The sequence below is a fragment of the Quercus lobata genome, chromosome 2 (assembly GCF_001633185.2).
Source record: "Quercus lobata isolate SW786 chromosome 2, ValleyOak3.0 Primary Assembly, whole genome shotgun sequence".
In the NCBI taxonomy this organism is placed as follows: domain Eukaryota; kingdom Viridiplantae; phylum Streptophyta; class Magnoliopsida; order Fagales; family Fagaceae; genus Quercus; species Quercus lobata.
In genome coordinates this window covers 98,317,105-98,369,970 of record NC_044905.1, presented here as the reverse complement: position 1 = coordinate 98,369,970, position 52,866 = coordinate 98,317,105, and the positions used below count along the sequence as shown (strand labels likewise).

The following is a 52,866-nucleotide window of genomic DNA, read 5'->3' as shown; positions in this document are numbered from 1 at the left end:
AACCAACCGAGAGTCCGAGTAAATCTCTACATCTTTCGCGCCCAGATGCAATACGGCCCTCAAACCGGCCAGTAGGGCCTTATACTCGGCTTCATTGTTTGAGGCTTTGAATCCCAATCTGAAGAAGTGTTCCAATCGTATGCCCTCAGGGGTGATTATGACAATACCAGCCCCGGCCCCCATAGCATTTGAAGCGCCGTCCACAAATACCCTCCACGGGCGAATTTCTGCACTACAGATTACCTTGCCGTCGTTCTTGGGTATGAATTCTGCGATGAAATCTGTGAGAACCTGTCCCTTCACCGAGCTTCTAGGTCGGTATCTTATGTCAAACGATCCTAACCGAGTCCCCCATTTGGCAATTCGGCCTGTGAAGTCTGATCTCTTTAACAGTGACTGTAATGGATACTCGGTGAGGACGAACACCGTATGAGCCTGGAAGTAATGTGGCAACTTCCTCGTGGCGTGCACCAGGGCTAAAACTAACTTCTCCTGGGGTAGGTACCTTGTCTCGGCATCTACCAAGGTTTTGCTTACGTAATACACTGGCATTTGTACTCCTTGGTCCCTTAGTAACACAGCACTTACGGCATGCTCGGTGACTGAAAGGTACATAAACAAATCCTCCCCGGGCTCTGGGGCCGTCAACCTCGGCGCCTTTGCCAAGTATTCTTTCAGCTCTCGAAAAGCCTCATCACATCCCTCGTCCCAACGAAACCCCTTCCACTTCTTCAGAAGTTGATAAAACGGCCGGCAGCGATCGGCAAACTTGGAGATGAATCGGTTCAGGGCGGCTAACATTCTAGTGAGCACTTGCACCTCCTTAGGATTGCTTGGTGGTTTGAGGCGGTTCACGGCCTCTATTTGGTCGGGGTTAGCCTCTATTCCCCGAGTAGAGATCAGATAAACCAGGAACTTGCCAGCCTCCACTCCGAAAGTGCACTTCTCGGCATTCAGGCACAATTTGTGCCGCCGTAGTATCTCAAATACTCCTCGGAGGTCTTCCGTATGCTGTGACTCTTTTCTGCTTTTTACCACCATGTCGTCAATATAAACTTCAACCGTGCATCCAATTTTTTCTCGGAACATTCTCGTCATCATTCGCTGGTACGTGGCTCCGGCGTTCTTCAATCCAAACGGCATGACCTCGTAGTGATAGTTTGCATTCGGGGACATAAATGCAGGAAGCTCATCCTCGGGTGCCCATACGTGGCGTCTACTAGTTGATCAATCTTGGGCATTGGGAATGGGTCCTTGGGACACGCCCTGTTCAAGTCTGTGAAGTCTACACAAACTCTCCATTTGCCGTTCTTCTTCTTCACTACGACAGTGTTTGCTAGCCATCTCGGGAAGAATATTTCTTTTATGACTCCGGCCTCCTTCAGCCGCTGGACCTCCAGGTTTACTGCATCGACGTGTTCTTTTGATGCTCTTCTCGATTTCTGCTTCTTCGAGGGAAATGATGGGTCCACGTTGAGTTTGTGGACAATGAACTCGAGATCTACGCCGGGCACTTCATATGGGTTCCATGCGAAAACATCTACGTTCTGTAAAAGGAACAACAACATCTCTACCCTTTCCTGGTCATTCATGCTTGTACCTATCTGGAAATACCTGTCAGTATCTGGAAGAATTCTAACCTTCAATACCTCCTCGGCCACGTCCGCCCCTGTTTCCCCTCGGGGTCTCTGTAATTGCTATGAAGTTTCTTTCTCGGCCTGCTTAGCTTGTCCGAGCTGTTCATTTTTCCATCTGACCGCGGCAACAAGGCACTGCCTCGCCACTTGTTGGTTCCCCCTCACCTCGGCAACTCCATACTCAGTGGGAAATTTTACTTTCACGTGGAGGGTGGACGGAACAGCATTCATGGCGTGAATCCATGGCCTCCCCAGGATTGCGGTGTACGGTGAAAATGATCGGACTACTATGAAGGTAACTATAACTCCCTTGCCTTCCATGTCCACCGGGAGAGAGATTTGTCCCTCGGGAATTACGACTCTCCCGTCAAATGAGACCAGCGGCGTGTCGTACTTCGCCAAATCCTGGGTCTTTAATCTGAGCCCTTCGAAGAGGTCCGGGTACATGACGTTGGTCCCGCTCCCTTGATCAATCATTACCCTCTTCAACAGGAACCCGCCTATCCGAGCCGTCACCACCAAAGCATCGTCGTGAGGTTGGACCGTTCCTTCCAAATCGTCTTCTCCGAACGAGATGGTCAGCCGTCCAACTTTCTTCTTCTTCTCGGTTGATTCTCCTCCCGTGCAAGCCACTGTCAATACCCTTTTTGCTGCTGCTGTTCCTCTTGGTGCAGCATGGATGACTTCGATTACCCCCAGTGGAGGTGGGAGGGGGTTCCTTTTCTGTTGGACGCCCTGTCCGGCTTCTCGGTCAGTGGAGTCTACTACAAACTCTTTCAGGTACCCTGCCTTTACTAGCTGTCCGAGATGATCTTTTAATACCCGACACTGCTCGGTGGTGTGTCCTTTGTCTCTGTGATAGGTGCAGTATAGGTTTTGGTTCCTCCGAGACGGGTCGCCCCCCATTTTGTTTGGCCACCTGAAGAATGACTTGTTCTTGATCCGCTCCAAGATTTTGTGCACGGGCTCTTTAAACGCCACATTAACCCCTTCGATTTGCACCTCTGGTTCCTGCATTCTGAAATCTTTTTTTGGTTTTGTCGGCAAAACGCCTTGCCGAGATCTCCCAATTAATGGAGCTTTCCCCCTACTCTGCGGCCGGTCGTCCTCCAGGCGTTTGTACTCCTCTATGCGTCTCATCAGTTGCCTCATATCCTTGGGGGGTCTTTTCGTCAACGACTCCCGTAATTCAGAGTCTTCGGGGAGCCCCATCCTGAAGGTGCTTGCCGCAATTTTCTCGTTCCCTTCACCAATCTCGTTGTAGAGTTCCCAGTATCGGCTGGCATAACTCCGAAGGGTTTCCCCGACCTTCATCTTCATGGAAAGTAACGCGTCAACCGGCTGTTGCACTCGGCTGCATGTCACGAATCTACTGCCGAACTCTTGAATCAGCTCGGCAAAGCTATGTATGGAGCCTTTCCGTAATCCATTGAACCATCTCAGGGCCGTTGAGTCGAGACTAGAGGGGAATACTTTACACATCAATGCATCATTGTGTGCATGCAAAGACATCATGTGGATGTAATGACTGACATGCTCCACAGGGTCTGTCCTCCCCTCATAGGAATTGAATAGCGGTCGCGTAAATCTGCTAGGCATAAGGGCCCGTTCAATCTCATCGGAGAATGGAGACTGGGCTGCCATCCGCAAGGCTCGGCTCATGGCGTCCATTGTGGCATTGTGGTGCTGCCGTTCCTCCGGCGATTCTGATCCTCGGTCATCGTATCCATGCGATCGTGAACGGTCCCGTTGATGACATGGTTCCCGGGAATGCCGGTGTGACTCTTGAGAGCGTGATCGGTCTCGGAATCATTGCGTACCAGATCGGCTGGAGCCCTCCTCGCCCCGATTTCTCCTTTGCTGGGGGTTGCGATTCCTTTCTTGGCGCCGACCCCTTGCTTCCAGCTCCAAATCCATTACCAATCTGCGCAACCGCTCCAGCTCTCGGTTTCTATCATCATACTGCCGATGCGCCGAGACGCCTGAAACTGTTCGGTGTGTCTGGGCCGACCCTTCTCCCAATCCGGACCTTTCCTCTCCTCTTGGGTGCTCCCTATCCTCCCGCCGTTTCTGCCTTTTCTCCCTCCACGTCGATCCCCAAGAAGATCCTATGGAACTGCTCGGTGCACGCCCTCCTGAACGCTCCTTAGACATTTCCCTTATTTGAGTCTCAGTCGAACCACAGCTTCGTAGGAGAGCCCCACGGTGGGCGCCAATTGTAGGAACCAAGTATGAGGCTGCTGGGCCTTAAATCACTTGAGCTCACAATTTATTTGTAGTGGGCTTGAGGATTTCTTACTCTAAGTCGTTCTCGGCAGAGAGACTCAAAGCAACACTCAGTTTATACTTTCTCACTTGACTGTTTTCTCTCCATTTTTCTGAACCCCTTCTTCCTTCCAAACTTCTGCTATTTATAGCCAAGGTTAGTGGTGAGATTACGATTTCAGCCTCTGTTAGTGCTATTGAAGGTCCAGTATTATCTGATTTAAGTGGATTTTTTAGGTGAGAGTGTGGTGCAACAATTATGGGCTTGGAACTTGGTTCCAGTTAATAGTGCTCAGTAATGCAGTTTACCGAGCATATCATGATTTACCCGAACACGGTTAATAAGCTTGTTCAGGAAAGCATATGCCGAGCACACATCAGAATTCAAGGTCCAAAATTGGTTTTTGCGCTAAGGCAGATCCAAGAAGGGCTTAGGGCAATGGGGCTGTTCCCGTTGGGCCTGGGCCCAAGGGGCTATATGGGTCTTGCGATCTCGGTGCCGTACAAGTCTGTTTAAAAAACTCTATATACTATTTTCATGTTTGTATATTCTAATAAGTATTACTATTTCCTAAAAAAAATTAAAATTTGTTGTGAAAATATTGTAACACACCATTTTTTTTATACAAGATAAAAGACTTCTCTCATCTAATCTAAGTATAGATGTGTGTGAAAAAAGCTAAAGTACGCTGTGAATGTGTGACTATCATGTGACGTACCATTAGTCTTTTTTTTTTTTTTCTTTTTTTTTTAAATTACTAAATTTGCATAAATTATGGTGCCGACTTTTTTTTTTGGGTCCATTTCTTCTTCTTTTTTTTTGAGAAACCACCTCAGGAAAAGAGAGGCAGAGAAAGAGAGGGGGGGGGGGGGGGTCCATTTCTATACCTATTGAAGAAAGAGAAAGACGAAGCACAACCTGGTTGGAATAAAAGATGCCATTTAAGAAAAAGCATAAGATGCCATTTAAAGCATTTATAGAAAAATCTTGTGCGTATGGTTTTGGCAAGTAGCGGTAGGAACAGCGTCTACGTTACTAGTACTATTTTTGTCACTATTCAAAATACTATTAATCTAGCAAACGTCAAAAAATTCAAAAGAAACTCTCTTTAAAAAAAAAAAAAAATCAAAAGATCTTTTTCCAACCAGAAAACTTCTTTTTTTGACTGAAGAAGGTACCAACCAGAAAACTTGAAAAAGCCAAGTTTCTCTCTCTTTTTCCTTTCTCTTTATGGCTAGGTGAAAAAGACAATTAGATTTGACTAACGAGATAATTACAAATTATTTTATAATATTTTTATAAATTTTTGTTGTGACCAATTTTTATCGGTTTTAATTTGAGTACAATATTAATATCACTTTTTTACCTATTAATTTACCATTACCATATAAAAAATTTGTAAAAAAATGTTGCAAAATTATTTGTAGTTCTAGCATTTTTCATTGAATATTTCTTTTTCTTTTTTTGAGATAACGAGGATAATAGATTTTGTGTGTGTTGATGATAGCTATAAAAAGAACAATAATAGAGACACAATAAATTTCATAATTGTTGAGTTGGTAGGTTATATTATTGATTCTTATATGACTTACTATTGACACTTTTTTTTTGGGCAACCAAACTTACCATTGACATTTCTTTATTATATTTACTATTAACAACAAATTTCATAACCATTTGAGATGGAAAATTGTTAATGATAACTATAAGAGAAGTGATACGTTCACAACATTTTCATAATACTTTCACAATAAATCATAGTTGGTAAGTTGTTATTGGTTCTAATTTGAACCTAACAATCACAACTTGTAACAATATGCAACTAAAAATTTGTTGTGAAAATATTATGGACATAGCATTTCTTTTTTAGTTACTATTAACAATCTGCCATCTCAAATGGTTTTGAAATTTATTGTCAATTTTATTGTAACTCTAAACTTATTGTTGTGAAATTTGTATTAGTTAGTGATATGTGTAATGATTGCACGTGCCTTATCTTTTTAAGACACTTTTGGAATTTATTTATTTATTTTAGATAACTTGGATGATATATATATATATATATATTGTTGATAATTCAATAGTTACAATGAGAAAAGGAAGATTTAAACTTTTGGTTTCTTGGAAACACCAGTAAGTTTAACATAATATAATTTTTTTTATCTAAATTTAAAATTTACTAATTATGGTAGGTATTAGTATACAATTATTATAATTGTGATGGTATGAAAAACTATATTTTCATTGGATATTTATTATGATTGTATTTATATATGGAATCATATATACTACCAATTTTCTTTAGATAACTTTGATAGTTTTAAAAAAATAAAAATAAAAAAAAGAAGAAGAAGAAGAAGAAGAAGAAGCAATGCTACGTATTCAGAAAATTTCACAACAATTTTTCTATTGATTTTCATATGAGCCTACCATTTACACTATTTTATAATCCACTATTAGCTACGTGTTAATGTATCCAAAAACAAAAAAACTTGTCAATTGTCACTTAACACATTTGTGAAATATGTCGTGTCTCTAGATTTTTTGTTATAAAAACAACATCATGGTCAACAATAAAACCATGAAGCATTCACACTAAACTCGGTTAATTTCTAACAACTTTTTACATTTTATATTTTTACCACTTCTTTTTTAAATATAAGGTAGTGATATGTGTAACCGTTGCACGTAACAGAAAATTCTTAGGTAGTCCCGAAGTATAGTGAAATGGTGCTCCCTCCTTTCACATTCATGGTAGATCCCACCATAAATTTAATGAGCGAACCCCACCATGAATGTGAGAGGAGGGAGACCATTCTCCGTGTTCCAGGAGTACTTAAAAATTACTCGCATGTAACATCCGTCTCATATGAGATGAGTCTTACATTCTCACAATTCATTATGTCTTTTAACTTTTTCAATGTCTTTAGGTTTTTGAATAATAAAGAAACTGAAAATAAAACAAACAAAAATATAATATTGAAAAAAAAAATTGTCTTCAAAAGATTGAAAGATTTGAAATGTGGGACAAGTTTATTAAAAGAAAAAACAGGGACAACGTAAAAGAACACTCATTTCATCGTCATCCACACAATTTGTAACATCCCCACCTAATTTCATTATTAATTTTATTGAGTTTGAGAGTTAGGTTGTGATTGATGTATTAGTTTATATATTTAGGAAGAATTGTTAGTAATAAGTTTTGGTCTTTCATTTAGGTGACGAGAATGAGAACGTGGACACTTGAGCTTCTCTTCTATAAATCTCTCGTGCCTTTTGTTTTCAGGTAAGGGATATGTGACGTGTGCATTTGATAAGTATAAGGATTGTTTAGAAAATTATTACGCATTAAAACCTTTTAATTAGAGATATTAAATATAAGCATGATTTAAGTAAAGATATATATTCGTGAGTTATTCAACCTTATATATATATATATATATATATATGATAATTTTAGCATATTGATGTTTTTACTTATATCACGAACATAATGTTTAAGAATGAAATGGATATGCTATTGTTATGAAATATTTATGTAAAAGCATAATTATAAGAAAAATATAGTTTTCGGTTATTCTATTGTTATGATTTGAACTCAACTAGTAGGGGTTATAGTACTAGTATTTCCATGGAGAATTTGATTGACCATTATAAGTGGTGAGGACTCTGCTGTACCCGCCCTTGTTGGGAACGACCAACTTGTGGAGGATGCCAACCAACCCCCATGGTTGATGATATGATCACACCGAAATGGGTGATATTTTCTGATATGATCCTAGGATTTCCTAGCATTGTGGGGAATGATGGATGCTTGGCATTATGTGTTGGAAGCCTCTCATGACAGACTTACAATTGGACTAACTAATGTTTATTATAAATGAGCTATTAAGGTGTGGGGTCCAATAATTTGAGGCTTTGGCCCATTTTTACATTGGGGCCCAAGGCCCGAGCCGAGGAAGATTATAGTCGAGGATAGGTAGCAAAAGTCCAAATAGTCTTGAGATGCAGCCGATGATGATTCTGTCCTCGGCATATCCGAGGTATCCCTAGAAGGAATGGCAAAAATGGTATAGGAACAGTTTGGGAAAAAATCTAAAATATCTAGGTCAATAGAGAAGGGTACGCTGGATAGAATAACGACCAAGAACAAAGGGAAAGCTGCCCTTACTGCCATTCAATACTCTGCACCTGACAGAGCCATACTCTTCATCTTTTATAACCACCCCCAACCACTCTGGGCATGGGCTGATGGGACAAGTATCAGGCTAGTATAAAAGAAAAAGTAAGTATCCAGAGGAAGAGGCTGGGAAAAATGGTCAAAAACCAGAGCCTCCCAGCCCGTCTCCTGGAGAAAAACTTCTAGAGCGAACACGATTTAACTATGTATGAACACCACGAAAAATCCACTGTCCTATGACCAAGGCCTAGCCTTTCAAATCCACGCTCTATAAATGATATTGTTTGGGCCTTTTTACGTGCGAACCCAACATTATTATGGGTCGTTACAAATTGTGTCCTTACAATTGGCGCCGTCTATGGGAAAGATTTTGTCTCGGCACAGGTGATGGGTTGAGACAATCACTCACATCATTTCAAACAGCTGAGTGTAGTGTTTTAGCACAAAGTTCCACTAGGGGCTACGTTTCTTCACTAGGGGCTGCGCTTTGTAGCGTTAGCAGCGTGGATGGTTCTAGGGGCTTGGCCGAGGAGCTAATCACCCTAAACCAAGGTCCCACGCCATAGTTGAGGGGTTAATTCCCCCAACTACTTAAAAATCAAGTTTTGGACAGAACCAAGGTATTGCATGGTCCTCGGACTCAAACCTATGGGGAAACCAACTACTTAAATATCAAGTTTTGGACAGAACCAAGGTATTGCATGGTCCTCTGACTCAAACCTATGGGGAAACCAACTATTTAAATATCAAGTTTTGGACAGAACCAAGGTATTGCATGGTCCTCGGACTCAAATCTATGGGGAAACCAACTACTTAAATATCAAGTTTTGGACAGAACCAAGGTATTGCATGGTCCTCGGACTCAAACCTATGGGGAAACCAACTACTTAAAAATCAAGTTTTGGACAGAACCAAGGTATTGCATGGTCCTCGGACTCAAACCTATGGGGAAACCAACTACTTAAATATTAAGTTTTAGACAGAACCAAGGTATTGCATGGTCCTCGGACTCAAACCTATGGGGAAACCAACTATTTAAATATCAAGTTTTGGACAGAACCAAGGTATTGCATGGTCCTCGGACTCAAACTTATGGGGAAACCAACTACTTAAATATCAATTTTTGGACAGAACCAAGGTATTGCATGGTCCTCAGACTCAAACCTATGGGGAAACCAACTACTTAAATATCAAGTTTTGGACAGAACCAAGGTATTGAATAGTCCTCAGACTCAAACTTATGGAGAAGTCAACTATTTAAGAAGAATTTTAAGTCGCTCAGTTCTCGGACCAAATACCAGAAAATGTTAAGGCTATGAAAGTTATTAGCAAGATAGCGAAACGCCTTATTACTCAGTAACCTACAGGGGCTGTACATTTTTGGGTTATATATCCTCGGATGATTACTTCCGACATGGCATCGAGCATTCGGTCATCACCTCGTTCAAGTTTGGGGTATACAAACCATTTTCAGGTCAATCTCATTGTATACAATACCTCTAATAAGTTCATAATAACATCTTTTTTCGTAGTAAGGGATTTCGGCCCTAAGTATTATTTTCTCAGGTCGGCGTTATTATGCTAGACAGCCCTAATAAGCTCATCATAATATCTTTTCCTTTTCTTCTTAGTAAGGATTTCAGCCTTAAGTATCATTTGTTCAATTCGGCATTGTTATGTCGGATAGTTTCAATAAGTATAGAGCAAGGTCTTTTTATTAACTGGGGTTTTGGCCCTAAACATCGTTCAGAGTATAGAAATAAAAAAGAAGTCACAGAGTAGTACGTCTATTCACGGCATAACCATTTCAAAAAGAAGAGATAGAACATACAAAATAAAACAATGATGACTTTTATTAATATAAAGAGGTATTACAGAGTACAATGAAGGGCTTAAACAAGCCTATATAGAAAACGAGTTACAAAAAAACAATAAAAAAAAAAAAAACAAAACAAGCAAACAATCGGAAATCTTTTTAAGCTCTACTCCCAAGTCTTTCCAAATTCTGCCCCAGTAGCACCCATATTGAGAGGAGGACCTTTCTTGGGGGGAGAGGAGAAGAAGAGGAAGAAGGAAAAGTACCAGGATGGATCTGGTGATGGGAAAGAAGAAGAAGGAGAGGCAAAAGGAGGCACCAGTGAAGGAAGAGAGGAAGAAGCAGGGATACTTTGTCCCTACGTCAGTCCTGACTCCTAACACGCTGGTGCCATATTAGCTATGCTCGTAAGAGAGCGGCTGCTACTAATAATGGGTGACCCCAGCTCAGTCGCACCAGAAGTTTGACGCGACGAGCCCCTGCTTCGGATTTTGGCTGAAAGGAGGAGGAGAGGTATCTTGAGTCTCTGACATCCCTGCCCTGACCGAGCCATTTTGAGCTTCACAAGAACATAGCATTTCTGGGAAGGGTATGGTCTCTTCATTCCCACTCCTATCTCGAACATATCACAATTCAAGGTGTAAACTAGCGGATAAAGGAAACTCTGCGGGAAGTTAAGTGTTTCAGATTTTAAAAGGATTAAAAGGTCTCTGTATAAGAGAGGTAACCTCTTGCCTTTCTTCTTATATGAAAGGCAAAACGGGAGGCATTTAATCTGTCCAAATTTCCAAAGAAAATCTGTAAACGAGAATACGCCCACTCCGCTTCCCCATGCTGTCAATAACCATCGAATTTAAATGGTCTCGTAAAGAGAAATCATTAAAGGCGCGTTTCGGATAATGAAGCGGCAGGAACGCATCATGAATGAATTCAAAGGAATGTCTCGTAGCCCGGTATGTCTCCTGGATAGATGAAGAGACACCCACATTGATGAAGGGCAGATCTAAGCAGACCACAATAAAGGCGTGACATTACCAAAACCCTCCTCTCCGACCAAGAGGTCGGACAGCAGGATTTTGAGGGGCTATTGTGGGGTCTAATAATTTGAGGCCTTGGCCCATTTTTACATTGGGGCCCAAGGCCCGAGTCGAGAAAGATTATAGCCGAGGATAGGTAGCAAAAGTCCAAATAGTCTTGAGACGCAGCCGAGGATGATTCTGTCCTCGGCATATCCGAGGTATCCCTAAAAGGAAGGGCAAAAACGGTATAGGAACAGTTTGGGAAAAAATCTAAAATATCTAGGTCAATAGAGAAGGGTACGCTGGATAGAATAATGACCAAGGACAAAGGGAAAGCTGCCCTTACTGCCATTCAATACTCTGCACCTGACAGAGCCATACTCTTCAGCTTTTACAACCACCCCCCAACCACTCTGGGCATGGGCTGATGGGACAAGTATCAGTCCTAGAAAATCGAACCCACACGTGGACGTTGGATAAGGGATACAGACTAGTATAAAAGAAAAAGTAAGTATCCAGAGGAAGAGACTGGGAAAAATGGCCAAAAACCAGAGCCTCCCAGCCCGCCTCCTAGAGAAAAACTCCTAGAGCGAACACGATTTAACTATGTATGAACACCATGAAAAATCTACTGTCCTGTGATCAAGGCCTAGCCTTTCAAATCCACGCTTTATAAATAATATTGTTTGGGCCTTTTTACGTGCGAACCCAACATTATTATGGGTCGTTACAAATTGTGTCCTTACATAAGGTATTTGGAAATTATAAGAAAAGTATAATGATAAGAAAAGTATGTTGAATGTGTTATAAGTTTGATAAAAAATTTATAATAAAGTATTTTATAGTCTATTTAAAGACAAGATTAAGTTCATAATATATTTTAAGAATTGTATGAAGATTTTTTATTTATTATTTTTTATTTTTATCAAAGTAGGTATCCATAAAATATTTGATTTACATGTATCCTTATTATTTTTTTTTTTTGATAGGAAACATGTATTCTTATTAAATGCTTATGGAGTTTAAAACCTTACTGAGCTTCGCAGCTCACCCTATTATATTTCAGTGCACAGATTCTTTCCTGGAAGCAACGAGAGTATTAGAGGTGGCAAGGAATCTATGATTCTCGTTTGTTAGAATGTATAGTTTTTGTTGTATAGTAGTTTAGCTTTTTTGTTGTATAGTAGTTAAGCTCTTTGTATAGTAGTTTAGCTATGTAATATTTACACGAATATCTTAAGTTTCAACCAAGTTGTAATCTTGCAAAGTTTGAAATGAAATGAAGTTTCAAAGGTTTACGAATTTTGTAAATTATGACTTTTATGCAAGGAAATAAAAAGGAATACAAGAAACGAATTTTTGATAAGCACCTTTAGCTTAAGTTGGTTCGTGTTAGTATTGAGGTAAACTTGATATTAACATACTGGTTATGATATGAATTCTGAAATACAGGTTTGGGTTGTGATACAATTCGAATCATCAAAGTGTTGTCTATGAAAGGAATTAAAATTTCTTTTGAGAGTATGAAAAGTTTATTACTTGTTTCTTATGGTGACCATTTGTTTTCCAAATATCACACATTCACATTAGTATTTTTTGATCGGTGATAGTCCTTTAAATTTGAAAGTCTCAATTTTTGTTGTCTTAGCTTGATAAACAACATATAATTGTTGTCCTTTAGATTTAATCAAAAGCAATTTGATTATGTCCAATACCACCGCAATAGAAACATACAGGAACAAACTAGATACAGAAGAAGGTCAAGACTTGAGCTTTGTAACTTGAATTTCATCTATAGGGCCCTTTGCCATTGTTGGACATGGTCGTGGGAGAACAAAGATTGTCCATCATTAAGTAGCAGCAGGTGACTTTGAACTAGATGGGAAAAAGATCCTATTCCTATGTATCTTAAGCCTCTCTTATCACAACTAGACTTCTGGATATTGAACATTTGATCAAGTGTTTTATTGGAAAACATAATTGAGCTATCAAGTTCATTTTCTAGCTTTTTTATTTTCTCCTTAACGAAAACCATTCCCATCTTTATAAATTTCACCTAACTTTTTGGCTTCATCCAAATTAACAAGTAATGTCTCATTCTCATTTCTCATGCTCAACCTCATTCAATTTTTCGAGGGGCATACTTTATTGGAGTGGCATAATTTGATTGGATGTACTAGTTACCAACACACAGGGCAAGTTCTTATGCCATCACATTAACGGATGTATGGATAGAAGGTCCTTTTTCCAAATGTTATGTAATGTTAAGAGTGCGAATCCTTACTTTTTAGAGGATAAAATCAAAATGACTCAAAACTTTAAGAGTGTAAATTGTAAATTAGTCTAATAGATTTAAGTGTTCACACTCTTCAAATGACTCTAAACTTGAGTGTAAATTGCTATATATGTAGCACACTAAATTTTTTAATCTAATAAATTTAAGCGTTCACACTCTTAAAATGACTCCAAACTTGAGTGTAAATTGCTATATACGGGCACACTTAATTTTTAATAGAAAAAACTAGTATTCAAACTCATATTTTACAGGTCATTGCTTTTGTATAGAAACATAATCTATTAAATTTATTAAATTATCTAAGGCATAGTTTATCAAAAAAATTAACGAAGGCATATCATTGGTGAAAGAAGGGTTTGTCCTATCATGTTTCATCCCTAAAGGCACTTGAATACGTTTATTTTTAATAAATTATTTTGTTTAAAAATAGATCCTCCAAAAAGAAAAACAAATGTTATTGCAAAGTTTTTTTTTTTTTTTTTGCATAGGCTGGGTTCTCGAATTTCAAATCTCTAGAGACAAAAAAGCTCCACTCATTGAATTAGTTGGAATCACAGCCAAAGTTTTGAATTCCATTCTTGAGACTGTTTTGGATTGACAATTGAAATAGAATATTTCGGTATCGGCGCGTTTTGGTGCACCATTTCAGGATTACGTACTGGATATATATACACACATATACATAATATATTTATAACTTTATATTTCATTATATTCAATTAACCAAAACAAAATTTAAAATATGATATAGGAATAAAATGAGTCAAATGATGAATTTTGGGCTTCAATGTTTAAAAAAAAATCTAACACAATTTGGAATATCCTGGAATTGGCCTGAATTTAGAGACCGGAATAATCGGAATTCGTCCAGAACACCGGAATAGTCCTGAACACACCGAAATTTAGACCAAATCGGAACAAGGGTTTAGTGCACTGGATTAAAGTAATAGGCCTCTGAGTGATTCACAGCCCTCATAAATTGAAGTAATAGTTTTAGTCTAACGTGTTTAAAAAGTGACTATGGGCCTCTTTCCAAAAAAAGATCATGGGCCTCCTCTCTAAAAAAGAAGAAGTAATTATGGGCCAATTTTTAGTTTGTGTACATCATCCAAAAAACCAAACAGCAAAAACTTGTTCCAAACACATCAAAACAAACAGAGCAAACTTGTTCCCTTCTTCCAATCCGGTAAAACGATGACCAGACAAGAAGCCTATGAAGACTTGAAGAATTTGAGGTGTGCACGTAGTGTCTGTTTCAAAAAACCAATCTTGCAATACGATTATGCCATCTTGAATAAAGACCAACCATACTAGATTGCCTCTCTGTCTTTCTCTCTCTCTCTCTCACACACACACACACACACACACACACACACACACCAATCCAATCTACCTGGCTCCGTGTCTTACTCTTACCTCTCAAAAGTCTCAAACTTTACCAACTCTAATCTCCTAGAATTCAGAACCCAGTTCTCTCTCAGTCTCTAATGGAAGGTGCTCTCTTTCCCAACAGGCCAGTGCCTCCCATCCCAACAAACAGACCCACAAAACCATTACCAAACCCATCTTTGAAATTCACTTCAACAACACTCCCACTGCCACCCCTTCCTCCTCAATCCCCATCTCCTTCTTCAGTTCCTTTAGACACTCTCCTCCAACACCTTTTTCACCTCTCTTCACCTCCCATCACTACCGCCACTCACAGAAAGCTCAAACCTTTACACCCACCTCGCTACACCAACCACAACACCAATACCCAATTCCCTTCTTTTCACATTTCAGCCCAGTTAGACCACAAGCAAGTCCATCACAAAAAACCCACTTCACTTTCAGCTCCACAGTTTGAGGAGTTTCAACCAGAAGATGGGGATCTTCAATTCTTGTCAAGAAAGGGTAAGATCATATTCAATTCAATTTTAGAACAGCCTTTGTCTAGTTTGAATGCATTCTTTGATTCTGCCAAGTTTGAGTTGCTTGAAGTTGATGTTGATTTGATTAGTCTCTTGAAAGCATTAGATATTTCAGGGAATTGGGAAAGAGCCCTTTTGTTGTTTGAATGGGTTTTTTTGAACTCAAGTTCTCAAAATGAGAAACTAGACAATCAGGTTATTGAGATAATGGTTAGGATTCTAGGGAGAGAGTCTCAGCATTCGTTTGCATCTAAGCTGTTTGATGTAATTCCAGTTGAGGAATACTCACTTGATGTCCGCGCTTATACCACTATTCTTCATGCACATTCTCGCACTGGCAAGTATGGAAAGGCAATAACTTTGTTTGAGAAAATGAAGGAAAGTGGTGTCTCTCCAACTTTGGTAACTTACAATGTAATGCTTGATGTTTACGGGAAAATGGGTCGGTCTTGGAATAAGATTCTAGGCCTATTAGATGAAATGAGAGGCAAAGAACTTGAGTTTGATGAGTTTACTTGCAGTACTGTGATATCGGCATGTGGGAGAGAGGGACTTTTGGATGAGGCAAAAGAGTTCTTAAACGGATTGAAATCACAGGGCTATGTACCTGGAACTGTTACTTACAATTCTTTGCTGCAAGTTTTTGGAAAGGCAGGGATATACTCAGAGGCCTTGAGCATCTTGAAGGAAATGGAGGATAATAATTGCCCACCTGACTCTGTTACTTACAATGAGCTGGTCTCAGCTTATGTGAAAGCAGGATTCTATGATGAAGGGGCAGCTGTCATAGACACAATGACCCGAAAAGGAGTAATGCCAAATGCTGTTACGTATACTACTGTGATAAATGCCTACGGCAGAGCAGGAAAGGAAGGCAAGGCTTTGAGGTTGTTCAACCAGATGAAGGAGTTGGGTTGTGTTCCTAATGTATGCACATACAATGCTATCCTTGGGATGCTAGGGAAAAGATCTCGATCAGAGGACATGATAAAGATAGTCTGTGATATGAAATTGAATGGGTGTGCTCCAAACCGTATTACATGGAATACAATGCTTGCCATGTGCGGTGATAAGGGTAAAGAGAAGTATCTGAACCGCATCTTACAGGAAATGAAGAGTTGTGGTTTTGAGCCAGATAGAGACACTTTTAATACTTTGATTAGTGCATATGGCCGGTGTGGGTCTCAAATTGATGCTGCAAAAATGTCTGAGGAGATGATTAAAGCAGGATTTTCTCCTTGTGTTACAACGTACAATGCTTTTCTAAATGCTCTGGCCCGGCGAGGTGATTTTGTAGCTGCAGAATCTGTCATCCTAGACATGAGGAATAAGGGTTTCAAGCCAAATGAAACTTCATACTCACTGATGCTTCATTGTTATGCAAAGGGAGGAAATGTCCAGGGGATAGAGAAGATTGAGAAAGAAATTTATGATGGTCATATCTATCCTAGTTGGATGCTTTTGAGAACCCTTGTACTTGCAAACTTCAAGTGTAGGGCACTAACGGGAATGGAGAGGGCGTTTTTGGAACTGCGGAAGAATGGATACAAGCCTGATTTGGTTTTATTTAACTCTATGCTATCCCTTTTCGCCAAAAGAAACATGTATGACAGGGCCCAAGAGATGCTGCACTTGATTCGTGAGACCGGGCTGCAACCAGATCTTGTTACCTACAATAGCTTGATGGACATGTATGCCAGAGGGGGAGAATGTTGGAAAGCAGAAGAAGTCCTCAAGGTATTACAAAAATCCGGTGGGAAACCAGACCTTGTGTCTTATAACACTGTCATTAAAGGATTTTGCAGGCAAGGGCTCATGCAGGAGGCTATAAGAACTCTCTCAGAGATGATGACTAGAGGTATCCGGCCATGTATTTTTACCTACAATACTTTTGTAGCAGGCTATGTTGGGCAGGGAATGTTTACAGAAGTAGATGAAGTGATTAGCTATATGATTCAGAACAATTGCAAACCAAATGAGCTAACCTACAAGACAGTGGTGGACGGTTATTGTAAAGCAAGAAAGTATCAAGAAGCCATGGACTTTGTGTCAAAGACTAAGGGGATGGATAATTCTTTTGATGATTCGTCTGTGCAAAGACTTACTTCCCGCATCAGGGAGTATATGGAGTCATGATTTCATCACATATATCTATGGCCATCTTTTTGTTTATTGCTTGGGGAATACAGGTGCAGGTGCAGGTGCAGGTCAAGTGTGACAAAATTTATAATTACTGGCTTGAATGTATATTTCTTTGGGTGAGTCACTTGTTCCTCAGTATAGGTCCTATCCAGTGCACAAACCTCCCACTTCTATGGGGTCTGGGAGAGGTAATTCCATAATTGGTAGGGAGTGTTACCTCAATTTTGGAGAGGTTAATTCCCGGACATGGTTCTTGTTATATGAGATCAAGTTTGATTTAAAGACTTATGATTGGTGAATGTTCCTGGGTGTTGTACCCGCATCAGAAATCAGGTCTACGAATGTTTGTCATTAATGGGGTAATGGATTAGAGTTCAAGAATCAGGTCAGAATCAAGTTTTTCTTGCTGTGACTAAAACTATATATGTATAAAATAGGTGTTTTTCAGGCAATGACTATGGAGACTTTCATCGCTACAAGCAATCTGATTATATATGGTATAAGATCGTTTTCTCTTTAAAATTTTGTTCACATGCCTATTTGGATCCTTGGGACCACGAATTCCATTGGATCAACTGTACAGAGAGCTTCATAATGTAAAGTTCTTTTGCTTGGTTAATAAGAAAAGCTGCCCTCATTGGTATATTGTACATATAGGATTACATTTTTATTTTCATCTGAAAATGGTATCCTCTATTAACAGAGTGGTTTATCTAACTCGAAGCCTATGCATATGCTTCCATCAACTTGCTCTTCTTAAGTTCTTATATGCTTCCACCCAAAGCAACATGTCATGGCTTCGAGTTGCCTACCAAATCTCATCTCCTAGACCCTGCTACGGTGGAAGTTTTATGCATTGGATACAACATTTTTTATCCATTTGTAAATACTAGTTTCCTTTATGAGAAACACTTCTCCAACATCTCGCCGTGTGGTTCAAATTTTTAACCATTTCTTCCATGAAAAACTTTGATCCAGGGTTGTCTCTCATGATGCATAAATTTTCAATTCCCCGTGGCACAACTCAAGATGATGATTTTCATTTCGTTTGTCCATCATCTTTATATGGTAGTCAAGCAAGAATCCTTCTCATACAATTTGGTTCAAAAACATTGTTCGACCTGCTACCAGATTTTGTAAAGACTACAGTTTCTCTCTCTTTTCTTATATTTAGACTGTGCATTTGATGAGTTTCAAATTGATTTTACAAGTATGGTATTGTTATTATACAGCCAAAAAAAAGTGAAGTCTCCTTTTTTCTTTCCTTTCAATACTTTGGATGCTTCTTTTTAGTTTATTTATTTGAAGTATGAGCTACATGATTTTCCAATAATAGCTGGTGATTGGGAAAATCTGGTTCAACTTACACTTTATGATTATAAATTTATGGATTTTTGTTTTTCATACAAAATTTGGACTTAAGCATACACAAAATTATTTTATTAATGATTTGTGCTTTAAAATTTTGAACCCTATAGGCAGCAACCCAATTGATATAGGTAAATCTTTCAAGCAATGACATAATTTGGAGCTCAATGAGGTGGTTTAAACTTTAAAGGCTCGCATGCACATAGTATGTGCACATTGTTAAATCACTAGTGAAAGCAGTGATGTAGACCACTTGAAATGGAGGGAGGACCCAGTTAGTTTAACCATCAGTTCAAAAAGTCTTTTATGTTTAAGGCTTGGACTTTGGACTTTTTGGATGGGCTACTGCCCAATGGTTTGAGTTAAGCATCTAAAAAGGTGGCTTTATCTTGTTTAAAAAATAAGATGGTTAAAGTGGTATTGAGAAGGAGAGATTTTTAATGTATCATTGTAATTGGGTGGCCTAGAAATAAGTCATCATGCATGGTGGGTTCTGCAGTTGCAATTTCTACCTCTTCTTTTTCTGTTTTTTCTGGGGAAGGGTTTTGGGTGTGATAGGAATATACACGGTGGCTGGTGAGTTGTGCATGATGGCTTTTGTGCATTGGAGTGTTGCTGATAGGTTTGGAATAATTTTCTTTTAATTGGGAAATTAGGGGAATAGATTCAAAAAGATTTAGAGATTTTGAGGAATAGGGGCTATGCATGGTGGCTTGGCCTCTTGATTTTTATTTTATTTTATAATTTGTTCCTGTATAGATATGGAATTTTTGGACAATTTTAGATAATTATAAAGAAATTGTTGAAGCTATTTGATTAAAAATAAGCTAATAATTTCGTTTGTGCATACTGCATAGAATTTATTTTTTAAATTTGAGTGCTAAGTGATTGATTCATAATACTTAATGTGAAAGCTACGATCTATGTTGCACGGACACGGATACGGACACGGACACGATACGGACACGGACACGAGGATACGGCAATTTTTGAAAAATAAGGACACGACACGGCGGGAACACGGCGGTTAAATAATTAATTAAATTTTATATTTATGATATTTTTTAATATTTTTAGACATAAAATACGTTTATGTCTAGAATTTAAATTATATAAGAATTATAAATAAGTAAACTAACGCCAAAAATAGTACAATAATACACATAAAATATTTAGAGTACAAATCAAAAGTTTAAATATGTTATGTTCAAATACTAATACTAATACTAAAAATAATAGTCAAAATAATAATATAAATTATTTTCTTTTGGACCAATGGCATATCAAAGAAATCATGACTGACATATGGTACTCAATAGTTAAAATTTGAAATTGAATGTTTGAAACTGGCTTTCACGTGGGGTTGGCAAAAGACCCACAAAACAAAGAGGAAATATAAAAAAATATTAGAAAAGTTAAAATGAACGAAAAAGAAAAAGAAAACGTAAATGAAGAAGAAGAAGGAGAGAGGAGGAGCTCGCCGATCGGCCCGATTAGCTCCGGCAAGCGACGGAGGGCAGCGGCAGCAGCAGCGGGCAGAGGTCAGAGGTCAGACATCTGTGATTTTTTTTTTTTTCACTACTAGCGTGTCGGAGCCGTGTCGGAGCGCGTCGGAGCCGTGTGGCGGCGTGTCGGAGAAGCGAAAAAAAAAAAAAAAAAAAAAAAAAAAAAAAAAAAAAAAAGAAAGAGACACTCACCGGACACCGGAATCCGACGAGTCGTACCCGTTCCGGTGTCCGTGCAACCTAGGCTACGATGACTACCTCACACACCTGGGTAAAACTACCTCATCATCACCGTTATTAAATGTTACTATTATAGCCCCAATTATTATTTAATGGGAAAAAAAATACATTCTCCAATGACAATCAAATATGATTTCATTAAGTCTAATTACTATTTAGTAAAAGAAAAAAAAAAAATTCCCAAAGCCACGCCTACCACATCAGCCTGAACTAGAAATGGTTGGCAGCTAATGGATGGAGGAATGACATGTCAGGTACCTCAAGAGCAAATAGATTGAATTCTAGGGATAAAGATATGGTACTATTTCAAACTTATAGCATTTGTTCTATGATAATTACTCTTTTCTATTAGGTCAAGATACTAGTTGATTTTTAAGTGAATACAGGTATTAAACTTCAAACCTTTCATTCAAAAATGAGAAACTTTATCAGTTGAGTTTATTAGAACCCACATTTTAAAAATATCTCCACTAATTTTTTTTTTTTTTTTTTGGGAGAATGAGATCTTTACTAACTTAAACATCAAAGATCCCCTCAAGTTGACTTGTTGACTTCCATCGGGTCATTTTTTATCTCTACCACAAGCGAACATAGATCCCCTGTCAAACCAATGACCATACAAATCAAATAGTACAAACAAATAAAATTTTGTTTCTAATAAAAGTTTCATTAGCTCACGTATGCTACAATGATGATACTAGTTTACAAAACAAAATAGAGATTTATTAATGTGTGCCCTTAGTTATATATTAATAAATAAATTATTTTAAAAATTTTTTTATGTAAAAATAAAAAAATAATTTATTGTTTTGACAATTTTTTTAATTTTTCATAATTTTTTTTCTTCAAAACAGGTGGTTAATATGTGTTATAACTGAACCAACCAAATAAAACAAAAATGATTGATACAGTCTCAATCAAAAAAAAGCACGGGGAAGATTTTTTCTTGGGGGTTGGGATGGGATGGGATGGGATGGAAGGTGACCAAGATGTAAAATTAAAACCTCACAAAAACAAAGAAAAAGAAAAAAAGAAACATTCATCAAAAAAGAAAAAAGAAAAAAAGAAACAAAAAGAGAGTGTGACTGTTTTATTTTTAATTTTAATTAAAGAAAGCAGTACACGTACGTCATCCCATCCCACCCACGACCCACGTGCTTCCCACATGAGCATACAATACAAAACAACAACTATTCATCAAATGGAACCTCGAGGGCAACCGTTTCTATAATAATTTTTGACAGGTACATTAGAAAATTTCATTAACTTACTTTGAAGTTTGGGTTATTGTTAGTTAAGGATAAATTTCAAAATTAAACCAATTTAGTTCTTAAACACTATTAAACCCGGTAGTTATTATTTTATTCTCTCTTACAAATTAAATTAGTCAGTTTTGAAATGTTTTAAATCTTTTTGACATTATAGAATTTAAAACCGGTTTGATAATATAATAATTACTTTTATCATCATACTAATACTAACATTCTATTTGGAATTTTAATTTAAATTTACTTTTAAAATTACTTTTTAAATTATGGGCATCAATTTATTATTTATAATATTTTATAAAAATGTTGCCGACAAAATATTTTTCATCTCTTACTCAACTAACAGGGAGGAGCGATAAATGGTTCGCGTACTTCCAAAGCGTAACGTAACGGGTTTCTACACCGTAAGTAAAAAAAAACCACCAACGCGTAGCTTTTTAACAAAAAGTAGCAAAAGATCTGGGATTTTTTTCTCAAACTGAAAAAAAAAAGAGAGAGAGAGAAAAGAATCAATAGGCGGTGCACGGTATTATAGTTATACAACACTGCCAAACCCAACCCAACTCACCCAAAAAAAAAAAAAAAAAAAACTCATCGCCAAACACAAAACATTGCCCACCACTCATTTCTCACCAAAAACCAAAACGCTCTCTGATCTCTTAGGTCTTGTTTGTTTCATGCGAAAATAAATGGGTTGAAGAAGAATAAGAAGAAGAAGAAGAAGAATCGATGGAGTGGGATAGCAGTAACAACTCATCGGATCTGAGCGGAGACGAAGAAGACGAGGTCGGGTTCTTCAAGCTTAACGATGGGGGTCCACTGCCTTTTCCGGTTGGGAACCTCCTCCAAACGGCGCCGTGTGGGTTCGTCGTCACCGACGCTCTCGAGCCCGACCACCCTATCATCTACGTCAACACCGTCTTCGAATTGGTCACCGGCTATCGCGCCGAGGAGGTCCTCGGCCGCAATTGGTTAGTCAATTTTTTTTTTTTTTTTTTTTTCAATTTCGATCGCAATTAGGGCGGAATGTGAGATTGCTTTGGATAGTTTGAGCTGAGCTGATTTTGATAATTGTTAGGGTTTGGAATGTCAATTTTGGTAATTGCCTTTGTTTGATTCTAGAATTTGCTAGTTTTGAATTTTTGGGTTTTTTTTTTCTTGTACTGTAGCATCAAAGAACTTAAATTTAGCTTCAGTGTTTGAATGTGAAGTGGATAGATAGATATATAGATTCCTGGATAGCATGAGCTGAACTGTTTGTGCTGTAAGTGTCTTTAAATTTTTTGGTCATGCTTAGATAGTTTAGGGTATTTGCAATTGGTCACTGGTTATTGAGCTGAAGAGGTCCTTGGCACGGTAGCAATTTCAATTTTGTTATTTGCTTTCTTTAAGACTTCATTTTGCTCACAATTAGGTTAGTTTTGGACTAGGAAGCACGAACACTTCATTTTGAGGTGCTGTACCCGTGTCGTAATGGTATCCTATCTGCTGTATCATGTTATAATTTTTCAAAAATTTCTCGTGTCACCATATCGTACCGGTACCTGTGTCCATTTCTGTGCCCGTGCATCCTCGGTTTTGGATTTGGTTATACTTAGCCCCTTTTTGTTTCTTCTTGTACTGTAGCATCAAACAATGTAATGAATTAGCTTTAGTGTTAATTAACAATTTGTTGTGAAATGTGATGTAGATAGATAGATATGATTGTATCATGTTAGTTACCCATAGAGGTCTTTGGTCGCAATTGGATTAGTCCTTTCTTTTGAGTTTCAGTTCTGGTTTTTGCTCTTTTTGAAGATTTCAATTCGCTTAGAATTAGGGCAGTTTTGGATTTTGGGTAGCCTTAGTTTGAGAATTTGTAGTGAAATGTGATGCGATAGATAGATATAGAGATTGGTTGGATAGCTTGAGCTGAGCTGTTTTTGCTAATTGTTAGGGTTTGGAATGTCAATTTTGGTAATTGCTTTCTTCAACACTATAATTTGCTTACAATTAGGGTACTTTTGGATTTTGGTTATACTTTTGCCCCTTTTTGTTTCTTATTATACTTTAGCATCAAAGAACTTAAATTTTTTTTTTTTCAAAGAAGAAGAAGAAGAAGAAGAAAGAAGAAGAAGAAGAAGAAGAAGAAGAACTTAAATTTAGCTTCAGTGTTTGTTAACAATTTGTAGTGAAATGTGATGTAGATAGGTAGATATGATTGAATCATGTTAGTTACCAATAGAGGTCCTCGGTCGCAATTGGGTTAGTCCTTTCTTTCGAATTTCAGTTCTGGTTTTTGCTTTTTTGAAGACTTCAATTTGTTTACAATTGGGTCAGTATTGGATTTTGGGTAGCCTTAGTTTAAGAATTTGTAGCAAAATGTGATGTAGATAGATATATAGATTCCCTGTATAGCTTGAGCTGAGCTTATTTTGGTAATTATTAGGGTTTGGAATGTTAATTTTGGTAATCGCTTTCTTTGAGTCTAGAATTTGCTCATATTAGGGTAGTTTTGGATTTGGTTATGCTTAGCCCCTTTTTGTTTCTTCTTGTACTGTAGCATCAAACATTGTAATTAATTAGCTTTAGTGTTTCTTAACATAGATAGATATGATTGCATCATGTTAGTTACCAATAGAGGTCCTTGGTCACAATTGGTTAGTCCTTTCTTTCGAATTTAAGTTCTTGTTTTTGCTCTTTTGAAGACTTCAATTTGCTTACAATTTAGGCAGTATTGGATTTTGGGTAGCCTAAGTTAAGAACTTGTAGTGGAATATGATGTAGATAGATAGATATATAGATTCCCTGGACAGCTTGAGCTGAGCTTTTTTTGCCATTTGTTAGGGTTTGGCTTGTGTTTTGTTTACTTTTCTTTTAGGCTTTGGAATGTCAATTTTGGTAATCTCTTTCTTTAACATTAGAATTTGCTCACAATTAGGGTAGTATTGGATTTTGGTTATACTTAGATCCTTTTTGTTTCTTCTTTTTTTTTTTTTTTTTTTGATAGATAAGAAACATGTAAAATAAAAAAACTGCTAAATGCAAAGTAGCATTAGCATATCAAAAGTACAAAAAAAGATGGAAAAGCAAAAACATAAAAAAAACACTAATTACAAAGAAGAAGATATGATTGTATGAGATGGAAGTTGACAAAGAACAGGGATTTTACTAATTATACTGTAGCATAGACATTTAGTCAAGATGGGGACATTTAAACTAATAAGTATTGTTGCTTCTATACATTTAGTCAAGACGGGGACATTTCTTGTCCTTACCATCATTGGATTATGTAAGAAAATATGGTAGATCATCCAAACTTCTTCTCTTCGGGAGAATGATGTATCTACCCTAAAACTATGGTGGTAGTTTCAATATATACTCCAAACTACAAAATTTTGCAATCAACACCCTAATTCGAATTTAATTTGCAATGTCCACTTGCCTTCCAAGTTAGTGTTTAAATTATCATATTAGTGGGTAGGTTAATTTCAAATTAGAGTGTTAATTGCAGAATTTCTGTAGTTTAGGGTGGATAGTTGCCCACTAATCTGTCAATTTAGACATTGATTTGGATGATTGGGTGAACATTGCAAATCAATTTTGAATTAGGGTGTTCATTGCTGAATTTCAAACTTTAGGGTGCACATCACAAATGCCCTACAGCTTTTATTTTAATTGTTTAATAAGGTAATATCATCCTTTCCCTTGAATAATGTGTTAATTTACATTAAGATTCCACTATTTTTTTTGCTTATATGTGATGTCAAGCATTATTGGAGGACTGGTGTTCAAAGTACTATACTTCAGTCGATTTGGACTTGAAGAGCAAAACTATTACAAAACTATGGTTTGAACTTTGAAGATACTGTGGATGCATTCATTTTTAGTCCTTTTTCTTTGTCGCTCTGTGTATGTGACTTCAAAATTGGTGTTATTCTGTCCATTTAAAATCATCGTTGTGGTTATGAGCATTGTTGCCTTGAATTAGGGGAGAAGTAGCAGAAGAGTAATGTTTGGCTGTTTTGGCCGGAAATGGTAATTGTAAATTACAGGAAATTACTCCTATATTCCAGACTGACATTGCAAAGATCTTGGAACAAACTAAATCCAGCATTTCTTAGTTCATTTCAAGCATGTTAGTTGGATGATGGTGACTTTTGTGTAGTCATTCACATTTGTAGAGATTTTTGTTCGAATAAAATTTACTAAAAAAAAAAATCACCTCTATACAGATGTATAAATAGATCAAGTTGTTACTGAATGGTTGATTACAAGGGATGCATAATTTTTTCTCTCTAATTTATTTGGTATTACACTGTTAAATTGAAGATCCATACAGTTGCTCATATGGCAAGCTCTAGGAAACATTTTAGGGTATCATTCAATGGTCTCAAATCCTTTTGAAGCACATGATCAATGTTCCCTTTTCTAATCAAAGCTTTGGTGGACATTGGACAGCGTTCACTATCTATGTTTAGCAACTATGTAGTGTTGTTTATCTCTTCCTGCTTTGTTTGATCTTTGTAATTTGGTTTCTTGATGTTTTTGCCTTCTTAGTACATTTCCTATGTATGGGGCTGAGTTCTTCTTTTTTATATATCTTCCTTTACTTATCAAAAAAAACTATGTAGTGTTGTAATTCTGAGGTTGAAAGTTCGAGTCTCTTTCACCCCACTGCCAAAGTTTTTGCAATTATGAATACCTTCATACTTCGCTTATTGAGGTACTTAGGGAAGTTATGGTTGGCAAGAGTAGGGTCTGAGATAGGATGTACATAACTACTTATCCATTCCCAATGTTTTTATGCCCACTCAGATTTAGATAATTAATCCATTGTATTAGTATTTCCATGTAGAATGAGACTTTTATACTGCTGCTGCTGTTGTAGTGTTTTTGGTAATAAGATACCCAATGAGCTCTAACTCCAATGGTACTACACAGGTGGATGATAACTAAAAAAAATGTCTGTAGGATACATTCACCTTAATCCTCATGTTGTCACCATGGCCAGTCACCCCATCACCACCATGCCATTATCACAATCATATCACCATTGGTAGCTCCAACTATTTATGTTTTCAAATTTCTCTATCTGGCATACATGGTATACTTCACGTATAGTTATTGCCACCATATTTCCATACCTACCACCATCCATTTATCCGTGGTGGTTTGCCTGTTACATATGGTTTACTTTCAGATTTGTATGCATATCTGCATGTGTGCATGCTCATGTTGAAGTAAATGCTGCTTGAAAGCAGCTAGTACATCATAATGGTTTGTTAGTGTTTATGAAGTACTTAAAAGATTCTATCCTTTTGTCATGTGAATTAATTCTAATTATCACCATGCAACAAAAAAACATTGCATTAATGCATGTGTCCCTGCTAGGGTTGAAATAAATGCTACTCAAAAGCAGCTTGTGCAACATAATGGTTTGTTAATGTGTATGAGGTACTCAAAAGATTCTATCCTTTTGTCAATCTGTCAAGTGAATAAGGGTCCGTTTGGATACAGTTGAAAACTGAAAAACACTGTAGCAAAATAATTTTTAAATATGTAAATAGTACCGTGGGACCCATTTTTAATGAAAAAGTTGCTAAAAAGTGAAATTTGTGGGTTCGTGAACAGTACACGATGTGCACTGATTGGTTCAAAAAAGTTTGAAAAGTCAAACTTTGCGGCTACTGTTCATTGAACAGTGCATGAACAGTAGCCACAATCTCAAAAATGCGTGAAAAAAAAAAAAAAAAACAAAAAAACAAAACGCAGACGCAGACGCAATCAGCCCAATCCAAACGTAGCTTAAATTCTAACTATCACCTTGCAACACTGGCGGAGCCAGCATGGGGCGAGGGGTGGCAATTGCCCCCCTTGACTTTGTAAAAAAATTCCCCAAACTACTAGTTTTGTAGGGGGGGCATTGCATTGCTTATTTAAGGTGCTTGACACTTTGACCCACCCTTTTGACATGAAAAAGAGAAAAAGCTGGTCCACTCCACCCTTAAAGAAGCAAATTGGAAAGTAAGGAAAAAAGTTTCCCCGAAAAGCTAAAGTAAAAAAAAAAAAAATGATAAAAATATAAATAAGTGCTATATTTAAAATATTTTTATAACAAATTATATATGTAAGATGTAATTGGTTTTAATTTGAACTTACCACTAAAATTAGCTTCTTTTTTTTTTTGAGAAACTGTTAAAAAAATGTTGTATACATAGCATATCTCTTATTTTTTACCTATTACATTATTCATGGCATTTGTCTTTCTCGTTCATATATCATAAATGACTTGTCCCATAAATAAACAGTGAAATGCCATTTAATATATATATTTTTTAACAATATGCAACATTTACTTTTTATTAAATTTGTTTACAATTGTTTATTTATTTTGTTACTATAATTGATTAATGTATTTTTTTTTTTAATACTATCTTTTAATCTTGCCCCCCCTAAACTAAAATTCTGGCTCCGCCATTGCCTTGCAAGCAAAAAAAATTGGACTTTGCATGTGTGCCTCCTAGTAATTGTTATGAACTGTTTTATATCATGAGCAACGTACAGATCTGTGGTTTTTACAGTTTATGCCTTGGCAAATAAAGGATTACATTTGTTTGCTGAAGCTTGGTGTTTACATTTTTAGAGTAGTTGCTGAAGCTTGGTGGATTAAGTTTCAGGAATATTTGTTCTGCCTCTCTCTCTCTCTCTCCCTCTGGGCTTGTAAACTAATGCTATAATCATTAGATATTTTTTATTCATTATTAATTACTTTGTTGAGAGTTTTTTTGTTTTCTTGTGTCCTGATATCTTGTGGTTGTGTTACAGCCGTTTCTTGCAATGTAGAGGCCCGTTTGCAAAAAGAAGACACCCATTGGTGGACTCTGCGGTAGTTTCAGAAATTAGGAGATGTATTGATGAGGGAATTGAATTTCAAGGTGAGTTGTTGAACTTCAGGAAAGATGGATCTCCACTAATGAATAGATTACGGCTGACACCTATATGTGGAGATGATGAAACAATTACTCACGTAATTGGAATCCAGTTCTTCACCGAAGCAGATATTGATTTGGGTCCTGTTCCTGGTTCTTTGATAAAGGAATCTACTAAGTCTTCTGATCGGTTCCGTTCTGTTCTGTCAGCTATCCGCCCTGTTCCTGTGAGTGACCGAAATGTTTGTCGTGGGGTTTGTGGGATATTGCAGTTGAGTGATGAGGTGCTGTCTCTGAAGATTCTTTCACGTTTGTCACCTAGGGATATTGCATCTGTTGGATCTGTCTCTAGGCGACTGTATGAGCTGACAAAGAATGAGGACCTTTGGAGAATGGTCTGCCAAAATGCATGGGGTAGCGAAACAACTCGTGTTTTAGAGACTGTACCCGGAGCAAAGAGACTAGGTTGGGGTCGACTGGCAAGGGAATTGACCACTCTTGAGGCAGCAGCATGGAGGAAACTGACTGTTGGAGGTGCTGTTGAACCCTCACGTTGTAATTTCAGTGCTTGTGCAGTTGGTAATCGTGTTGTCCTTTTTGGTGGGGAAGGAGTCAACATGCAACCGATGAATGACACTTTTGTATTGGATTTGAATGCCAGTAATCCAGAATGGCAACATGTCCAAGTGAGCTCCCCTCCTCCTGGTCGTTGGGGTCATACACTTTCTTGTGTAAATGGGTCTCATTTGGTGGTATTTGGAGGCTGTGGAAGGCAAGGTTTGCTCAATGATGTTTTTGTGCTGGATTTGGATGCCAAGCCACCAACCTGGAGTGAAATATCTGGATTGGCCCCTCCACTTCCAAGATCATGGCATAGTTCCTGCACCCTAGATGGCACCAAGTTAATTGTTTCTGGTGGTTGTGCTGATTCTGGAGTGCTCCTTAGTGATACATTTCTGCTTGATCTTTCAATGGAGAAACCTATTTGGAGGGAGATACCAGTAACATGGACCCCACCTTCTCGATTAGGTCACACACTGTCTGTATACGGTGGTCGGAAAATATTGATGTTTGGGGGTCTGGCCAAGAGTGGGCCTCTTCGTTTTCGTTCCAGTGATGTGTTTACAATGGATCTAAGTGAGGAGGAACCTTGTTGGAGATGTGTAACTGGGAGTGGAATGCCTGGGGCTGGAAATCCAGGGGGCATAGCTCCTCCACCAAGACTTGATCATGTGGCTGTGAGTCTCCCAGGTGGCAGAATCCTGATCTTTGGTGGGTCTGTGGCTGGTCTCCACTCTGCCTCACAGCTTTATCTCCTGGACCCAACAGATGAGAAGCCTACATGGAGGATATTAAATGTACCTGGGCGACCTCCGAGATTTGCTTGGGGTCATAGTACTTGTGTTGTTGGGGGCACAAGGGCTATTGTTCTTGGTGGTCAAACTGGAGAGGAGTGGATGCTGAGTGAGCTCCATGAGCTATCACTGGCAAGTTCTGTCATCTGATCTGGACAATAATAAGCTGTTGAAAAGGGGCACTAGGAGCCCTCTACTGCAAGATGTGAAAACATTCCAAGGAATCAGTCTGCACAGTATGTTGTTTTGGTCGCTAATAACTCTTGATAAAAACGTTGCTCTAGTCAGGACTCGTCTTTAGGTGGTTGTTCATAATGCATTTTCTTGTGTGGGGTTGTTCTGGCTTGGGATAAACTAATGAGTTTCGATGGTGACTTGAGAACGTGTTTCTTCTTGTGAGGTTTGTGTGAGACTTTCCTCTTTAGCATGCACAATGAATTATTCTTCTTTTTAGGTTATTAGTAGTATTTGGTAGACAGGTAGGTTTTATATATGTAGGTTTAGTATCTTGTTCCACCCACGTGTTGCTTTAGTTTGGGTTCTGTAATCTGGTGCAAAAAAAAAGGAGAAAGGTGCATGTTTATAGTATCAGTACTGCTTTACTCTCTTATATGTAATGAAAACTCTGTTCTGCTCTGCTCACTGAAACTTGTCTTCCAGTTCAAAATATACACACACAAGAGAAGCAAGGTCATGAGGCAGGACCATGAAGAAGCCACGCCCCCCATCTTTGCGGTACATGTTGGTGCACAATGTGACCAGATCAAGTTTTTCTGACCGTGCACTGTTTATGAAAATGTTCTCTTTTTATAAGTAACTATATTTTTCCAGCCCCAAGGGGACGTGGTTTCTTCATTTGCTGCCTTTACCTTTGCTTGTTTAGCTTACATCCTTTTTTTTTTTTTCCTATATAAATTTTTTCTTTAATTACTTGAAACGTTTTTGACAATTGTTTCCTTCCTCTGTAAGATTTTATTTTTTGGGAGGAGATTTTCATTTTATGTCACTTCTTTACGCGAAATCATTAGTCACTCATGGAGTAATGTTCACACCTCCCATACGAGTGGTGGATCCCATCCCATGTGCGCTTCATGAAGAATACAATTTTGTGTAAGATCCTGCTCCTGGAGTATCTTTTATAAACTTTTTTTTTTTTTTTTAATGCGTATAAAGCAATTGAGCACTTCGTCCTGTTTGGAGTCATTGCCATCTTTGCTGGTTTTTCATTGGATTTAGGTAATCTTTCTGAACTTCTTAGAAAGTAGCCAAGTTGCTTCTCATCACCTCTCCATTTTCCTCTGATTTACTAAACTCAATCTTAGTGGATTTAAAGGCAAAGCCTCTCTTTCATAGACTCCTCTAAGTTGGGTTCATATGTTTGAAGAGGGACTATAAGTTTAGACAATTCAATTTCATCCAAGTTCTTGGACTCCTTAATGGTCATAATCTTAGGTTTAAATCTCCTAGGAAGAGATCTCAAATCTCTTTCACTACCCTATGCTCAGGCACGGGCTCACCTAGTGTAAAAAGAGAGGTAATAATATCACTAAGTAGCATAGAACTCACAAAATGTTTCACCATCCTCCATTGTTAATCGTCTCATAATTTGTGGTAGGCAATTGAAGGGTAAAATTCTTTACTCCGGTATTGCCCTCAAAGGTTGTCACTAGTATATCCAGATGCTTGGAGGCTATTTGGATTTGCAAGTTTTCATCATTTATCACTCTGTTTTTATCACCCATAACTCAAAATTGGTGGGTCCCACGGAGAGAAAGTCTGTTTGGCTGTGTTTTCAATTTTTGTTTTCATCACTCAATTTTCTGGTTTTTGAGTGATGAGTTAGCAAAACTGAAAACAACTTTTGGGTGTTTTTGAGTTATGGAAATTGAGTTATGATGGCATTTTGGTAAATACACACATATTTGAGGGAGTCACGGTCAAAGAGTAGTCAAATCTACCTTAGACCTTTTGCTCTCTCCAACACTCCACTGACGGCTACACATTTTGGGTTTTTTTTTTCACTGGGTTTTTGGGCTTGGGTTCTCTTTTTTTCTTCTTTTTCTCTCTTTCTTTCTTCACTTCTCACGATCTTTTCTCTTCTCTTTTAGTTCTTTCTAAGCTTTATAGTGTAATTTGTTATGGTGTTGAAGGTGTTGGTGGTGTGAATGGCCGGATCTGCTATGGTGGATTGGTTTACTACAACCCAATTGTCTAGCACCACAAATCCACTATAGAGCTTATATGCCAGTGCCATTATGCCAGCTTGCAAGTGCATGTTAAAAATACCCATTTTTCAACTTTGATCACTTAACACAAACAAACCCGAAGTCAAGCCTAGTGTAATGGTGACTCAAAGACATAGACACAATGAGAAAGCTTTGAAAAGCAAACCCACATAGCCATGGAAGTGGAGGGGTCATCAAAGAAGAATATAGCAACGCAGACTCTGAGCTCAAAAAACATACCCAATCCCTTATTCCCTTTAGCTTTTCGAACCCGACCACAGAATGGTTCACCAACCAATCGCTTTGTATAGCGTGGAGCTCAAAACCCATATCGAGACCATTGATTGGAGACGTCAGAGAAGTCGTGGTCGATCATATGGGTTTGGAGAAGCTGGGCCTAGTGGATCTGGATTTCAGGTTTTGTATGAATATGGGATTTGGCTTCTTCAGCCATGAATCAGAGAGAACTAAAGATTAATGAGAGAGAGATAAGCTTAGAGATGAGATGAAGGAAAATCAAGACAAAAGAAAAATGTATGAAGGAAAAACAAGATAAGCTTAGATTATGGGTGTGCGCGGTTCGGTCGGCTCGGTGTTTTGCCAAATTTATTACCGTATCGATAGAGGTCGGTTTTCTCATAATTAGAACCGATGCATACTGCTTAGGGTTGGTTTTTCGACATATAGCAATACGGTTTTTTGCGGTTGGTTTAATCGGTTTGGTCGGTTTGAAACATTTTTTTTTTAGACAATACAAACACAAAAGTAAAAAGTAAAAACATCACAAATAATTTTTCACAACAATCTGCCATACACAGAAACATATTCCAACTCATACTTATACAAATTATACTCAGTTACTCATTACTCAATTAGGTAATCAGGTCCAAGAATGAAAAAGCCAATACAATAAGAAAATCCTAGATTTAATTTAATAACTAAATAAAATAAGTAAATAAAAGAAAACATGAGCAAAAGGTATAGTTCACAGATGCCAAAAATCAATTTGTTGAAAAATGCCAAGAACAAAAAATGTTAGATAGATCAGAGTTCACAAATGGACTTGGACAGTTGGACTTAAAGTGAGAGAGAGAATCTTTAAAACGGCAAGGTGAGAGATGGTGAGTGGAGACATGAAGTTACTGGTGAAGTGGCTGGAGGCAGCGAGGCGGTCAACTGGTGACTAGTGAGGCGATGATAGAGAGACATGTCAGACAATGACTCAAGGAGAGCCATTGCCCAGCAAAGCCCAGAGGCGAAACAGAGACTGAGAGAGTTAAGGAGGAAGACTGAGAAAATAACGAATTTATACCTAGGAGTTAGGGTTAGGGTTGTGCACAAAACATCGTCGTTTTCCTTTTTTATTTTTTTTATCGGTCGGTTCGGTTTTTTGAATCGGCTTCAGACTTGCGTTCCGACTTCTGTACCGCACCGGCGTCAAAACTGGGGTTCCCCTCCGTTCATCAACCTCAGCTCCATCGGTTGGCTTCAGCAGCGGTGCAATATTATCGGCGCTAGTCGGTTGGGTCGGCGCCGGTCGGTTTGTGCACACTCCTAGCTTAGATGGGATGTGGCATTTTCTAATTTCTAAGGAAAGGAATTCGTACAATAAAAGAAAAAAAAATTTAAGCGTTGATGTGCCTTTTATTTGCCAACTAAGCGCTGAGTTGGCTGTTGAAATTAAGACAAGTCAGTATTTCATTTAATTTTTTAATATTAGACCTGTCAACTCTGTTAACGGTTTGTCACATAGGCATTTTTCGTTAGTGATTTAACGGCAGAGACCAAATTGATTGTAAGTTGAAAATAACAAGGATCAAATTTACTGTAAGTTGAAAATAACAGGGACCAAATTGACTGTTCTTAAAAATGTAGGGACTAAATTGATTGTGACCCTAAAATGTAGGGACCAAAATAGTGTTTTCGCCAAAAAAAAAAAAAAAAAAAAACTCTCACCTGCACTGTGGCCACTCTCAAAGAAGAAGACACTGGCAGAAAGAGTCAATTTTTTATTTATTAAAAGAAAAAAGAATAAAGTAGAAGACATACCTGTGGAACAATGGTAGCATGGTCAGAGGGTGGGTTCCACGTTTTTGAGTTTTTAAAGTTGAAAACAAAACTAAGTTTTAGGTGCCAAACCGGGTTTTGGAAATATTTGGGGATTATTGAGTTATAGGAAATGAGTTATAGAGTGATGAGTGATGATAGAGCCACGACTGTTTATCCATAGAAAATACTCTTGAGTTCAATCTATAGAGCATAGAAAATTGTGTTTTTTTTTTCCTTTTTTATTTTTTAGGTAGAACAAAATCTTACAACATTTTTACGATAATATGAGTTGTTAGCCCATCAAAGGTCCAAATAAAATGAGATAAAATATATATATATATATATATTATTTGAACCCATCATAACTCAAAACAAGACTGTTGTGAAAATGTTGTGAGATTTTGTTGTGTTATTAGATTTTTCTCAAGATTGCTATAAAAAATAAATTTTTTGCAAAAACTCCCATCAAAACACTTGAAGTAATTGTTTGAATGATCGAGACTTTAAAGTCCGTCAAACGAAGACCATTGAATTCTCATTCAAATTGAAAGGGTACTTGTTTTAGATTAGACTTTTTTCTCATAAGAAGGTTGTAAAAGTCGTTGAACAACAAAAATAAACTTCAAATTTTAATAGTTTTTTAATAATGAAATATTAGGAAATTCCAAATCTTGTTTTATGAATGATGTGAGACAAAAAATAAAGAATAAGTTTTAAAGTCCGTGGCTTTTGGTTTCTATAGATCTATACCATTTGAATTATTGAATTAGCTTCGTGTTACATTTTTTTGATCTTTAGTCACAAACCAACTCTTGGCTTGATCCTAGAAAAATTGACATACATTCAATTCACTAGTCCTATGGTTGATCTAAATACATCTTAACCGAAAGTTTTGACGATAGAATTTGCGAAGACTTACTTTTGGACTTTTATTTTTTTTAGAAGACTTTCTTTTGGACTTATATTGAGCATGTCACGGATTTTAGGGATTGATATGATCATTGATGATACTCTTCTGCAATCTATTTTAGGATTATTTTATTGGATTTTTGGGTTTTGATATGATCATTGATGATATTCTTCTACAATCTATTTTAGGAATATTTTATTGTAAGCGACATGATACTAGATCAAGTAAAGAAGATTTTTTCTGGGCAAGATTTCTCTCTAAATTAGAGAAATCTTTCAAACTGTTCTTATGTCTTTTTGTAATATATGAATTTTGAAAATCTAACCGTCAGATTGCATGTTCTTTATGTTCTTAACACGTATTTCAAATTTCGTTCAAATCGGATGTTATTTACTATTCGATCAATAAACTTATTTTTACTGCATAATTTTAGACTACAAAAATTTGAAATTTAAATATTTGATTGATGACATAAATATTGATCTTTGATCTTTTTGAAATTTTTGCAAGTATGAAGGATATAATAAGAACATACAATTTAATAGTTACATTTTTAAAATTTACATCTAATAAAAAAATATAGGAAGAATTTGAAAGGATTCTCTCCAAACTTTATTTTCTTCAAAATTACACTTAAGATCCTTTTAAATTTGGTAGAGTGAACTTCTATTTGGGCAAAATCCAGGACCAACAAACTTTTATGTATTTATTATCATTTTTTGGCTCAATTTTCATGATCTTTGTTAACACAAACATGAAATATTGGAAAATAGCAATAGCGTTGTATGTTGTTAACTTTTTATCTTTTTATTTTTTGGCTGAATTTTCATGATCTTTGTTAACATAAACATGAAATATTGGAAAATAGCAACAGGGTAGTGAATGTTGTTGTTTTGGTTTCCATTTTGAAAAGTTTTGAACTTCTAGACGCTACTAGTACAGTACTACTAGTTAATGGTTACCATTCCACCGCAACACTCCAAAGTGCAGGCCAAACTTACCCAAGTTTTCAAGTACAACACAAATCGAGTAAAAAACAAATGCCCAAAGTTGCCAACTGCCAAAACATCTTTAGTCCCCACACAACATTCCAAGCCAGACACACATGTTATCACATGAATCATATTCTTCTGTTTCACCGCTCTATTTTTAACCAACTATAGCATGCTACATACACGCCTTTTTTTTTTTTTTTTTTCCTTAGTAAACACAAGGTTGGTATTTATGTTCATGATCGATTTTAATCCCTAAAATTTAAAATGATCTTTTTAAGTCTCTTAAAATAATTGTTTTTACTCTTTATGAAATGAAGCTCTCCATTTCAAGTCTTATTATCATCAATTTTATGGTTCAGATTAAATTTTATAAATTTAAAATGTACTGATTTTTATAACATTTAAAAGTTATCATACGCAATAAGATTAAAAAAAAAATGGATGAAATGAATAGGATTTGAAACTTAGAAAATCCTCTTCCCCAAAAGTGTTCATGGGTTAGGTTTTAGAGATCAATAGTAAAATTTTAAAAAACATAGACACATTAAACAAATGATTTATGTTTATATTTTGTGTCTGTTTGAGAATAACTTATTTAATTGAAATTAAAATTTTTTTATTAAAAATATTATAAATAAAACTAAAAAGTAAAGTATAGTGTAACCCATAAACAGTACTAATGAATACAATAAAATCTAAAAATAAAAATATGTTAAATAGTAAAAAAAAAAAAACTAACTTTCTAAACCATGCCAAAAGCACACTGCGCATCGATATTATGGTAAGAAAATTACCAATTCCTAGTCCTTAAAAAAAGGAAGTAAATCTTCCAAAGACAAAGATCTGGTTGCGTGCAAACACTCTCTCTCTCTTTCTCTCTCCAACTTTTATCTTTACTCTTTAGCTTCACTCTCTGTCTCTCTCTCTCTCTCTTTACTCTTCACTGTCTTTCACTTCACTCTTGTTCTTCTTCTCTTCACTCCTCAATGGCTATCAACAGAGACTCAACGCCTCCTCCGATGATCGGCAAAATTGGACCATACACTGTGTTCATGACCCCGCCATCCACTCCTTCCCCAAAGCCTTTTCAGCAACCTGTCTTCGATTCACCCAAGAAGATCGTGGTTCCTCCGCCGCCGCCGGTGCAGCCTCCGCCGCAACAGTTCACTAAGTCTCTTCAATCCCCAAATTCCAATGACTCTGTTGTTGGTTTCTTCAAGAATGCTGTCACCAAGGTCCAAAATGGTATGTGGGTTTTTTTCAGTTTTGGCTCAGTTTTTGTGGATTTCTTTTATGATTCTTTGGTTTTTGGGTGAAATGAGAAGGAATATGAAAAACCCAGTTGCAAAAATGTGTGCTTTATGCTCATTTGTTAATGGAAAAAACATATAATTTAACTAAATTTTTTTAAGTACTTACTGAGAAAATGGAGGAGAAATAAGATTAATAGAAATAGTCAAAATAAACATGTCATTTATGACTTTGGATAGAATAGAATGGCGGAAAAGGATAGATAAAATGTTTGGGACTAAGGCTTGGTGGTTGTTGTTGACATGTTGGTGTATCTATGAAAGCTGAAGTTGGTAGGATAGTCTAAGTGGGAATTGGTTGTTGGGGGCTGGGTTTGGTGGAGGATTTTGTTTTTTCTCAAATGCTTTGTAATGAAATTATGTGATTTAGTGTTTTTTGGTTAGTAATGATATTGTTGTTTATGTTTTCTTTGTAACCGGACAATTTTTATTATTATTATTATTATTATTTGGGTATTATGCAGCACATTCAAGTTTGGATGACCATTTGGCGCGGTGGTTTGGGTTGAACCAGTCCAAGTATCAATGGGCACTAGATGATTATTATGAGAGCAAGGGATTGGTAAGCACTTGATTTTGAAGTAAATGTGCACTGAGTATTTCTTATGACTTTGGTTTTCTGAATTTTAGCAGCTTTAGTGGAATGGTTTGGTTGGGTACAATATGTTGATATTGACTGTTGAAGGTAGATGGGGAGTAGCTTATAAGCAGTTATTACTTTGCAATGATTATATTGTTTCATTGTGCCTTTGCTACATCATTGATCAAGATTAAACTTAAAAAAAAAAATTGGAACGTATTCATTATTCTTTGATTTCTTTTGTTGTGATTTTAGAAAGTTAGTTCTGTTAAAGGCTTAAAGCATTTAACCCGAAAACTCCCTCTTACATCTTGGTTGACTAGGCCCAATATAAACCAAAATGAAGACAAACGGGTCCTATTACCCAACCAAAACAAAGACAAACAGGGCTGGTGCACAGATTCCAAGAGTAAATAAACCATTATCTGATACCATCTTAAAGCATCCAACTCAAAAACTTAAGCCAGTAAGTTGAGTGGTCCAACTGTATCTTAGATCTGAAATATCCATTTAATAGGGTAGCATGCTGTCATTCAGAAATTTAGTTGGACAGCCATGCTTTGCTTGTTTAGTTGAACTTGGATATCCTGATTCTTAGATATGAAACTACTGCAATCTGACAACGCCAAGAACCCATACTGCCCCAAGCCATATCCGCCATCCCGAATTGTCTACCCAAAGCCCATGAATGCCAGCCAAGTGATCCATTCAATACCACCTCCACCTTGGGATTTTAATCCTTCATTTTAAAAAAATAAAGAAACCTCAATGATTACTTGTGAGCCCTTTTTCACCAACCTTACCCTGCCCATTGGTTTTTGAATTTTGTGTGTGCTATGTTATGTAATTTACTGGCTGCTGAGGAGCGAGAGAGAGAGAGAGAGAGTAGAAGAAGAACAAAAATTGAAATGGATTTTAGAACCTTTTTCTCTGTTATTAAATTTTAATTTTTTATGAAATTATTGTCATGTGATGTGATAGTATTTCTGTCAATTAAACTAATTGAATGATGACCAAAGGGTCAATTTGGACATTTCTCGAAGTACAGGGGTTTTTAGTTTCAAATTAGAAGGATATGGGGTTTTTAGTTTCAAGCAAAGACTAATAGGCCTGGCGCATGTAGTCTAAGAACAAATAAACCATGCTCTGATACCATCTTAAAGCATCCAGCTCAAAAACTTAAGCTTGTAGGTGGTGTAGTAACCAAGCATACACACAATTGATTTGTGATTCCTTAATAAATTGAACAATTTAGATTCATCAAGTTTTCTGTTCATTTAAAATATATAGCATGGTATTAAATTACATCTGCCATAGGGCTAAGTTGCTTATGAAACTACTTGCAGTAGGTGTATCTTAGATATGGAATATCCTTTTAATAGGTTAGCATGCTGCTCAGAAATTTAGTAGGACTATGCTCTACTTGTGTGGTTGAACTTGGATATCCTGATTCTTGTTCTTCCCCAATATTAGTGACCTCATCCTCTTGTTTGCAAGTTTCTATTGCCTGATAAGTGATATGTGATTTCATTATATGTATACAATTGATTTACCAATATTTTCACCAATACTGTCTAAGCGGCAGAATTCCATTGATTTAGCAATAATTTCACTAATCCTGGCTAAGCGGCAACATGAGTTGAGGGATAACAAAGAATGTCTCTTACTGATTGAATTGTGCAGCTTAGGTGAAACTAGGTTTTCTGACGTCATGATGTATTAAAAGCCTCCATGTGGTGTATTAGGAAGGGGTTTGTGGCTCTTTCCTTTGCTTACTATCATAGACCTCATATTCTTGTCTATCAGTTTCTACTTGCAGTACTACCTACAAATATGATCCCACTGAATGCAACTCCCATTTATATAATGAGATTATTAGGAAGGGGTCTTCAGCTCCTTCCTTTGCTTAGTATGGACTCTGATATAAGGCACTAAGACAAATGGGTACAGATATGGGTACAAGTACAATATGGGTACGGGTATGAGGATACAACATTTTTTGAAAAACTTAGGGTACAATACGTTGGGGATATGTGTATTAATTACTTATTAGATATATTTTTTATATATTGTTAAGCATATATTAATTTAAAAGCAATAATGGATGATAAAGTGAATCCATAACCATTAAATGCTGTGTAGAATACAAATCAAGATCCAAAAGAGTAAATAAAGATAACTAGATAAGTATTCAACATTGAAACCAATATATGAAGCATGTAAATAAAAATTCTTACAAGTTTGGGCTATCTCTCACTATCGGGATTGGGTTACAATGGTATCTAAGTCGTATCACATATGCATCCTAGATGTATTGGCACTTTTAAAAAAAAATTTGATTGGGTGTGTATCTTAGAGGTATCCAGTATGATATTGGTACAATACGTATCGGATATGGGTATGTGAGCAAAAATGGAGTATCTGTGCATCCTAGATAAGGCCATAATATTCAGAGTATGACTGGTTACTGGGTTAAAATAAAATAAACTTGATATAGGACCATAATATTAAGTGTGTAACTGCTTTTTGGTTAAAATTTAGTAAACACTGGTTAAGGACAGACAGTCACAGCATTGCATCATGTTTCTCTCTGTTTTAAGGTAGGACTGTTATTTTTGAATCTGGTTTGCCTGTTTGGATGAATTAGACCTTGCGAATAAAGTGAAAATGCTACCCCAAGTGGAATTGTTTGGCATTTCTCTGCGAAGTTGCTTCCCTGTGGTACAGGAATTGCCCTGGTATAGCTACTTCCTGCCCTTGTAAGAATGGGGAGGGTAAGGTCCTTGGTTCCAACTAGGTCCCCATATAACTTACCAATAGAAAAAGAAGAAAGGGATTGCCATCGAGCTGGTCAGATGAAAACATGACTGAGATTCAACGTAGACAGTGGCATGTGTTCCTCAACTTGATTTAAAGCAACTATGCTAATATCAAAGAAACAACTAGTTTGCCAAGAGCCTTTTCAAATCTGCCCAACTCTGTTGTTGTACTTGTAACTATAAAAAAGAACCAACTAGTTTTTTGTTTCGTTTTTTTTTTTTTTTGGGGTGTGGAATAATGCATGTGAACTTTTATGCTGCAATGGATAATGTCTAACCTAGCTTTCATGATAGATTTTCAATTACATGGTCTTTATTGCAGTTTCTTGTATTCAGCTCCTATCATTCCTTTACCATGTAAAACATTTTGAAATTCACTACTGCAGGAAAAGGGGGATGCAAAAGCTAAAGATTTATCTAGCAAAATACAGAGTGTGTAAAATGCTTGTTGGCTGGTAACTTAATATTTGATTTTTAATTTCTGCTTTTACTAGAATTTTTATTGGAGGTTCTTGAACTCTGAAATGTTTTTGTTATGCAGAATTTATTGGAAGTGGAAGTGTCTGCAGACTCTACTTTTGAGTATACTATATCTATATACCTATCTATGGAATAGCAGAATTGCATCAAATTTGTAAACGATCCTTTGATCAACATTTGTGATCTGGTTAATGCGATTCTCTCTCCTAGTACAGCAGCTAACTGAACTTGGTTGTGTGATGGCCTGAGGCATGTAATATCTTTTTTTTTTTAGCCAAACTTTTTATTCATGTACTGCATTGAACTGTTACCTAATTTAGTTTGGGTCAAGTTTTTGGCTTGTGTACCTTGGAACTGTTAATGTGTTTTGAATTTGTATTGTATTTTAGTAAAAGCAATTATTTGTAACTTCCGATTGTGGGAGGGCCTTTTATGCATGTAGTCATATTATTATTGAACTGATATAGGTGATGGTTAATGTAATTAGGTTACTCAGAATCAGAATATTTCTCTTAATTTACAAAGGTGTGGAGAGCAGGGTGGGCATATATGATGGATGGATACATAAATGAATGATGTCAATGATTGTAGACTAGATTAAGAAAACAATTGCCATTTTCATCTGCAAAATACTGGATTGCGATCAACAAGTTGTCACATTGTTGGTTCATGTGAATTCACAGCAGTTCAAGAGGGAATTTATGCTTGTGGCTTATTGTGAATGTCGAGAGTGATTGGATTTTGGCTGAAGTGAAGGCTTTAGGGAATTGCAGTTTAAAGGTTTGCCTTTGGACTATGTGACATGTTTTTAGGAAGAATGGGAGACATGATTGATCATTGTAGTTGAAATAAAATTGACATGGTTTAATTTAGGGATAATTACAGTTTTTCCACCCATGGTTTGGGATGGATTTGTTTTGTCTTTGTGGTTTGACTGGTATCAAATATGGCATTTTGTCAACCAAGATCGAATCTTTAGCTTTAAAGGGGTAGAAGGGTGTCTTTTTCTCTTTTCTTTTTATCTTTTTCATCATCTCCCTCTCCCTTAGCTTTTGTCGATTCTCCTCTCTTTTGCCTTGATTTTTTTACCTAGAAGCTTCGTGTGTATCAGCACAGCATTGTTTTCGCGTTTCACAGAGTGATTTTGGTATTTTGAGAGATCATGCCCTTTTCAAATGGTGATATCTCCGTCTGACGTGTCATCATCTCAAGGAAAGTGGGTTGTTAAAAAAAAGTGTGCTATTGGTGCTTATTTGCCACTTAACAGCACTTAACAAACACATCGACATTGGTCATGGATTGAAGAACTTTGTTTCCAATCCCTATGAAATGTTAGGGGTCTTAATTAAAAATTTAAACTTTAGGGGACAAAATCAAAATATTTATTTTTTTAAAATTTGGCCGATAAGGGAGTTACAACAATTAATAAACTCCCACTTTTCTCCACTTTTAAAACATGTAGGCAAAACGAATCCGTCCTAAATCACATATGGATAACATGTTGGCTTGTACTAGGTGAATAACATAAGGAAGTGGCAGAGACTTAATTGCTAACTAATAACACAGAGATGAGACCTTGGACGAATGATGCTGTGATGTTAAGGCCAAGGTTGAAATCCTGACAGTAACGAATTGTATTGATCCTATCCTATGGACGGATATGCCTTTGTTCCTTGTCAAGACTGACATCCAGAAACAATATGAGATCAAGACAGTGATTCTTTTAATGAAGCATTGGCGACTTATAATAATAATTGTTGAGAAGTTTAAAATCAAGACGGAATTTGAAAACCTCTATTTTATTCAACAATAAGAAACTTTACAACTGGAACCCATGTTATGACAAGAGACTTTACAACTAATTGGAAGTTTGGAACCCACCATGTTCCTTGTATTCAAGCACTATGTAGATTCAGAATATTTTGTTTCACCATACATTACACATTATTTTATCACTAATTTGGATGATTTCCCTTTCATTTTATAATCATTAGTCACATTCGTTTACATTTAAAATCTATAGGATTTCTGCTATTTCCTATAAGAGGGCAAGTTATGTCTGCTTCTTCAAACCCCGTTGCATACGATGTCCTAGAAAATTCAATATTAGTGGTGCATACCATGGCCCTTGGTTGGATTATTCTTTTGAGAATGTCATAATCCTCTGAGTTATATATTCATATTATGGCCAGGCCGGCAGGCAGGCTTGTCATTTTATCATATCATTAAGCAAACCCCACATAGTTTCAACTTTCAAGTATATTCATAGTAAAGAAAAAAAGATTAATGCATGGGAATAAGACTTATTGGTCAAAACACGGCTCTCATTTTGGAAGTTTTGTAGAAATCAGGATATGATGTTCTCTCTTTTGTTGTAAACTTGATGTTGTACATACCATGCATGTATTCACCATTTTTTTTCTTAGAAGTTCATCTCTTTCATGTGTTTTAAGTGTTTGTATTTCACTTCCGGAATAATGTCCAGTACTGCAAGCAATGGAGGGCCTGTAGATACAACAACAGCAACAGTTGCTGTTGTTGTGACCTTGGGTAAGATTCTAAATCCATCTTTATTATTTGTTTCTTTCCCAGCTTTATTTTCTCATTACTTTTTGTTCATTATTATTACCAATAACTAGTCGCAGACCTGCGCATTATGCGTGATAATTTTTTAAATAAAATATTATTTTAATCCCTAGACTTTGTAAAGAGTTAAAAAAAAATAGTTTTATCATATTTTTCATAATCTTATCTATAACATTTTTTTTTCCATTATCATATATTTATTGGTTGATGATTTGTATAAAATAGACATTAAATAAGAGGTAGAACTATTTAATAATTTTTTTTAAGTCATGGTGTATGAAGATTATGATTATATATATAAATAAAATTTCCCTAGTTAGAGTTTGATTAGTTTTAAGTTTAAATTTTGTATTATTATATTTAATTGTTGATTTTATTACACTATAAAGTTTTTAATATCCTCTGTATAGCCATCTCTATTTTATTTCTTACTCCTCTTTACCACTTTTTTATTTTCCAAATAACAGTTATTAATTGACGTTTGATTTCATTTCTTTTTTTCTTCCCTTATTTATTCTTTATTACTTTGTATGTTCCCTTGCTAGTTGTAAATTTTATAGTTATCAATAAGAAATAGATATCGTGGATGACTTAAATAGTTATAGATGTAGTTATACTAGCGGTATGTCAAAGGTTTTTTTTTTTTTTTCCCTGAATTTTCAAGGAAATATGAAAGACATTTTTCTAGTTTGGCCTCAATCAATCAAGATATCCATAATATATTAACGGAAGTAATAATGAGCCTTAAATTTTTTTTAATGTATGAAGTGGTTAGGTTAGTGGTATGTTAAAGGTTTTATAAAAAATTTTAAAAATAATTCCAAGGAAATGTAAAAGGCTTTTTTTTTTTGAAAAAAGAAATTGTGACCTTTTGAATTGTAGAAATATGATTGTTGTAGGGACACAATTTCTAACGACCCAAGGATGGACTCGTATATAAAAGGGTCCAAACAATACGATTTGTAGAGAGTGGGCTTAGAAAGGCTGGACCTTGGTCGTCAGGCAGCGATTTAGTCATGGTTTTTCATGGGAGCTCATACGAAGGTGAGTTTGGCCTGAATGACTGAGCCTTACACGGGTGTGGCGTGAAGATCTATCTCCTCGGAATTAGTCCGAGGAGAGTCTCGTCCTAGCCACCCTTCTTTTTTATGAGTTCGTTCTTCTCCCTTTTTCTCTCCCTTCTGGGCCTCCGTCTGTTAATGCAGCAAGCTTCCCTTTTATACTAGTATTTCCTTCCCGTTCTTCACCTACGTGTCCGTTTCTCCTTGTTCTGGGTGGTTACTTGTCTTGTCAATTCTCACGTCAGAGTGGTTGAGGATAGCTGGATAGCAGGATATGAGTATGGGTTTGTCAGGCGCTGGGCTCCACATTAAGGTGCTGGCAGCCTTCTCCCTTGTGCTGTTCCTGTGCTGAATCTGTCCTTTTCTTCCAGCGTTTCTGTGGGATATTGGACGTAAAGTCGTCCTCGGCCACATTCTTGGGCCTTCGAGGAGTTTCCATTCCGCGTCCTTGACAGTAGGGCTCCTCGGCTTGGGCTTTGGGCCCTTAATACAAAGTGGGCTGGGACCTCAGATCTCGGGCCCCACAATTGTTTTAATTACATTGTTTATAGATTTCATTATTAAGTTATAAACATCTAAATTAAAGTAGATGAATATATAAATGCAAAAGTATATGTAAAGTTACAACCACACAAGATAAATATGTATAGATATTGTTTTTTTATTTTATTATTCATGTATCATTATTTCATTGTTTACTTATAAATATCTAAATTAATTTTATTTTGGGGAAAAAAATCTAAATTAAAATAGATGAATGTGTAAAACATTTTTAGTAGATTGTAATATAAAACATTTTTTTCTCAATATTTTATGTAACTTTTCCCATAAGATCAATATTGTTGGCATCCTTTAAAGATGATACATAATATTTTTGAGAAGAAAAAGAAGAAGAAGTAGAGACGATGCTAACACATAATATAAAATTATTAAGTTTGCGTGATTTAAATGTGGCAAAAAAAAAAAAAATTAATGTATCTGTGGGGCCCAATAATTTGTAGCCCTGGTCCATTTTTATATTGGGGCCCAAGGCCCAAGCCGAGGAGGGGTATAGCCGAGGGTGGGTAATAAAAGTCCAAGTAGTCTTGAGACATAGCCGAGGATAATTTTGTCCTCGGCATATCCGAGGTCCCCCTGAAAGAAAGGGCAAGAATGGTATAGGAGTAGTTTGGGAAAAAATCTAAAATATCTATGTCAATAGAGAATGAGACGCTGGATAGTATAACGACCAAGGACAAAGGGAAAGCTGCCATTACTGCCATTCAATATTCTGCACCTGACAGAGTCATACTCTTCAGTTTTTACAACCACCCCCAACCACTATAGGTATGGGCTGATAGGACAAGTCTGAAGCCCTAAAAAATTGAGTTTACACGTGGACGCTGGTGAGAGGATAAATGCCAGTATAAATGGTTAAGAGAGGCAGTATGAGGGGGGGGGGGACAATCAGTCTTCCCAGCCATGGCGTCCTTAAGATAAGGAGAATAATAAGAGCTCAAAGCTCCCTAGACTCCCCGGATGAGATTCATTAACCGGAACTAACCCAAACCACTGTCCGGTGACCAAGGCCTAGCCTTTCAAGCCCATGCTCTACAAATGATATTATTTGGGCCCTCTTTACGTACGAGCCCAATATTATCTTGGGATCGTCACGAATTGAGTCCCTACAGTATCTATGATAAAAGTTTTTATCTAAATGATACTTCCTCTGTTCCAATTTGTTTGTCATTTTTGAAAAGTCAAATTTTTTAAGAGAACATCATTTATTGTCTTGTTTGCCTTATAAAAATATATAAGTTTACAAAACTACACTTAAATAAATTTATCAGTTTTTTTAAAAAAGAGTTATTCTTAATGAGGCAACTAAAAGGGTGCCCCAATTAAATTGATTTTTTTAAATATTAGTTATTTTTCTTTTCAAATAGTTTTGAAAATAAAGTAGGGGTATAATAGAAATATTAGTAAATTAATAATTTTTATTTTTAGAAACATGACAATATTTTAGGACATCTCAAAATGGAATAGAGGACAAACAAATTGGGACAGAGGTAGTATATAGTTGTTCATATTTTTTTAGACTTAATTCAAAAAGTTCACTCTCAATAGCCTTTTTAAGTCTACAAATTCCTCAACCTATGGGCCTAGTCACAATTAAAGTGTGCTATCTAAATTATAAATTATATGACCCTTTATCATACAAATATATTGATTCCTCCAACGTATGGTAAAGGAAGGCAGGTTTGTGCCTAGCCATTTTCTTGGTTTGTGTCACATAATTTAATAGTATGGAAGATGTGACTGCATTTAAATGTTGAATAAAATAAGATTAGAGGAAAAAAGAGTAAAAATAAACTATATAGCAATAAACATCAAATTATCCAAGTCATTCTATGTAATATAATAACATTATATTATTATATACTATATGCATAATGCAGTAGGATAATATTTAATCAAAAAGAATATAAAAGATAACAACTTAAAACACAAAAATAAATTGCATCAACCCAAAATAAAAAAAATTGAGAGAGAGAGGGAGAAGCAACATTTTTTGTGTAAGAAAACTATGCATAAAATGAAAAGGAAAATGTCAAATTTATAGTAAAATATTGAGAATAAGAAGAGTCAAAATAAAGGAAGACAAAAAGGTAGAGAAAAAATGATATTAAGGTAGAAAGTAGTGGGGAGATGAAGAGGTAAAAGGGAGGGAGAGTTTTGGAAAATTAATAATAAAAATAATGGTTAAAAGATATTTTAATTTTTAAATAATGGATTTTTTAAGTCACCTTAAATGAGAAAATGTTTAAAAATATATATATATATATATATATAACAAAAATTGGAAACAAAAAATGATGACGTGACTGTTAATGTGGCTTAATGTAAAAGGGACTTAAAGTAGTGGGGAGATGAAGAGGTAAAAGGGAGGGAGAGTTTTGGAAAATTAATAATAAAAATAATGGTTAAAAGATATTTTAATTTTTAAATAATGGATTTTTTAAGTCACCATAAATGAGAAAATGTTTAAAAATATATATATAACAAAAATTGGAAACAAAAAATGATGACGTGACTGTTAATGTGGCTTAATGTAAGCGTAGTAATATTAAATGTTACACTTCAGTTTTTAGTAATATATAGATTCTGAAGAGCCATGAGGTTCTTATCGAGTTAAAAATTTTACACTTTGCAGTAGTCATCGCTGTAAAGATTGTTATTATGGTTATGGTATGCCAAAAAAAGGGCTAAAATGAGAAGCAGCAATGTTAATCCGGAGTCACGATTTATGACACTTACCATGAATAAATTTCTCAACGATATGGAAAGAGAGAAACCAATCAAATTTACCTCTCAGCAGCTCAGGATTGCGACAGACAACTTCACTAATTTGTTGGGTTCAGGAGGATTTGGATCAGTCTATAAGGGGATCTTTAGTAATGGATCCATAGTGGCAGTGAAGGTTCTGTATGGGAATTCTGATAAGAGAATTAAGGATCAGTTCAAGGCAGAAGTGAGTACAATAGGAAGATTTCATCACTTTAATCTGGTACGTCTTTATGGTTTCTGTTTTGAGAAGAACCTGAGAGCACTTGTTTATGAGGACATGGGAAATGGCTCGCTTGACAAGTATTCGTTCCGTGAAAACAAGATCTTAGGATTTGAAAAGCTTCATGAGATTACAGTCGGGACAGCCAGAGGGATTGCATACTTGCACGAAGAATGTCAACAACGAATAATCCATTACGATATTAAACCAGGAAATATTCTTTTGGATGCAAACTTCTTGCCTAAGGTAGCTGATTTCGGTTTGGCCAAGCTATCTAACAGGGAAAATACACATATCACCGTGGATGCCATATCCTATAACCCACAAGTGTGATGTTTATAGCTTTGGGATGTTATTATTTGAAATCATTGGGAAAAGAAAGAACCATGATGACAGTCTTTCAGATCGCCAATTGTGGTTCCCAATGTGGGTTTAGAAAAAGTTCGAACATGGAGAAATGGGAGAGTTGAGCATAGTTTGTGGGATAGAGGAGAAAGATAGAAAGACATCAGAGAGAATGATGGAGGTAGCTTTCTGGTGTGTTCAGTATAGGCCTGAATCTAGACCTTTGATGAGTGTTGTGGTGAAGATGTTGGAAGGAGCAGTGGATATTCCTACACCTTTGAACCCATTCCAGCACATGTTGGCTATTCCCGTGGCTCCTTCCCATCCAACACAGACTGACAGCACTGTTATTACAGACTATTCCTCTCAAATGAGCTTTATATGCGCTACTCCTGTGATGAAGAAATATGAGATTGAAATGGCCTCTACTTAGGTGGGCTGAAGAGCGTCAGTTTGTGTGTGTGTGATCAGTGTATTAATTTTTCACATGTGTACATGATTCAAGGATACTTTTTCTCTGTTTATACAGAAATGCATAATGTGCCATTTGAACTGCATAATTTACAGACAAGTCATTTGTTTAGGACGGACCATAGAGTTGGACGTCTGTTTGAGCTCTCTTCCGTGAAGGTTCCTGCACATCTGTTGCTGCCACCATCTCACTTGAACTGTGGCATTCACGTCTAGGTTATGCGTCTTTCTCGTGTCTCTCTGTTATTTTTGTTAGTTTTTAGAAGTTCGATTGTATGTCGTGTCATCTTGGAAACAAACTTATTTACCTTTTATAAAAGTGATTCCTTCTCTTCTACACCTTTCAATCTTGTTCATTGTGACATTTCACATTTGGGTTCCAGCTTCGGTTATCGTTGAGGAAGGATTTCGTTTTTTTGTCATTTTTGTTTACCATTTCTCCTAAGATAAAATTAGAACTGACACCTTTTTATAGAGTGGGCTCCAATTTCCTGAAAATAAGAGGTAATTTGTAGACTAGCATTGTGAGAAGAAAGAATATTATAAGTTAACATGCGTTTAAAAGAATTTTGCAAACTAGCATCTTGAGTTTTATAGACTCGATTTCAATCTAAAAATCGAGGGTTAAAGACTCGATTCCCACTTGGTGAGTTGGAAGTATGATGCCATATAGATCTCGAGTCTTATAGACTTGAGTTTTAAAAAGCAAAACCGAGTTTCTAAGACTCGATTTTTGTACTTGAAAAAGAACATATCTGAAGAATAGGGGAAGAACAATCTGAAGAAGAACAGAGGAAGAACAAATCTGAAGAGGAACGATCTGGAGCTCTGAAGAATAGAGGTAGAACAAAGAGACGATCTGGTCGATTGGACGATTCAACGTTGGGTGAGCCGATTTGGTTGATTGGATGGTTGAACGCTGGGTGGGTGATTGGACGATTTGGTCTTCAGATTTGCAGTGTCGAAGAACAAAAAAGAACACTGGGTCAGAAGAACGCCAGGAAGAAGAAGGTGAAACGGTGATATTTTTCCACAGTGAACTTCCACGTGGATATTTTGCCACGTCAAATGCCATCACTTACAATTCGAGACTTAGAAACTCGAGTTTTATCTTGGAACTCGAGATTTAGACACTCGAGATGTTAGTTTCTTAAATTGTTTTGAAACGTAACAACTAACGAAATTGTTTGATATTTAAGGTTATTTGGAAGAAAAAAAATTCCTGAAAGTAACTCTCAAACCCACAGAATTTTGAGAGAAAATACTCATTTTCCTCACCCAAAAAAAAAAAAAAAAAAAAAAAACCCACTCCTTACTCTCCCTATTCATCAAACACTAAACTCTAGATCATTGGACACATCCTACCGTTCTCATTCTTTAACAAGAAGAGTTAAAGGTACAATTCCCTATATGGGGAACAAGGAGAAGATCCTTGGTTAGATTCAAAGAGAGGAGCAGCTGTACTTTTCACAGGCGCAAAAGTTTGAGGATCATCCATTCACCTTGTCTTTGTTTCCCTATATAGGGAAAAAGACAAAATCTGAGCTGTTTAACACTATTTTTTCCAGAACTTTGAGACGAGAGATTTGAATACCCTAAGCTACTTCCTGGGCAGTAACACTTCTCACAGGTTAAATAAGCATCGAACAGTTTTGCAAAGCTGGGCTTGGTTGATAGCAAAACCGTTCTAGTCCTTTAGAGGTTAATGCAAAGCTCACTACAGCCGATGGGTACCCCTTCCAGGTGCTACTCTCCGCGGCTAGCTAGTTGGTGTGAGTGTCCCAAGGTGTAGCCCATGATTCATGTCTACCAACAGAATAGCTTTCTTGGGGATTGGCCGATGTGGATCAGTCGAACACATTAGATATAGGAATACGCACCTGACTCGAGTTAGAACAGAAAATGGAGTTACCACCTAATTATAGGTTCAAGAACCAACTTTGATCAATGTTCAAAAGTCTAAATATAACCAAGCCATAAGTTTAGAGTTAGCATACAAAAGTGGAAAACAGTTAAGCACCTAAGCCTGCCTGGTCGAATAGATTGGCCTTTACTTCATACTTTATACCCACTTTCTAACAAGCAATCCAATATGCTAGATCCCTTGCCAACATGCAAGTTCAAAATAAAAGAAATACATATAATTACTCCCTGTGATTAAGTGTTGGTTGGCACTACGACGGTTTGATTGCTTGGCTCTAATTTTGAATTTTGAATTTTTAGTTTTTTTTTTTGAATTTTTATTCTTTTACAACAATTTTATAATTATTTTGAGGATAATTACAAGTTTTAAGCCAATTTTTAAATCTTTCAGTGATTGAATTAAAACATTGTCATGGATTTCATTTCATTCCGGCCGAAAAATACCAAACTAGTTAGTAGACAAGAATGAGAAAGCCTTTAATTCCACATTGGGAAAAATTTCAGTCTATTTTGACCAATTTCGGTCAATACTCAAATTTCAGCCGGTATGATTTTACTCCTTTAATAATTACTAGTTGCATATCCACATGATGTGCAGTAAAACTTAACGATTTGTTTTTTTGTTGAGTGAAAAATGAAAATAATAGACGAAACTTATAAGTGCTAGTCCCAAACATTTCTTAAAATTATGAATTATTTTCTATCAAAGTATGATTGATACAATATATTAGATGTTTAAAATTAAGCTATCTATATTTGTTATTTGAAAGTGTTTTAAATTTTGTAAGTATTTTTTTTTCTTCAAGGAAACATAATACATTTTACATTAAATTATCATATAAGACAAGATATTTTGTAAATAATGTAATGTAGATAAAATTTGTTTTATCACTCTTTACAAATGGTTCATCTTCTATATGTCTTGAATAACATAAAGAGGAAGCATATATAAGTAAATTCATCACTTATATTAGAAAAAAAATACAATTCTTTAATAATATTAGAAAAATGTAATTCTATCATGAACTTATCAACATTACGCTGACAACATGACATAATTATCAATGAAAAAACTCATATATCTACACAAACCTCTCCTCCCAAAGCATCATCGAACGATCTTTCTATCATAATATTTTTTTCACAATCAATCTTGTGTGGTAGTACTACAAGGAGGCATTTTCCTACAACAATTTATTAATAGAGCTTCTGCTATTACAATAGTTTCCTCAAACTATTTTTTACAAACGGTTGTTGTGGCCAATTCATACTAGTTTTTATTTGGACCACCACTAACATCACTTTTTCACTTATTAATAACAACTCACCATAGTTTGTGAAAAATTTTGTAAATTTTTTTTTTTGGTAACTATAGCATTCTCCTATAATAATGGTTGAGAAGTCAGAAGATTGAATCAAGACGGAATTTGAACACAACCCCTTTATTCAACGAAGACAATAAACTTTACAATTGGAAGCCACCATATGAATGTCACAATCCTCTCACTATCCCAGCATTGTCCTTCATATTATGACCTGCCTGGCAGGCAGGCTTGTCATTTTCTCATATCAGTAAACAAACCCCACACGATTTCAACTTTCAGAATATTCAAAGTATAGAGTAAAAGATTAAGGCAGTGTTTAACTTTTTA

The 52,866-nt window shown here is 36.4% G+C and overlaps 3 protein-coding genes and 1 pseudogene across 6 annotated transcripts; all 4 read left to right on the top strand.

Annotated features, from left to right (window-relative positions):
• Positions 1–14,413: 14,413 nt before the first annotated feature.
• Positions 14,414–17,918, top strand: LOC115977446 (pentatricopeptide repeat-containing protein At2g18940, chloroplastic). The gene has a single exon (XM_031099291.1). The coding sequence runs from the start codon at positions 14,702–14,704 to the stop codon at positions 17,258–17,260; it is 2,559 nt and encodes an 852-aa protein (XP_030955151.1). The 5' UTR covers positions 14,414–14,701; the 3' UTR covers positions 17,261–17,918.
• Positions 17,919–22,126: 4,208 nt separating this feature from the next.
• On the top strand, positions 22,127–30,805 carry LOC115977445 (adagio protein 1). 2 transcript variants are annotated; one of them, XR_004088556.1, is made up of 3 exons: positions 22,127–22,618; positions 28,455–30,313; positions 30,574–30,805. XR_004088556.1 is itself a non-coding variant. In XM_031099290.1 (2 exons), the coding sequence occupies exons 1-2, from the start codon at positions 22,377–22,379 to the stop codon at positions 30,061–30,063; spliced, it is 1,851 nt and encodes a 616-aa protein (XP_030955150.1). In that variant the 5' UTR covers positions 22,127–22,376; the 3' UTR covers positions 30,064–30,561. The 2 variants fall into 2 exon arrangements, 1 of the variants encoding a protein (XP_030955150.1); XM_031099290.1 differs by lacking the exon at positions 30,574–30,805 and having other exon boundaries at positions 28,455–30,561.
• Positions 30,806–36,896: 6,091 nt separating this feature from the next.
• LOC115977444 lies at positions 36,897–41,693 on the top strand. Of its 3 annotated transcripts, none has more exons than XM_031099288.1 (4): positions 36,897–37,337; positions 37,867–37,964; positions 41,188–41,233; positions 41,343–41,693. In XM_031099288.1, the coding sequence occupies exons 1-4, from the start codon at positions 37,079–37,081 to the stop codon at positions 41,381–41,383; spliced, it is 444 nt and encodes a 147-aa protein (XP_030955148.1). In that variant the 5' UTR covers positions 36,897–37,078; the 3' UTR covers positions 41,384–41,693. The 3 variants fall into 3 exon arrangements, 2 of the variants coding, with proteins under 2 accessions (XP_030955148.1, XP_030955149.1); XR_004088555.1 differs by lacking the exon at positions 41,343–41,693 and adding an exon at positions 39,666–39,733 and having other exon boundaries at positions 36,900–37,337; positions 41,188–41,253; XM_031099289.1 differs by having other exon boundaries at positions 36,902–37,337; positions 41,188–41,256; positions 41,343–41,630.
• Positions 41,694–48,163: 6,470 nt separating this feature from the next.
• LOC115962503 lies at positions 48,164–49,253 on the top strand (annotated as a pseudogene).
• Positions 49,254–52,866: the final 3,613 nt, after the last annotated feature.

Coding starts and splice junctions, on each gene's coding strand:
- LOC115977446 (XM_031099291.1), top strand. CDS start 14,702: ATGGAAGGTGCTCTCTTTCCCAACAGGCCAGTGCCTCCCATCCCAACA.
- LOC115977445 (XM_031099290.1), top strand. CDS start 22,377: ATGGAGTGGGATAGCAGTAACAACTCATCGGATCTGAGCGGAGACGAA. Junction 22,619..28,454: donor GAGGTCCTCGGCCGCAATTG/GTTAGTCAATTT, acceptor GTTGTGTTACAG/CCGTTTCTTGCAATGTAGAG.
- LOC115977444 (XM_031099288.1), top strand. CDS start 37,079: ATGGCTATCAACAGAGACTCAACGCCTCCTCCGATGATCGGCAAAATT. Junction 37,338..37,866: donor TGTCACCAAGGTCCAAAATG/GTATGTGGGTTT, acceptor GGTATTATGCAG/CACATTCAAGTTTGGATGAC. Junction 41,234..41,342: donor TTTATCTAGCAAAATACAGA/GTGTGTAAAATG, acceptor TTTGTTATGCAG/AATTTATTGGAAGTGGAAGT.